We start from the raw sequence: 72,089 nt of genomic DNA, 5'->3' as shown, positions 1-72,089 counted from the left end.
CAGAGGGCACTCCTCATTCACAGGGGGTACTCCTCATTGACAGGGGGCTCTCCTCATTGACAGGGGGCTCTCCTCATTGACAGGGGGCACTCCCCGTTGACAGGGGGCAAAACCCATTGACAGGTGGCACTCCTCATTGACAGGGGGCACTCCTCATTGACAGGGGGCACTCCTCATTGACAGGGGGCTGTCCACATTGACAGGGGGCACTCATAGTTGATAGCGGTCACTCCTCATTGACAGGGGGCACTCCGCAGAGACAGAGGGCACTCCTCATTGACTGGGGGCACTCCTCATTGACAGGGGGCACTCCTCATTGACAGGGGGTACTCCTCATTGACGGAGCACTGTTCATTGACAGAGGGCACTCCACATTGACAGCGGGCACGTCACATTGACAGGGGGCACTCCTCATTGACGGGAGGTTTTGCATTCCTTATTGACCGGGGGCACTTCTCATTGACGGGGGGCACTCCTCATTGACAGGGGGTACACTTTATAGACGGGGGGCGCTCGTCATTGAAAGGGGACAGTCCTCATTGACAGGGGTCATTCGTCAATTGACGGGGGGGACTGCTAAATGATGGGGGGAATCCTAATTTACAGCGGTCACTCCTCATTAACTGTGGGGCACTCCTAATTTACAGGGTAATCCTCATTGACAGGGGGCTCTCAGCATTGACAGGGGGCACTCCTCACTGACGGAGGCACTCCTCATTGACAGAGGGCACTCCAAGTTGACAGCGGTTACTCCTCATTGACAGGGGCAATCCTCATTGACAAGGGGCACTCCTCATTGATAGTGGCTCTCCTTATTGACAGGGGTCCCTCCTCATTGACAAGGAGCACTCCACATTGACGGGTGGGGGCACTCCTCATTGACAGGGGGCAATCCTCATTGACAGGGGGTACTCCTCATTGACAGGGGGCTCTCAGTTTTGACAGCGGGCACTCCTCATTGACAGGGGGCACTCCTCATTGACGGGGGGGAATCCTCATTGACAGCGGGCACTTCTCATTGACAGGAGGCACTCCTCATTGACAGTGGGTACTCCACATTGACAGTGGCACTGCTTATTGACAGGGGGCTCTCCTCATTGACAGGGGGGGGGCTCATTCCTTATTGACGGGGGCACTCCTCATTGACAGGAAGCACTCTTCAGAGACGGGGGGGCACACCTCATTGATAGGGGTGTACTCCTCATTGACAGCGGGCACTTCTCATTAACAGGGGGCACTCCTGATTGACCGGGGGGGGGGTGCACTCCTTATTGACCAGGGGCACCTCTCATTGACAGGGGCATTCCTCATTGACAGGGGGTACTCCTCATTGACAGGGGGCACTCCTCATTGACAGGGGGGTCTCCTGATTGGCGTGGGCACTCCTCATTGACAGAGGGTCCACTTTATAGACGGGGGAAGCTCCTCATTGACAGGGGACACTCCTTGTTGACAGGGGTCATTCGTCATTGAAGGGGGGCACTGCTCAATGTTGGTGGGGACTCCTAATTTACAGCCGTCACTGCTCATTGACAGTGGGGCACTCCTCATTTACTGGGTTACTCCTCATTGACAGGGGGCTCTCCTCATTGACAGGGAGCACTCTTCATTGACAGGGGGATCTCCCCAGTGACAGAGGGCACTCCGAGTTGACAGCAGGCACTCCGAGTTGACAGGGGGCACTCCTCATTGACAGGGGGCACTGCTCATTTACAGGGGGCACTCCTCATTGACAGTGGGCACTCCTCATTGAAAGAGGGCACTCCTCATTTTCAGCGGGCACTCCTCATTGACAGCGGCCACTCCTCGTTGACAGGGGACACACCTCATTGACGGGGGCAGTCCACATTGACGGGGGCACTCATAGTTGATAGCGGGCACTCCTCATTGACAGTGGGCACTCCTCGTTGACAGAGGGCACTCCTCATTTTCAGCGGTCACTCCTCATTGACAGTGGGCACTCCTCATTGACAGAAGGCACTCCTCATTGACAGGGGCACGCCTCATTCTCAGCCGGCACTCCTCATTGACGGCGGGTCACTCCTTTTTGACGGGGGGCACTCCTCATTGACAGCTGCCACTCCTCGTTAACGGGGGCACTACTCATTGACGGGCGGTCACTCCTTATTGACGGGGCGCACTCCTCATTGACAGGGAGCACTCTTCAGTGACGGGGGGGGCTCTCCTCATTGACAGGGGGCACACCTCATTGACAGGGGTCCCTTCTCATTGACAGGGAGCACTCCTCTTTGACGGGGGCGTTCAGTCCTCATTGACGGGGGGACACTCCTCATTGACGGGGGGCACTCATCATTGACAGGGGGCTCTCCTTATTGACAGGGGGCACTCCTCATTGACAGGGGGCACTCCTGATTGACAGCGGGCAATTCACATTGACAGGGGGCACTCCTCATTGACGGGGGGGGGGGCACTCCTTATTGACGGGTGACTCCTCATTGACAGGGAGCATTCTTCAGAGACGGGGGGGCACTCCTCATTGACATGGGATCTCCTCATTGACAGCAGGCACTTCTCATTAACAGGGGGGACTACTCATTGACGGGGGCTGCATCCTTACTGACGGGGGGGCACTCCTCATTGACAGGGGGCACTCGACAGAGACGGGGGGCCCTCCTCATTGACAGGGGGCACTCTTCATTGACAGGGGGCACTTCTCATTGACAGGGGGCACTCCTCATTCACGGGGGGGTCACTCATTATTGACGGGGGGCACTCCTCGTTAACTTTGGGCACTCATTATTGACAGGGGGCTCTCCACATTGACAGGGGCCACGTCTCATTGACAGGAGGCACTCCTCATTGACGGGGGTGGGGGTCACTCCTCATTGAAGGGGGGGCACTCCTCATTAACGGGGGTATCTCATCATTGACAGGGGGCTCTCCTCATTGACAGGGGGCACTCCTCATTGGCGTGGGCACTCGTCATTGACAGGCGGCACTGCTCATTGTCAGAGGGCACTCCTCCTTGACAGCGGGCACTCCGCGTTGACAGGGGACACGCCTCATTGACAGGGGGCACACGTCATTGACAGGGGACACTTAGCATTGACAGGGGGCACTCCTCATTTACATGGTCACGCCTCATTTCCAGGGTTACTGTTCATTGACGGGGGGCACTTCTCATTGACGGGGCATTACTCATTGACAGAGGGCACTCATTGCTGATAGTGGGCACTCCTCATTGACATGGGGCCCTCCGCATTGACAGGGGGCAAAACCCATTGACAGGGTGCCGCCCTCATTGACAGGGGGCTGTCCACATTGACAGGGGGCACTCATAGTTGATAGCGGGCTCTCCTCATTGACAGGGGGCATTCCGCATTGACAGGGGGCAATACCCATTGACACGTGGCAATCCTCATTGACAGGGGGCACTCCTCATTGACCAGGGGCCCTCCTCATTGACAGGGGGCACTCCTCATTGACAGCGGGCAGTCCTCATTGACAGGGGGAACTCCTCATTGACAGGGGGCACTTCTCATTGACAGGGGGTACTCCTCATTGACAGGGGCGCTGCCCATTGACAGGGGGCACTCCTCATTGACAGCGGGCACTTCTCATTGACAGGGGCTACTCCTCATTGACGGGGGGAGGGGTGCACTCCTTATTGACCGGGAGCACTTCTCATTGACAGGGGGCACTCCTCATTGACAGGGGGCACTCCTCATTGACAGGGGGCACTCCTCATTGACACGGGCTCTCCACTTTGACAGGGGGAACTCCTCATTGACAGGGGGTACTCCGCATTGGCGTGAGCACTCTTCATTGACAGGGGGCGCTGCTCATTGGCCGGGGGCATTCGTCATTGAAGGAAGACACACCTCATTGACAGAGATCACACCTCATTATCAGGGGGCACTCCTCATTGTCAGGGGGCCCTCCATATTGACAGCGGGCGCTCCTCAATGACAGGGGGCACTCCTCATTGACAGCAAGCACTCCTTTTGGACAGGGCAAACTCATTGACAAGGGGCACTTCTCATGGACAGGGGGTACTCTTCATTGAAGGGGGGCACTTCTCATTGACAGCGGGCACTCCTCATTGACGGGTGGGGGCACTCCTCATTGACGGGGGGCACTCCTCATTGACAGGGGGTACACAATTTAGACGGGGGGGCGCACCTCATTGACAGGGGACACTCCTCATTGACAGGGGTCATTCGCCATTGGCGGGGGGCAATGCTCAATGATGGCGGGACTCCTAATTTGCAGCGGTCACTTCTCATTGACGGTGGGGCACTCCTCATTACAGGGTTACTCGTCATTGACAGGGGGCTCTCCTCATTGACAAGGGCCACTCCTCATTGACAGGGGGTTCTCCTCAGTGACAGAGGGCACTCCTAGTTGACAGCGGGCACTCCTCATTGACAGGGGGCACTCCTCATTGACAGGGTGGACTCCTCATTGACAAGGGGTACTCCTCATTGACAGGGGGCACTCCTCATTGACAGAGGGCACTCCTCATTGACAGCGCGCACTCCTCATTGACAGCGGGCACTCCTCGTTGACAGGGGACACACCTCATTGACAGGGGGCAGTCCACGTTGACGGGGGCACTTATAGTTGATAGCGGGCACTCGTCATTGACAGGGAGCACTCCGCATTGACAGGGGGCAAAACCCATTGACAGGGGTCACTCCTCATAGACAGGGGGCACTCCTCATTGGCAGGGGTCCGTCCTCATAGACAGGGGGCACTCCTCATTGGCAGGGGGCGCTCCTCATTGACAGGGGGTCACTCCTTATTGCCGGGGGGCACTCCACATTGACTGGGGTCACACTCCAGAGACGGGGGGGGGCACTCCTCATTGACAGGGGGCACTCCTCATTGACAGGGGTCACACTTCAGAGACGGGGGGGGGGGCACTCCTCATTGACAGGGGGCACTCCTCATTGACAGGGGTCACACTTCAGAGACGGGGGAGGGGCACTCCTCATTAAGAGGGGGCACTCCTCTTTGACGGGGACGTTCAGTCCTCATTGACGGGGGGGACACTCCTCATTGACGGGGGAAAACTCATCATTGACAGGGGGCTCTCCTCATTGACAGGGGTCACACTTCAGAGACGGTGGGGCACTCCTCATTAAGAGGGGGCACTACTCATTGACGAGGGGGGCACTCCTTATTGACCGGAGGCACTCCTCATTGAATAGGGGCACTCTTCAGAGATGGGGGTGGGCACTCCTCATTGACAGGGGGCACTCCGCATTGACAGGGGGCACTCCGCATTGACAGGGGGCACTTCTCATTGACAGCGTTCTCTTCTCATTGACAGGGGACACTCATCATTGACTGGGGACACTCATCATTGACAGGGGACACTCCTCTTTGACAGGGGGCACACTTTATTGATGGGGGGGCGCTCGTCATTGACTGGGTACACTCCTCATTGACGGGTGTCATTCGGCATTGACGGGCGGCACTCCTCATTGACGGGGGCACTCCTCATTGACAGAGGGCACTCCTAGTTGACAGCGGGCACTCCTAATTGACAGGGGGCACTCCTCATTGACAGGGGGTACTCCACATTGACAGGGGGATCTCCTGATTGACAGGGGGCACTCCTCATTGACAGAGGACACTCCTCATTGACGGGGGGGACTGCTCATTGACAGCGGGCACCTTCATTGACAGGGGGCACTCCTCATTGACGGGGGTACTCCTCATTGACAGGGGGCAGTCCTCATTGACAGGGGGCTCTCCGCATTGACAGGGGGCACTCCTCATTGACAGGGGGTACTCGTCATTAGCGTGGGCACTCTGCATTGACAGGGTGCACTCCTCATTGACAGGGGGAAGTTCACATTGACAGGGGGCACTCATAGTTGATAGCGGTCACTCCACATTGACAGGGGGCCCTCGGCATTGACAGAGGGCAATACCCATTGACACGGGGCACTCCTCATTGACAGGGGGCACTCCTCATTGACAGGGGGCACTCCTCATTGACAGCGGGCACTCCTCATTGAAAGGGGGCACTCCTCATTGAAAGGGGGCACTCCTCATTGACAAGGTGTACTCGTCATTGACAAGGGCACTGCTCATTGACAGGGGGCACACCTCATTGACAGCGGGCACTTCTCATTGACAGAGGGCACTCCTCATTGTCGTGGGGGTGTGCATTCCTTATTGACCGGGGGCACTTCCCATTGACAGGGGGCCACTCCTCATTGACAGCGGGGTCTCCTCATTGACAGGGGACATTCCTCATTGACAGGGGATACTCCTCATTGGCGTGGCACTACTCAATGACAGAAGGCTCTCATCATTGACAGAGGGCACTCATCAGTGACAGGGGTCACTCCTCATTGACAGAGATCACCCCTCATTATCAGTTGGCAGTCCTCATTGACAGGGGGCCCTCCGCATTTACAGGGGGCGCTCCTCATTGACAGGGGGCACTCCTCATTGACAGGGGAGACACCTCATTGACAGGAAGCACTCCTCATTAACAGGGGGCACTCCTCATTGACAGCAGGCACTCCTCATGGACAGGGCAAAATCATTGAAAAGGGGCACTTCTCATTGACAGGGGGTATTCTTCATAGAAGTGGCGGCACTTCTCATTGACAGAGGGCACTACTCATTGACGGGTGGAGGCACTCCTCATTGACGGGGGGCACTCCTCATTGACAGGGGTCATTCGTCATTGACGGGGGGCACGACTCAATGATGGGGGGGGACTTCTAATATACAGCGGTCACTCCTCATTGACGTTGGGAGACTCCTCATTTCCACAGTAACTGCTCATTGACAGGGGGCTCTCTTCATTGACGGGGGCACTCCTCATTGACAGAGGGCACTCCTAGTTGACAGCGGGCACTCCTCATTGACAGGGGGCACTCCTCATTGACAGGGGGTACTCCTCATTCACAGGGGGCACTCCTCATTGACAGGTGGCACTCCTCATTGACAGGGGGCACTCCTCATTGACAGAGGGCACTCCTCAGTGACAGCGGGCACTCCTCTTTGGCAGCGGGCACTCCTCGTTGACAGGGGCACCCCTCATTGACAGGGGGCAGTCCACATTGACGGGGGCACTCATAGTTGACAGCGGGCCCTCCTCATTGACAGGGGGCAGTCCGCATTGACAGGGGGCAAAACCCATTGACAGGGGACACTCCTCATTGACAGGGGGCACTCCTCATTGACAGGGGGCAGTCCTTATTGACAGGGGGCACTCCTCATTGACAGGGGCCACTCCTCATTGACGGCGTGGGGCACTCCTTATTGACCGGGTCACTCCTCATTGACCGGGATCACACTTCAGAGACGTGAGGGGGGGGGGGGTCACTCCTCATTGACAGGGGGCATTCCTCATTGTTAGCGGGCACTTCTCATTGACAGGGGGCGCTACTGATTGACGGGCGGGTGTGCATCCTTTTTGACGGGGGACGCTCCTCATTAACAGTGAGCACTCTTTAGAGACGGGGGTCCCCTCCTGATTGACAGGGGCACTCCTCATTGACAGGGGGCACTTCCCATGGCAGGGGGCACTCTTCATTGACGGGGGGCCGGTTCACACCTTATTGACGACGTGGGGCACTCCTCATTAACGGGGGGCACTCGTCATTGACAGGGGGCTCGCCTCATTGACAGGGGGCACTCCTCATTGACAGGGGGCACTCTTCATTGACAGGGGGCACTGCTCATTGACCGGGGGCATTCGTCATTGACGGGAGGCACTCCTCATTGACAGAAGGCACTCATCATTTACAGAGGGCACTCATCATTGACATGGGGCACTCTTCATTGACAGGGGGCACTGCTCATTGACCGGGGGCATTCGTCATTGACGGGGGGCACTCCTTATTGACAGAAGGCACTCATCATTTACAGAGGGCACTCATCATTGACAGTGGTCACTCCTCATTGACAGAGGCCACTCCTCATTGTCAGCGGGCACTCCCCATTGTCAGGGGGCGCTCCCCATTTACAGGGGGCCCTCCTCATTGACAGGGGGCACTCCTCATTGACAGCGGGCACTTCTCATTGACAAGGGGCACTCCTCATTGACGCTGGGGGGCACTCCCTATTGACGGGGGACACTCCTCATTGACAGGGGGCACTCTTCAGAGACGGGGGGGCACTCCTTATTGACGGGGGGGACTCCTCATTGACAGCGGGCACTTCTCATTAACGGGGGCGCTACTCATTGACGGGGGGTTGCATCCTTATTGACGGGGGGCACTCCTCATTGACAGGGGGCACTCTTCATAGACGGGGGGAACGCCTCATTGACAGTGGGCACGTCTCATTGACAGGAGGCACTCCTCATTGACCGGGAGGGGGGACACTCCTTATTGAAGGGAGGGCACTCCTCATTAATGGGGGGCACTCATCATTGACAGGGGGCTCTCCACATTGACAGGGGGCACGCCTCATTGGCGTGGGCACTCTACATTGACAGGGGGCACTGCTTATTGACCCGGGGCATTCGTCATTGACGGGGGGCACTCCTCATTGACAGAAGGCACTCATCATATACAGAGAGCGGTCATCATTGAAAGGGGTCACTCCTCAATGACAGAGGTCACTCCTCATTGTCAGGGGGCACTCCTCATTGTCAGGGGTAACTCTGCATTTACAGGGGGCTCTCCCCGTTGACAGGGGGAACTCCTAATTGACAGGGGGAATTCCACATTGACAGGAGACACTCCTCATTGACAGGGGTCCCTCCTAATTGACAGGGTCACTCGTAATTGAGAGGATTCTCTTCTCATTGACAGGGGACACTCATCATTGACTGGGGACACTCATAATTGACAGGGGATACTCCTCTTTGACAGGGGGCACACTTAATAGATGGGGGGGCGCTCGTCATTGACGGGGGACACTCCTCATTGACAGGGGTCATTCGTCATTGACGGGGGGCACTGCTCAATGATGGGGGGCACTCCTCATTTACAGCGGTCACTCCTCATTGACGGTGGGGCACTCCTCATTTACAGAGTTACTCCTCATTGACAGGGGGCACTCCTCATTGACAGGGGGTACTCCTCATTGACAGGGGGCTCTCCTTATTGACAGGGGCCACTCCTCTTTGACAATGGGCACTCTTCATTGACGGGGGGGACTGCTCATTGACAGCGGGCGCTTCTCATTGACAGGGGGCACTCCTCATTGACGGGGGGTGTGCATTCCTTATTGACCGGGGGCACTTCTCATTGACAGGGGGTACTCCTCATTGACAGGGGGCACTCCTCATTGACAGGGGTCCCTTCTCATTGACAGGGGGCACTCCTCTTTGACGGGGACGTTCAGTCCTCATTGACGGGGGGGACACTCCTCATTGACGGGGGAAAACTCATCATTGACAGGGGGCTCTCCTCATTGACAGGGGTCACACTTCAGAGACGGGGGGGCACTCCTCATTAAGAGGGGGCACTACTCATTGACGAGGGGGGCACTCCTTATTGACCGGAGGCACTCCTCATTGAATAGGGGCACTCTTCAGAGATGGGGGTGGGCACTCCTCATTGACAGGGGGCACTCCGCATTGACAGGGGGCACTCCGCATTGACAGGGGGCACTTCTCATTGACAGCGTTCTCTTCTCATTGACAGGGGACACTCATCATTGACTGGGGACACTCATCATTGACAGGGGACACTCCTCTTTGACAGGGGGCACACTTTATTGATGGGGGGGCGCTCGTCATTGACTGGGTACACTCCTCATTGACGGGTGTCATTCGGCATTGACGGGCGGCACTCCTCATTGACGGGGGCACTCCTCATTGACAGAGGGCACTCCTAGTTGACAGCGGGCACTCCTAATTGACAGGGGGCACTCCTCATTGACAGGGGGTACTCCACATTGACAGGGGGAACTCCTGATTGACAGGGGGCACTCCTCATTGACAGGGGACACTCCTCATTGACGGGGGTACTCCTCATTGACAGGGGGCAGTCCTCATTGACAGGGGGCTCTCCGCATTGACAGGGGGCACTCCTCATTGACAGGGGGTACTCGTCATTAGCGTGGGCACTCTGCATTGACAGGGTGCACTCCTCATTGACAGGGGGAAGTTCACATTGACAGGCGGCAATCATAGTTGATAGCGGTCACTCCACATTGACAGGGGGCCCTCGGCATTGACAGAGGGCAATACCCATTGACACGGGGCACTCCTCATTGACAGGGGGCACTCCTCATTGACAGGGGGCACTCCTCATTGACAGCGGGCACTCCTCATTGAAAGGGGGCACTCCTCATTGAAAGGGGGCACTCCTCATTGACAAGGTGTACTCGTCATTGACAAGGGCACTGCTCATTGACAGGGGGCACACCTCATTGACAGCGGGCACTTCTCATTGACAGAGGGCACTCCTCATTGTCGTGGGGGTGTGCATTCCTTATTGACCGGGGGCACTTCCCATTGACAGGGGGCCACTCCTCATTGACAGGGGACATTCCTCATTGACAGGGGATACTCCTCATTGGCGTGGCACTACTCAATGACAGAAGGCTTTCATCATTGACAGAGGGCACTCATCAGTGACAGGGGTCACTCCTCATTGACAGAGATCACTCCTCATTATCAGTTGGCAGTCCTCATTGACAGGGGACCCTCCGCATTTACAGGGGGCGCTCCTCATTGACAGGGGGCACTCCTCATTGACAGGGGAGACACCTCATTGACAGGAAGCACTCCTCATTAACAGGGGGCACTCCTCATTGACAGCAGGCACTCCTCATGGACAGGGCAAAATCATTGAAAAGGGGCACTTCTCATTGACAGAGGGCACTACCCATTGACGGGTGGTGGCACTCCTCATTGACGGGGGGCACTCCTCATTGACAGGGGTCATTCGTCATTGACGGGGGGCACTACTCAATGATGGGGGGGGACTTCTAATATACAGCGGTCACTCCTCATTGACGTTGGGAGACTCCTCATTTCCACAGTAACTGCTCATTGACAGGGGGGCTCTCTTCATTGACGGGGGCACTCCTCATTGACAGAGGGCACTCCTAGTTGACAGCGGGCACTCCTCATTGACAGCGGGCACTCCTCATTGACAGGGGGTACTCCTCATTCACAGGGGGCACTCCTCATTGACAGGTGGCACTCCTCATTGACAGGGGGCACTCCTCATTGACAGAGGGCACTCCTCAGTGACAGCGGGCACTCCTCTTTGGCAGCGGGCACTCCTCGTTGACAGGGGCAACCCTCATTGACAGGGGGCAGTCCACATTGACGGGGGCACTCATAGTTGACAGCGGGCCCTCCTCATTGACAGGGGGCACTCCGCATTGACAGGGGGCAAAACCCATTGACAGGGGACACTCCTCATTGACAGGGGGCACTCCTCATTGACAGGGGGCAGTCCTTATTGACAGGGGGCACTCCTCATTGACAGGGGCCACTCCTCATTGACGGCGTGGGGCACTCATTATTGACCGGGTCACTCCTCATTGACCGGGATCACACTTCAGAGACGTGAGGGGGGTGGGTCACTCCTCATTGACAGGGGGCATTCCTCATTGTTAGCGGGCACTTCTCATTAACAGGGGGCGCTACTGATTGACGGGCGGGTGTGCATCCTTTTTGACGGGGGACGCTCCTCATTAACAGTGAGCACTCTTTAGAGACGGGGGTCCCCTCCTGATTGACAGGGGCACTCCTCATTGACAGGGGGCACTTCCCATGGCAGGGGGCACTCTTCATTGACGGGGGGGCGGTTCACAGCTTATTGACGATGTGGGGCACTCCTCATTAACGGGGGGCACTCGTCATTGACAGGGGACTCGCCTCATTGACAGGGGGCACTCCTCATTGACAGGGGGAACTCTTCATTGACAGGGGGCACTGCTCATTGACCGGGGGCATTCGTCATTGACGGGAGGCACTCCTCATTGACAGATGGCACTCATCATTTACAGAGGGCACTCATCATTGACATGGGGCACTCTTCATTGACAGGGGGCACTGCTCATTGACCGGGGGCATTCGTCATTGACGGGGGGCACTCCTTATTGACAGAAGGCACTCATCATTTACGGAGGGCACTCATCATTGACAGGGGTCACTCCTCATTGACAGAGGCCACTCCTCATTGTCAGCGGGCACTCCTCATTGTCAGGGGGCGCTCCCCATTTACAGGGGGCCCTCCTCATTGACAGGGGGCACTCCTCATTGACAGCGGGCACTTCTCATTGACAAGGGGCACTCCTCATTGACGCTGGGGGGCACTCCCTATTGACGGGGGACACTCCTCATTGACAGGGGGCACTCTTCAGAGACGGGGGGCACTCCTTATTGACGGGGGCACTCCTCATTGACAGCGGGCACTTCTCATTAACGGGGGCGCTACTCATTGACGGGGGGTTGCATCCTTATTGACGGGGGGCACTCCTCATTGACAGGGGGCACTCTTCATAGACGGGGGGAACGCCTCATTGACAGTGGGCACGTCTCATTGACAGGAGGCACTCCTCATTGACCGGGAGGGGGGACACTCCTTATTGAAGGGAGGGCACTCCTCATTAATGGGGGGCACTCATCATTGACAGGGGGCTCTCCACATTGACAGGGGGCACGCCTCATTGGCGTGGGCACTCTACATTGACAGGGGGCACTGCTTATTGACCCGGGGCATTCGTCATTGACGGGGGGCACTCCTCATTGACAGAAGGCACTCATCATATACAGAGAGCGGTCATCATTGAAAGGGGTCACTCCTCAATGACAGAGGTCACTCCTCATTGTCAGGGGGCACTCCTCATTGTCAGGGGTAACTCTGCATTTACAGGGGGCTCTCCCCGTTGACAGGGGGAACTCCTAATTGACAGGGGGAATTCCACATTGACAGGAGACACTCCTCATTGACAGGGGTCCCTCCTAATTGACAGGGTCACTCGTAATTGAGAGGATTCTCTTCTCATTGACAGGGGACACTCATCATTGACTGGGGACACTCATAATTGACAGGGGATACTCCTCTTTGACAGGGGGCACACTTAATAGATGGGGGGGCGCTCGTCATTGACGGGGGACACTCCTCATTGACAGGGGTCATTCGTCATTGACGGGGGGCACTGCTCAATGATGGGGGGCACTCCTCATTTACAGCGGTCACTCCTCATTGACGGTGGGGCACTCCTCATTTACAGAGTTACTCCTCATTGACAGGGGGCACTCCTCATTGACAGGGGGTACTCCTCATTGACAGGGGGCTCTCCTTATTGACAGGGGCCACTCCTCTTTGACAATGGGCACTCCTCATTGACGGGGGGGACTGCTCATTGACAGCGGGCGCTTCTCATTGACAGGGGGCACTCCTCATTGACGGGGGGTGTGCATTCCTTATTGACCGGGGGCACTTCTCATTGACAGGGGGTACTCCTCATTGACAGGGGGCACTCCTCATTGACAGGGGTCCCTTCTCATTGACAGGGGGCACTCCTCTTTGACGGGGACGTTCAGTCCTCATTGACGGGGGGGACACTCCTCATTGACGGGGGAAAACTCATCATTGACAGGGGGCTCTCCTCATTGACAGGGGTCACACTTCAGAGACGGGGGGGCACTCCTCATTAAGAGGGGGCACTACTCATTGACGAGGGGGGCACTCCTTATTGACCGGAGGCACTCCTCATTGAATAGGGGCACTCTTCAGAGATGGGGGTGGGCACTCCTCATTGACAGGGGGCACTCCGCATTGACAGGGGGCACTCCGCATTGACAGGGGGCACTTCTCATTGACAGCGTTCTCTTCTCATTGACAGGGGACACTCATCATTGACTGGGGACACTCATCATTGACAGGGGACACTCCTCTTTGACAGGGGGCACACTTTATTGATGGGGGGGCGCTCGTCATTGACTGGGTACACTCCTCATTGACGGGTGTCATTCGGCATTGACGGGCGGCACTCCTCATTGACGGGGGCACTCCTCATTGACAGAGGGCACTCCTAGTTGACAGCGGGCACTCCTAATTGACAGGGGGCACTCCTCATTGACAGGGGGTACTCCACATTGACAGGGGGAACTCCTGATTGACAGGGGGCACTCCTCATTGACAGGGGACACTCCTCATTGACGGGGGTACTCCTCATTGACAGGGGGCAGTCCTCATTGACAGGGGGCTCTCCGCATTGACAGGGGGCACTCCTCATTGACAGGGGGTACTCGTCATTAGCGTGGGCACTCTGCATTGACAGGGTGCACTCCTCATTGACAGGGGGAAGTTCACATTGACAGGCGGCAATCATAGTTGATAGCGGTCACTCCACATTGACAGGGGGCCCTCGGCATTGACAGAGGGCAATACCCATTGACACGGGGCACTCCTCATTGACAGGGGGCACTCCTCATTGACAGGGGGCACTCCTCATTGACAGCGGGCACTCCTCATTGAAAGGGGGCACTCCTCATTGAAAGGGGGCACTCCTCATTGACAAGGTGTACTCGTCATTGACAAGGGCACTGCTCATTGACAGGGGGCACACCTCATTGACAGCGGGCACTTCTCATTGACAGAGGGCACTCCTCATTGTCGTGGGGGTGTGCATTCCTTATTGACCGGGGGCACTTCCCATTGACAGGGGGCCACTCCTCATTGACAGGGGACATTCCTCATTGACAGGGGATACTCCTCATTGGCGTGGCACTACTCAATGACAGAAGGCTTTCATCATTGACAGAGGGCACTCATCAGTGACAGGGGTCACTCCTCATTGACAGAGATCACTCCTCATTATCAGTTGGCAGTCCTCATTGACAGGGGACCCTCCGCATTTACAGGGGGCGCTCCTCATTGACAGGGGGCACTCCTCATTGACAGGGGAGACACCTCATTGACAGGAAGCACTCCTCATTAACAGGGGGCACTCCTCATTGACAGCAGGCACTCCTCATGGACAGGGCAAAATCATTGAAAAGGGGCACTTCTCATTGACAGAGGGCACTACTCATTGACGGGTGGAGGCACTCCTCATTGACGGGGGGCACTCCTCATTGACAGGGGTCATTCGTCATTGACGGGGGGCACTACTCAATGATGGGGGGGGACTTCTAATATACAGCGGTCACTCCTCATTGACGTTGCAAGACTCCTCATTTCCACAGTAACTGCTCATTGACAGGGGGGCTCTCTTCATTGACGGGGGCACTCCTCATTGACAGAGGGCACTCCTAGTTGACAGCGGGCACTCCTCATTGACAGGGGGCACTCCTCATTGACAGGGGGTACTCCTCATTCACAGCGGGCGCTTCTCATTGACAGGGGGCACTCCTCATTGACGGGGGGTGTGCATTCCTTATTGACCGGGGGCACTTCTCATTGACAGGGGGTACTCCTCATTGACAGGGGGCACTCCTCATTGACAGGGGTCCCTTCTCATTGACAGGGGGCACTCCTCTTTGACGGGGACGTTCAGTCCTCATTGACGGGGGGGACACTCCTCATTGACGGGGGAAAACTCATCATTGACAGGGGGCTCTCCTCATTGACAGGGGTCACACTTCAGAGACGGGGGGGCACTCCTCATTAAGAGGGGGCACTACTCATTGACGAGGGGGGCACTCCTTATTGACCGGAGGCACTCCTCATTGAATAGGGGCACTCTTCAGAGATGGGGGTGGGCACTCCTCATTGACAGGGGGCACTCCGCATTGACAGGGGGCACTCCGCATTGACAGGGGGCACTTCTCATTGACAGCGTTCTCTTCTCATTGACAGGGGACACTCATCATTGACTGGGGACACTCATCATTGACAGGGGACACTCCTCTTTGACAGGGGGCACACTTTATTGATGGGGGGGCGCTCGTCATTGACTGGGTACACTCCTCATTGACGGGTGTCATTCGGCATTGACGGGCGGCACTCCTCATTGACGGGGGCACTCCTCATTGACAGAGGGCACTCCTAGTTGACAGCGGGCACTCCTAATTGACAGGGGGCACTCCTCATTGACAGGGGGTACTCCACATTGACAGGGGGAACTCCTGATTGACAGGGGGCACTCCTCATTGACAGGGGACACTCCTCATTGACGGGGGTACTCCTCATTGACAGGGGGCAGTCCTCATTGACAGGGGGCTCTCCGCATTGACAGGGGGCACTCCTCATTGACAGGGGGTACTCGTCATTAGCGTGGGCACTCTGCATTGACAGGGTGCACTCCTCATTGACAGGGGGAAGTTCACATTGACAGGCGGCAATCATAGTTGATAGCGGTCACTCCACATTGACAGGGGGCCCTCGGCATTGACAGAGGGCAATACCCATTGACACGGGGCACTCCTCATTGACAGGGGGCACTCCTCATTGACAGGGGGCACTCCTCATTGACAGCGGGCACTCCTCATTGAAAGGGGGCACTCCTCATTGAAAGGGGGCACTCCTCATTGACAAGGTGTACTCGTCATTGACAAGGGCACTGCTCATTGACAGGGGGCACACCTCATTGACAGCGGGCACTTCTCATTGACAGAGGGCACTCCTCATTGTCGTGGGGGTGTGCATTCCTTATTGACCGGGGGCACTTCCCATTGACAGGGGGCCACTCCTCATTGACAGGGGACATTCCTCATTGACAGGGGATACTCCTCATTGGCGTGGCACTACTCAATGACAGAAGGCTTTCATCATTGACAGAGGGCACTCATCAGTGACAGGGGTCACTCCTCATTGACAGAGATCACTCCTCATTATCAGTTGGCAGTCCTCATTGACAGGGGACCCTCCGCATTTACAGGGGGCGCTCCTCATTGACAGGGGGCACTCCTCATTGACAGGGGAGACACCTCATTGACAGGAAGCACTCCTCATTAACAGGGGGCACTCCTCATTGACAGCAGGCACTCCTCATGGACAGGGCAAAATCATTGAAAAGGGGCACTTCTCATTGACAGAGGGCACTACTCATTGACGGGTGGAGGCACTCCTCATTGACGGGGGGCACTCCTCATTGACAGGGGTCATTCGTCATTGACGGGGGGCACTACTCAATGATGGGGGGGGACTTCTAATATACAGCGGTCACTCCTCATTGACGTTGCAAGACTCCTCATTTCCACAGTAACTGCTCATTGACAGGGGGGCTCTCTTCATTGACGGGGGCACTCCTCATTGACAGAGGGCACTCCTAGTTGACAGCGGGCACTCCTCATTGACAGGGGGCACTCCTCATTGACAGGGGGTACTCCTCATTCACAGCGGGCGCTTCTCATTGACAGGGGGCACTCCTCATTGACGGGGGGTGTGCATTCCTTATTGACCGGGGGCACTTCTCATTGACAGGGGGTACTCCTCATTGACAGGGGGCACTCCTCATTGACAGGGGTCCCTTCTCATTGACAGGGGGCACTCCTCTTTGACGGGGACGTTCAGTCCTCATTGACGGGGGGGACACTCCTCATTGACGGGGGAAAACTCATCATTGACAGGGGGCTCTCCTCATTGACAGGGGTCACACTTCAGAGACGGGGGGGCACTCCTCATTAAGAGGGGGCACTACTCATTGACGAGGGGGGCACTCCTTATTGACCGGAGGCACTCCTCATTGAATAGGGGCACTCTTCAGAGATGGGGGTGGGCACTCCTCATTGACAGGGGGCACTCCGCATTGACAGGGGGCACTCCGCATTGACAGGGGGCACTTCTCATTGACAGCGTTCTCTTCTCATTGACAGGGGACACTCATCATTGACTGGGGACACTCATCATTGACAGGGGACACTCCTCTTTGACAGGGGGCACACTTTATTGATGGGGGGGCGCTCGTCATTGACTGGGTACACTCCTCATTGACGGGTGTCATTCGGCATTGACGGGCGGCACTCCTCATTGACGGGGGCACTCCTCATTGACAGAGGGCACTCCTAGTTGACAGCGGGCACTCCTAATTGACAGGGGGCACTCCTCATTGACAGGGGGTACTCCACATTGACAGGGGGAACTCCTGATTGACAGGGGGCACTCCTCATTGACAGGGGACACTCCTCATTGACGGGGGTACTCCTCATTGACAGGGGGCAGTCCTCATTGACAGGGGGCTCTCCGCATTGACAGGGGGCACTCCTCATTGACAGGGGGTACTCGTCATTAGCGTGGGCACTCTGCATTGACAGGGTGCACTCCTCATTGACAGGGGGAAGTTCACATTGACAGGCGGCAATCATAGTTGATAGCGGTCACTCCACATTGACAGGGGGCCCTCGGCATTGACAGAGGGCAATACCCATTGACACGGGGCACTCCTCATTGACAGGGGGCACTCCTCATTGACAGGGGGCACTCCTCATTGACAGCGGGCGCTCCTCATTGAAAGGGGGCACTCCTCATTGAAAGGGGGCACTCCTCATTGACAAGGTGTACTCGTCATTGACAAGGGCACTGCTCATTGACAGGGGGCACACCTCATTGACAGCGGGCACTTCTCATTGACAGAGGGCACTCCTCATTGTCGTGGGGGTGTGCATTCCTTATTGACCGGGGGCACTTCCCATTGACAGGGGGCCACTCCTCATTGACAGGGGACATTCCTCATTGACAGGGGATACTCCTCAGTGGCGTGGCACTACTCAATGACAGAAGGCTTTCATCATTGACAGAGGGCACTCATCAGTGACAGGGGTCACTCCTCATTGACAGAGATCACTCCTCATTATCAGTTGGCAGTCCTCATTGACAGGGGACCCTCCGCATTTACAGGGGGCGCTCCTCATTGACAGGGGGCACTCCTCATTGACAGGGGAGACACCTCATTGACAGGAAGCACTCCTCATTAACAGGGGGCACTCCTCATTGACAGCAGGCACTCCTCATGGACAGTGCAAAATCATTGAAAAGGGGCACTTCTCATTGACAGAGGGCACTACTCATTGACGGGTGGAGGCACTCCTCATTGACGGGGGGCACTCCTCATTGACAGGGGTCATTCGTCATTGACGGGGGGCACTACTCAATGATGGGGGGGGACTTCTAATATACAGCGGTCACTCCTCATTGACGTTGGGAGACTCCTCATTTCCACAGTAACTGCTCATTGACAGGGGGGCTCTCTTCATTGACGGGGGCACTCCTCATTGACAGAGGGCACTCCTAGTTGACAGCGGGCACTCCTCATTGACAGGGGGCACTCCTCATTGACAGGGGGTACTCCTCATTCACAGGGGGCACTCCTCATTGACAGGTGGCACTCCTCATTGACAGGGGGCACTCCTCATTGACAGAGGGCACTCCTCAGTGACAGCGGGCACTCCTCTTTGGCAGCGGGCACTCCTCGTTGACAGGGGCACCCCTCATTGACAGGGGGCAGTCCACATTGACGGGGGCACTCATAGTTGACAGCGGGCCCTCCTCATTGACAGGGGGCACTCCGCATTGACAGGGGGCAAAACCCATTGACAGGGGACACTCCTCATTGACAGGGGGCACTCCTCATTGACAGGGGGCAGTCCTTATTGACAGGGGGCACTCCTCATTGACAGGGGCCACTCCTCATTGACGGCGTGGGGCACTCATTATTGACCGGGTCACTCCTCATTGACCGGGATCACACTTCAGAGACGTGAGGGGGGTGGGTCACTCCTCATTGACAGGGGGCATTCCTCATTGTTAGCGGGCACTTCTCATTAACAGGGGGCGCTACTGATTGACGGGCGGGTGTGCATCCTTTTTGACGGGGGACGCTCCTCATTAACAGTGAGCACTCTTTAGAGACGGGGGTCCCCTCCTGATTGACAGGGGCACTCCTCATTGACAGGGGGCACTTCCCATGGCAGGGGGCACTCTTCATTGACGGGGGGGCGGTTCACAGCTTATTGACGATGTGGGGCACTCCTCATTAACGGGGGGCACTCGTCATTGACAGGGGACTCGCCTCATTGACAGGGGGCACTCCTCATTGACAGGGGGCACTCTTCATTGACAGGGGGCACTGCTCATTGACCGGGGGCATTCGTCATTGACGGGAGGCACTCCTCATTGACAGATGGCACTCATCATTTACAGAGGGCACTCATCATTGACATGGGGCACTCTTCATTGACAGGGGGCACTGCTCATTGACCGGGGGCATTCGTCATTGACGGGGGGCACTCCTTATTGACAGAAGGCACTCATCATTTACGGAGGGCACTCATCATTGACAGGGGTCACTCCTCATTGACAGAGGCCACTCCTCATTGTCAGCGGGCACTCCTCATTGTCAGGGGGCGCTCCCCATTTACAGGGGGCCCTCCTCATTGACAGGGGGCACTCCTCATTGACAGCGGGCACTTCTCATTGACAAGGGGCACTCCTCATTGACGCTGGGGGGCACTCCCTATTGACGGGGGACACTCCTCATTGACAGGGGGCACTCTTCAGAGACGGGGGGGCACTCCTTATTGACGGGGGGCACTCCTCATTGACAGCGGGCACTTCTCATTAACGGGGGCGCTACTCATTGACGGGGGGTTGCATCCTTATTGACGGGGGGCACTCCTCATTGACAGGGGGCACTCTTCATAGACGGGGGGAACGCCTCATTGACAGTGGGCACGTCTCATTGACAGGAGGCACTCCTCATTGACCGGGAGGGGGGACACACCTTATTGAAGGGAGGGCACTCCTCATTAATGGGGGGCACTCATCATTGACAGGGGGCTCTCCACATTGACAGGGGGCACGCCTCATTGGCGTGGGCACTCTACATTGACAGGGGGCACTGCTTATTGACCCGGGGCATTCGTCATTGACGGGGGGCACTCCTCATTGACAGAAGGCACTCATCATATACAGAGAGCGGTCATCATTGAAAGGGGTCACTCCTCAATGACAGAGGTCACTCCTCATTGTCAGGGGGCACTCCTCATTGTCAGGGGTAACTCTGCATTTACAGGGGGCTCTCCCCGTTGACAGGGGGAACTCCTAATTGACAGGGGGAATTCCACATTGACAGGAGACACTCCTCATTGACAGGGGTCCCTCCTAATTGACAGGGTCACTCGTAATTGAGAGGATTCTCTTCTCATTGACAGGGGACACTCATCATTGACTGGGGACACTCATAATTGACAGGGGATACTCCTCTTTGACAGGGGGCACACTTAATAGATGGGGGGGCGCTCGTCATTGACGGGGGACACTCCTCATTGACAGGGGTCATTCGTCATTGACGGGGGGCACTGCTCAATGATGGGGGGCACTCCTCATTTACAGCGGTCACTCCTCATTGACGGTGGGGCACTCCTCATTTACAGAGTTACTCCTCATTGACAGGGGGCACTCCTCATTGACAGGGGGTACTCCTCATTGACAGGGGGCTCTCCTTATTGACAGGGGCCACTCCTCTTTGACAATGGGCACTCCTCATTGACGGGGGGGACTGCTCATTGACAGCGGGCGCTTCTCATTGACAGGGGGCACTCCTCATTGACGGGGGGTGTGCATTCCTTATTGACCGGGGGCACTTCTCATTGACAGGGGGTACTCCTCATTGACAGGGGGCACTCCTCATTGACAGGGGTCCCTTCTCATTGACAGGGGGCACTCCTCTTTGACGGGGACGTTCAGTCCTCATTGACGGGGGGGACACTCCTCATTGACGGGGGAAAACTCATCATTGACAGGGGGCTCTCCTCATTGACAGGGGTCACACTTCAGAGACGGGGGGGCACTCCTCATTAAGAGGGGGCACTACTCATTGACGAGGGGGGCACTGCTTATTGACCGGAGGCACTCCTCATTGAATAGGGGCACTCTTCAGAGATGGGGGTGGGCACTCCTCATTGACAGGGGGCACTCCGCATTGACAGGGGGCACTCCGCATTGACAGGGGGCACTTCTCATTGACAGCGTTCTCTTCTCATTGACAGGGGACACTCATCATTGACTGGGGACACTCATCATTGACAGGGGACACTCCTCTTTGACAGGGGGCACACTTTATTGATGGGGGGGCGCTCGTCATTGACTGGGTACACTCCTCATTGACGGGTGTCATTCGGCATTGACGGGCGGCACTCCTCATTGACGGGGGCACTCCTCATTGACAGAGGGCACTCCTAGTTGACAGCGGGCACTCCTAATTGACAGGGGGCACTCCTCATTGACAGGGGGTACTCCACATTGACAGGGGGAACTCCTGATTGACAGGGGGCACTCCTCATTGACAGGGGACACTCCTCATTGACGGGGGGGACTGCTCATTGACAGCGGGCACCTTCATTGACAGGGGGCACTCCTCATTGACGGGGGTACTCCTCATTGACAGGGGGCAGTCCTCATTGACAGGGGGCTCTCCGCATTGACAGGGGGCACTCCTCATTGACAGGGGGTACTCGTCATTAGCGTGGGCACTCTGCATTGACAGGGTGCACTCCTCATTGACAGGGGGAAGTTCACATTGACAGCCGGCAATCATAGTTGATAGCGTTCACTCCACATTGACAGGGGGCCCTCGGCATTGACAGAGGGCAATACCCATTGACACGGGGCACTCCTCATTGACAGGGGGCACTCCTCATTGACAGGGGGCACTCCTCATTGACAGCGGGCACTCCTCATTGAAAGGGGGCACTCCTCATTGAAAGGGGGCACTCCTCATTGACAAGGTGTACTCGTCATTGACAAGGGCACTGCTCATTGACAGGGGGCACACCTCATTGACAGCGGGCACTTCTCATTGACAGAGGGCACTCCTCATTGTCGTGGGGGTGTGCATTCCTTATTGACCCGGGGCACTTCCCATTGACAGGGGGCCACTCCTCATTGACAGGGGACATTCCTCATTGACAGGGGATACTCCTCATTGGCGTGGCACTACTCAATGACAGAAGGCTCTCATCATTGACAGAGGGCACTCATCAGTGACAGGGGTCACTCCTCATTGACAGAGATCACTCCTCATTATCAGTTGGCAGTCCTCATTGACAGGGGGCCCTCCGCATTTACAGGGGGCGCTCCTCATTGACAGGGGGCACTCCTCATTGACAGGGGAGACACCTCATTGACAGGAAGCACTCCTCATTAACAGGGGGCACTCCTCATTGACAGCAGGCACTCCTCATGGACAGGGCAAAATCATTGAAAAGGGGCACTTCTCATTGACAGGGGGTATTCTTCATAGAAGTGGCGGCACTTCTCATTGACAGAGGGCACTCCTCATTGACAGGGGTCATTCGTCATTGACGGGGGGCACTACTCAATGATGGGGGGGGACTTCTAATATACAGCGGTCACTCCTCATTGACGTTGGGAGACTCCTCATTTCCACAGTAACTGCTCATTGACAGGGGGCTCTCTTCATTGACGGGGGCACTCCTCATTGACAGAGGGCACTCCTAGTTGACAGCGGGCACTCCTCATTGACAGGGGGCACTCCTCATTGACAGGGGGTACTCCTCATTCACAGGGGGCACTCCTCATTGACAGGTGGCACTCCTCATTGACAGGGGGCACTCCTCATTGACAGAGGGCACTCCTCAGTGACAGCGGGCACTCCTCTTTGGCAGCGGGCACTCCTCGTTGACAGGGGCACCCCTCATTGACAGGGGGCAGTCCACATTGACGGGGGCACTCATAGTTGACAGCGGGCCCTCCTCATTGACAGGGGGCACTCCGCATTGACAGGGGGCAAAACCCATTGACAGGGGACACTCCTCATTGACAGGGGGCACTCCTCATTGACAGGGGGCAGTCCTTATTGACAGGGGGCACTCCTCATTGACAGGGGCCACTCCTCATTGACGGCGTGGGGCACTCCTTATTGACCGGGTCACTCCTCATTGACCGGGATCACACTTCAGAGACGTGAGGGGGGTGGGTCACTCCTCATTGACAGGGGGCATTCCTCATTGTTAGCGGGCACTTCTCATTAACAGGGGGCGCTACTGATTGACGGGCGGGTGTGCATCCTTTTCGACGGGGGACGCTCCTCATTAACAGTGAGCACTCTTTAGAGACGGGGGTCCCCTCCTGATTGACAGGGGCACTCCTCATTGACAGGGGGCACTTCCCATGGCAGGGGGCACTCTTCATTGACGGGGGGGCGGTTCACACCTTATTGACGATGTGGGGCACTCCTCATTAACGGGGGGCACTCGTCATTGACAGGGGGCTCGCCTCATTGACAGGGGGCACTCCTCATTGACAGGGGGCACTCTTCATTGACAGGGGGCACTGCTCATTGACCGGGGGCATTCGTCATTGACGGGAGGCACTCCTCATTGACAGAAGGCACTCATCATTTACAGAGGGCACTCATCATTGACATGGGGCACTCTTCATTGACAGGGGGCACTGCTCATTGACCGGGGGCATTCGTCATTGACGGGGGGCACTCCTTATTGACAGAGGCCACTCCTCATTGTCAGCGGGCACTCCTCATTGTCAGGGGGCGCTCCCCATTTACAGGGGGCCCTCCTCATTGACAGGGGGCACTCCTCATTGACAGCGGGCACTTCTCATTGACAAGGGGCACTCCTCATTGACGCTGGGGGGCACTCCCTATTGACGGGGGACACTCCTCATTGACAGGGGGCACTCTTCAGAGACGGGGGGGCACTCCTTATTGACGGGGGGCACTCCTCATTGACAGCGGGCACTTCTCATTAACGGGGGCGCTACTCATTGACGGGGGGTTGCATCCTTATTGACGGGGGGCACTCCTCATTGACAGGGGGCACTCTTCATAGACGGGGGGAACGCCTCATTGACAGTGGGCACGTCTCATTGACAGGAGGCACTCCTCATTGACCGGGAGGGGGGACACTCCTTATTGAAGGGAGGGCACTCCTCATTAATGGGGGGCACTCATCATTGACAGGGGGCTCTCCACATTGACAGGGGGCACGCCTCATTGGCGTGGGCACTCTACATTGACAGGGGGCACTGCTTATTGACCCGGGGCATTCGTCATTGACGGGGGGCACTCCTCATTGACAGAAGGCACTCATCATATACAGAGAGCGGTCATCATTGAAAGGGGTCACTCCTCAATGACAGAGGTCACTCCTCATTGTCAGGGGGCACTCCTCATTGTCAGGGGTAACTCTGCATTTACAGGGGGCTCTCCCCGTTGACAGGGGGAACTCCTAATTGACAGGGGGAATTCCACATTGACAGGAGACACTCCTCATTGACAGGGGTCCCTCCTAATTGACAGGGTCACTCGTAATTGAGAGGATTCTCTTCTCATTGACAGGGGACACTCATCATTGACTGGGGACACTCATAATTGACAGGGGATACTCCTCTTTGACAGGGGGCACACTTAATGGATGGGGGGGCGCTCGTCATTGACGGGGGACACTCCTCATTGACAGGGGTCATTCGTCATTGACGGGGGGCACTGCTCAATGATGGGGGGCACTCCTCATTTACAGCGGTCACTCCTCATTGACGGTGGGGCACTCCTCATTTACAGAGTTACTCCTCATTGACAGGGGGCACTCCTCATTGACAGGGGGTACTCCTCATTGACGGGGCTCTCCTTATTGACAGGGGCCACTCCTCTTTGACAATGGGCACTCCTCATTGACGGGGGGGACTGCTCATTGACAGCGGGCGCTTCTCATTGACAGGGGACACTCCTCATTGACGGGGGGTGTGCATTCCTTATTGACCGGGGGCACTTCTCATTGACAGGGGGTACTCCTCATTGACAGGGGGCACTCCTCATTGACAGGGGGTACTCCTCATTCGCGTGGGCACTCTGCATTGACAGGGTGCACTCCTCATTGTCACGGGGCAGTCCACATTGACAGGGGGCATTCATAGTTGATAGCGGTCACTCCAAATTGACAGGGGGCCCTCCGCATTGACAGAGGGCAATACCCATTGACACGGGGTACTCCACATTGACAGGGGGCACTCCTCATTGACAGGGGGCACTCCTCATTGACAGCGGGCACTCCTCATTGAAAGGGGGCACTCCTCATTGAAAGGGGGCACTCCTCATTGACAAGGGGTACTCGTCATTGACAAGGGCACTGCTCATTGACAGGGGGCACACCTCATTGACAAGGGGTACTCGTCATTGACAAGGGCACTGCTCATTGACAGGGGGCACACCTCATTGACAGCGGGCACTTCTCATTGACAGAGGGCACTCCTCATTCTCGTGGGGGTGTGCATTCCTTATTGACCGGGGGCACTTCCCATTGACAGGGGGCCACTCCTCATTGACAGCGGGGTCTCCTCATTGACAGGGGACACTCCTCATTGACAGGGGGTACTCCTCATTGGCGTGGCACTACTCATTGACAGAAGGCTCTCATCATTGACAGAGGGCACTCATCAGTGACAGGGGTCACTCCTCATTGACAGAGATCACTCCTCATTATCAGTTGGCAGTCCTCATTGACAGGGGGCCCTCCGCATTTACAGGGGGCGCTCCTCATTGACAGGGGGCACTCCTCATTGACAGGGGAGACTCCTCATTGACAGGAAGCACTCCTCATTAACAGGGGGCACTCCTCATTGACAGAAGGCACTCCTCATGGACAGGGCAAAATCATTGAAAAGGGGCACTTCTCATTGACAGGGGGTATTCTTCATAGAAGTGGCGGCACTTCTCATTGACAGAGGGCACTACTCATTGACGGGTGGGGGCACTCCTCATTGACGGGGGGCACTCCTCATTGACAGGGGTCATTCGTCATTGACGGGGGGCACTACTCAATGATGGGGGGGGACTTCTAATATACAGCGGTCACTCCTCATTGACGTTGGGAGACTCCTCATTTCCACAGTAACTGCTCATTGACAGGGGGCTCTCTTCATTGACGGGGGCACTCCTCATTGACAGAGGGCACTCCTAGTTGACAGCGGGCACTCCTCATTGACAGGGGGCACTCCCCATTGACAGGGGGTACTCCTCATTCACAGGGGGCACTCCTCATTGACAGGTGGCACTCCTCATTGACAGCGGGCACTCCTCTTTGGCAGCGGGCACTCCTCGTTGACAGGGGCACCCCTCATTGACAGGGGGCAGTCCACATTGACGGGGGCACTCATAGTTGACAGCGGGCCCTCCTCATTGACAGGGGGCACTCCGCATTGACAGGGGGCAAAACCCATTGACAGGGGACACTCCTCATTGACAGGGGGCACTCCTCATTGACAGGGGGCAGTCCTTATTGACAGGGGGCACTCCTCATTGACAGGGGGCACTCCTCATTGACGGCGTGGGGCACTCCTTAATGACCGGGTCACTCCTCATTGACCGGGATCACACTTCAGAGACGTGAGGGGGGGGGGGCACTCCTCATTGACAGGGGGCATTCCTCATTGTTAGCGGGCACTTCTCATTAACAGGGGGCGCTACTGATTGACGGGCGGGTGTGCATCCTTTTTGACGGGGGACGCTCCTCATTAACAGTGAGCACTCTTTAGAGACGGGGGTCCCCTCCTGATTGACAGGGGCACTCCTCATTGACAGGGGGCACTTCTCATTGGCAGGGGGCACTCTTCATTGACGGGGGGCGGGTCACACCTTATTGACGAGGTGGGGCACTCCTCATTAACGGGGGGCACTCGTCATTGACAGGGGGCTCGCCTCATTGACAGGGGGCACTCCTCATTGACAGGGGGCACTCTTCATTGACAGGGGGCACTGCTCATTGACCGGGGGCATTCGTCATTGACGGGAGGCACTCCTCATTGAAAGAAGGCACTCATCATTTACAGAGGGCACTCATCATTGACATGGGGCACTCTTCATTGACAGGGGGCACTGCTCATTGACCGGGGGCATTCGTCATTGACGGGGGGCACTCCTCATTGACAGAAGGCACTCATCATTTACAGAGGGCACTCATCATTGACAGGGGTCACTCCTCATTGTCAGGGGGCGCTCCCCATTTACAGGGGGCCCTCCTCATTGACAGGGGGCACTCCTCATTGACAGCGGGCACTTCTCATTGACAAGGGGCACTCCTCATTGACGCTGGGGGGCACTCCCTATTGACGGGGGACACTCCTCATTGACAGGGGGCACTCTTCAGAGACAGGGGGGCACTCCTTATTGACAGGGGGCACGCCTCATTGACAGCGGGCACTTCTCATTAACGGGGGCGCTACTCATTGACGGGGGGTTGCATCCTTATTGACGGGGGGCACTCCTCATTGACAGGGGGCACTCTTCATAGACGGGGGGAACGCCTCATTGACAGTGGGCACGTCTCATTGACAGGAGGCACTCCTCATTGACCGGGAGGGGGGACACTCCTTATTGAAGGGAGGGCACTCCTCATTAATGGGGGGCACTCATCATTGACAGGGGGCTCTCCACATTGACAGGGGGCACGCCTCATTGGCGTGGGCACTCTACATTGACAGGGGGCACTGCTTATGGACCCGGGGCATTCGTCTTTGACGGGGGGCACTCCTCATTGACAGAAGGCACTCATCATATACAGAGAGCGGTCATCATTGAAAGGGGTCACTCCTCAATGACAGAGGTCACTCCTCATTGTCAGGGGGCACTCCTCATTGTCAGGGGTAACTCTGCATTTACAGGGGGCTCTCCCCATTGACAGGGGGAACTCCTAATTGACAGGGGGAATTCCACATTGACAGGAGACACTCCTCATTGACAGGGGTCCCTCCTAATTGACAGGGTCACTCGTAATTGAGAGGATTCTCTTCTCATTGACAGGGGACACTCATCATTGACTGGGGACACTCATAATTGACAGGGGATACTCCTCTTTGACAGGGGGCACACTTAATAGATGGGGGGGCGCTCGTCATTGACAGGGGACCCTCCTCATTGACAGGGGTCATTCGTCATTGACGGAGGGCACTGCTCAATGATGGGGGGCACTCCTCATTTACAGCGGTCACTCCTCATTGACGGTGGGGCACTCCTCATTTACAGAGTTCCTCCTCATTGACAGGGGGCACTCCTCATTGACAGGGGGTACTCCTCATTGACAGGGGGCTCTCCTTATTGACAGGGGCCACTCCTCTTTGACAATGGGCACTCCTCATTGACGGGGGGGGACTGCTCATTGACAGCGGGCGCTTCTCATTGACAGGGGGCACTCCTCATTGACGGGGGGTGTGCATTCCTTATTGACCGGGGGCACTTCTCATTGACTGGGGGTACTCCTCATTGACAGCGGGCACTCCTCATTGACAGGGGGGTCTCCTCATTGACAGGGGGCACTCCTCATTGACAGGGGGTACTCCTCATTCGCGTGGGCACTCTGCATTGACAGGGTGCACTCCTCATTGTCACGGGGCAGTCCACATTGACAGGGGGCATTCATAGTTGATAGCGGTCACTCCAAATTGACAGGGGGCCCTCCGCATTGACAGAGGGCAATACCCATTGACACGGGGCACTCCTCATTGACAGGGGGCACTCCTCATTGACAGGGGGCACTCCTCACTGACAGCGGGCACTCCTCATTGAAAGGGGGCACTCCTCATTGAAAGGGGGCACTCCTCATTGACAAGGGGTACTCGTCATTGACAAGGGCACTGCTCATTGACAGGGGGCACACCTCATTGACAGCGGGCACTTCTCATTGACAGAGGGCACTCCTCATTGTCGTGGGGGTGTGCATTCCTTATTGACCGGGGGCACTTCCCATTGACAGGGGGCCACTCCTCATTGACAGCGGGGTCTCCTCATTGACAGGGGACACTCCTCATTGACAGGGGGTACTCCTCATTGGCGTGGCACTACTCATTGACAGAAGGCTCTCATCATTGACAGAGGGCACTCATCAGTGACAGGGGTCACTCCTCATTGACAGAGATCACTCCTCATTATCAGTTGGCAGTCCTCATTGACAGGGGGCCCTCCGCATTTACAGGGGGCGCTCCTCATTGACAGGGGGCACTCCTCATTGACAGGGGAGACTCCTCATTGACAGGAAGCACTCCTCATTAACAGGGGGCACTCCTCATTGACAGAAGGCACTCCTCATGGACAGGGCAAAATCATTGAAAAGGGGCACTTCTCATTGACAGGGGGTATTCTTCATAGAAGTGGCGGCACTTCTGATTGACAGAGGGCACTACTCATTGACGGGTGGGGGCACTCCTCATTGACGGGGGGCACTCCTCATTGACAGGGGTCATTCGTCATTGACGGGGGGCACTACTCAATGATGGGGGGGGACTTCTAATATACAGCGGTCACTCCTCATTGACGTTGGGAGACTCCTCATTTCCACAGTAACTGCTCATTGACAGGGGGCTCTCTTCATTGACGGGGGCACTCCTCATTGACAGAGGGCACTCCTAGTTGACAGCGGGCACTCCTCATTGACAGGGGGCACTCCTCATTGACAGGGAGTACTCCTCATTCACAGGGGGCACTCCTCATTGACAGGTGGCACTCCTCATTGACAGGGGGCATTCATAGTTGATAGTGGTCACTCCAAATTGACAGGGGGCCCTCCGCATTGACAGAGGGCAATACCCATTGACACGGGGTACTCCTCATTAACAGGGGGCACTCCTCATTGACGGGGGCACTCCTCATTGACAGGGGACACTCCTCATTGACAACGGGCACTCCCCATTGACACGGGGCACTCCTCATTGACAGGGGGCACTCCTCATTGACAGGGGGCACTCCTCATTGACAGCGGGCACTCCTCATTGAAAGGGGGCACTCCTCATTGAAAGGGGGCACTCCTCATTGACAAGGGGTACTCGTCATTGACAAGGGCACTGCTCATTGACAGGGGGCACACCTCATTGACAGCGGGCACTTCTCATTGCCAGAGGGCACTCCTCATTGTCGTGGGGGTGTGCATTCCTTATTGACCGGGGGCACTTCCCATTGACAGGGGGCCACTCCTCATTGACAGCGGGGTCTCCTCATTGACAGGGGACACTCCTCATTGACAGGGGGTACTCCTCATTGGCGTGGAACTACTCATTGACAGAAGGCTCTCATCATTGACAGAGGGCACTCATCAGTGACAGGGGTCACTCCTCATTGACAGAGATCACTCCTCATTATCAGTTGGCAGTCCGCATTGACAGGGGGCAAAACCCATTGACAGGGGACACTCCTCATTGACAGGGGGCACTCCTCATTGACAGGGGGCAGTCCTTATTGACAGGGGGCACTCCTCATTGACAGGGGGCACTCCTCATTGACGGCGTGGGGCACTCCTTATTGACCGGGTCACTCCTCATTGACCGGGATCACACTTCAGAGACGTGAGGGGGGGGGGGGGGGGCACTCCTCATTGACAGGGGGCATTCCTCATTGTTAGCGGGCACTTCTCATTAACAGGGGGCGCTACTGATTGACGGGCGGGTGTGCATCCTTTTTGACGGGGGACGCTCCTCATTAACAGTGAGCACTCTTTAGAGACGGGGGTCCCCTCCTGATTGACAGGGGCACTCCTCATTGACAGGGGGCACTTCTCATTGGCAGGGGGCACTCTTCATTGACGGGGGGCGGGTCACACCTTATTGACGAGGTGGGGCACTCCTCATTAACGGGGGGCAATCGTCATTGACAGGGGGCTCGCGTCATTGACAGGGGGTACTCCTCATTGACAGGGGGCACTCTTCATTGACAGGGGGCACTGCTCATTGACCGGGGGCAATCGTCATTGACGGTAGGCACTCCTCATTGACAGAAGGCACTCATCATTTACAGAGGGCACTCATCATTGACATGGGGCACTCTTCATTGACAGGGGGCACTGCTCATTGACCGGGGGCATTCGTCATTGACGGGGGGCACTCCTCATTGACAGAAGGCACTCATCATTTACAGAGGGCACTCATCATTGACAGGGGTCACTCCTCATTGTCAGGGGGCGCTCCCCATTTACAGGGGGCCCTCCTCATTGACAGGGGGCACTCCTCATTGACAGCGGGCACTTCTCATTGACAAGGGGCACTCCTCATTGACGCTGGGGGGCACTCCCTATTGACGGGGGACACTCCTCATTGACAGGGGGCACTCTTCAGAGACGGGGGGGCACTCCTTATTGACAGGGGGCACGCCTCATTGACAGCGGGCACTTCTCATTAACGGGGGCGCTACTCATTGACGGGGGGTTGCATCCTTATTGACGGGAGGCACTCCTCATTGACAGGGGGCACTCTTCATAGACGGGGGGGAACGCCTCATTGACAGTGGGCACGTCTCATTGATAGAAGGCACTCCTCATTGACCGGGAGGGGGGACACTCCTTATTGAAGGGAGGGCACTCCTCATTAATGGGGGGCACTCATCATTGACAGGGGGCTCTCCACATTGACAGGGGGCACGCCTCATTGGCGTGGGCACTCTACATTGACAGGGGGCACTGCTTATGGACCCGGGGCATTCGTCTTTGACGGGGGGCACTCCTCATTGACAGAAGGCACTCATCATATACAGAGAGCGGTCATCATTGAAAGGGGTCACTCCTCAATGACAGAGGTCACTCCTCATTGTCAGGGGGCACTCCTCATTGTCAGGGGTAACTCTGCATTTACAGGGGGCTCTCCCCATTGACAGGGGGAACTCCTAATTGACAGGGGGAATTCCACATTGACAGGAGACACTCCTCATTGACAGGGGTCCCTCCTAATTGACAGGGTCACTCGTAATTGAGAGGATTCTCTTCTCATTGACAGGGGACACTCATCATTGACTGGGGACACTCATAATTGACAGGGGATACTCCTCTTTGACAGGGGGCACACTTAATAGATGGGGGGGCGCTCGTCATTGACAGGGGACCCTCCTCATTGACAGGGGACCCTCCTCATTGACGGAGGGCACTGCTCAATGATGGGGGGCATTCCTCATTTACAGCGGTCACTCCTCATTGACGGTGGGGCACTACTCATTTACAGAGTTACTCCTCATTGACAGGGGGCACTCCTCATTGACAGGGGGTACTCCTCATTGACAGGGGGCTCTCCTTATTGACAGGGGCCACTCCTCTTTGACAATGGGCACTCCTCATTGACGGGGGGGGACTGCTCATTGACAGCGGGCGCTTCTCATTGACAGGGGGCACTCCTCATTGACGGGGGGTGTGCATTCCTTATTGACCGGGGGCACTTCTCATTGACAGGGGGTACTCCTCATTGACAGGGGGCACTCCTCATTGACAGGGGGGTCTCCTCATTGACAGGGGGCACTCCTCATTGACAGGGGGTACTCCTCATTCGCGTGGGCACTCTGCATTGACAGGGTGCACTCCTCATTGTCACGGGGCAGTCCACATTGACAGGGGGCATTCATAGTTGATAGCGGTCACTCCAAATTGACAGGGGGCCCTCCGCATTGACAGAGGGCAATACCCATTGACACGGGGCACTCCTCATTGACAGGGGGCACTCCTCATTGACAGGGGGCACTCCTCATTGACAGCGGGCACTCCTCATTGAAAGGGGGCACTCCTCATTGAAAGGGGGCACTCCTCATTGACAAGGGGTACTCGTCATTGACAAGGGCACTGCTCATTGACAGGGGGCACACCTCATTGACAGCGGGCACTTCTCATTGACAGAGGGCACTCCTCATTGTCGTGGGGGTATGCATTCCTTATTGACCGGGGGCACTTCCCATTGACAGGGGGCCACTCCGCATTGACAGCGGGGTCTCCTCATTGACAGGGGACACTCCTCATTGACAGGGGGTACTCCTCATTGGCGTGGCACTACTCATTGACAGAAGGCTCTCATCATTGACAGAGGGCACTCATCAGTGACAGGGGTCACTCCTCATTGACAGAGATCACTCCTCATTATCAGTTGGCAGTCCTCATTGACAGGGGGCCCTCCGCATTTACAGGGGGCGCTCCTCATTGACAGGGGGCACTCCTCATTGACAGGGGAGACTCCTCATTGACAGGAAGCACTCCTCATTAACAGGGGGCACTCCTCATTGACAGAAGGCACTCCTCATGGACAGGGCAAAATCATTGAAAAGGGGCACTTCTCATTGACAGGGGGTATTCTTCATAGAAGTGGCGGCACTTCTCATTGACAGAGGGCACTACTCATTGACGGGTGGGGGCACTCCTCATTGACGGGGGGCACTCCTCATTGACAGGGGTCATTCGTCATTGACGGGGGGCACTACTCAATGATGGGGGGGGACTTCTAATATACAGCGGTCACTCCTCATTGACGTTGGGAGACTTCTCATTTCCACAGTAACTGCTCATTGACAGGGGGCTCTCTTCATTGACGGGGGCACTCCTCATTGACAGAGGGCACTCCTAGTTGACAGCGGGCACTCCTCATTGACAGGGGGCACTCCTCATTGACAGGGAGTACTCCTCATTCACAGGGGGCACTCCTCATTGACAGGTGGCACTCCTCATTGACAGGGGGCACTCCTCATTGACAGAGGGCACTCCTCATTGACAGCGGGCACTCCTCTTTGGCAGCGGGCACTCCTCGTTGACAGGGGCACCCCTCATTGACAGGGGGCAGTCCACATTGACGGGGGCACTCATAGTTGACAGCGGGCCCTCCTCATTGACAGGGGGCACTCCGCATTGACAGGGGGCAAAACCCATTGACAGGGGACACTCCTCATTGACAGGGGGCACTCCTCATTGACAGGGGGCAGTCCTTATTGACAGGGGGCACTCCTCATTGACAGGGGGCACTCCTCATTGACGGCGTGGGGCACTCCTAAATGACCGGGTCACTCCTCATTGACCGGGATCACAATTCAGAGACGTGAGGGGGGGGGGGGGGGCACTCCTCATTGACAGGGGGCATTCCTCATTGTTAGCGGGCACTTCTCATTAACAGGGGGCGCTACTGATTGACGGGCGGGTGTGCATCCTTTTTGACGGGGGACGCTCCTCATTAACAGTGAGCACTCTTTAGAGACGGGGGTCCCCTCCTGATTGACAGGGGCACTCCTCATTGACAGGGGGCACTTCTCATTGGCAGGGGGCACTCTTCATTGACGGGGGGCGGGTCACACCTTATTGACGAGGTGGGGCACTCCTCATTAACGGGGGGCATTCGTCATTGACAGGGGGCTCGCCTCATTGACAGGGGGCACTCCTCATTGACAGGGGGCACTCTTCATTGACAGGGGGCACTGCTCATTGACCGGGGGCATTCGTCATTGACGGGAGGCACTCCTCATTGAAAGAAGGCACTCATCATTTACAGAGGGCACTCATCATTGACATGGGGCACTCTTCATTGACAGGGGGCACTGCTCATTGACCGGGGGCATTCGTCATTGACGGGGGGCACTCCTCATTGACAGAAGGCACTCATCATTTACAGAGGGCACTCATCATTGACAGGGGTCACTCCTCATTGTCAGGGGGCGCTCCCCATTTACAGGGGGCCCTCCTCATTGACAGGGGGCACTCCTCATTGACAGCGGGCACTTCTCATTGACAAGGGGCACTCCTCATTGACGCTGGGGGGCACTCCCTATTGACGGGAGACACTCCTCATTGACAGGGGGCACTCTTCAGAGACAGGGGGACACTCCTTATTGACAGGGGGCACGCCTCATTGACAGCGGGCACTTCTCATTAACGGGGGCGCTACTCATTGACGGGGGGTTGCATCCTTATTGACGGGGGGCACTCCTCATTGACAGGGGGCACTCTTCATAGACGGGGGGAACGCCTCATTGACAGTGGGCACGTCTCATTGACAGGAGGCACTCCTCATTGACCGGGAGGGGGGACACTCCTTATTGAAGGGAGGGCACTCCTCATTAATGGGGGGCACTCATCATTGACAGGGGGCTCTCCACATTGACAGGGGGCACGCCTCATTGGCGTGGGCACTCTACATTGACAGGGGGCACTGCTTATGGACCCGGGGCATTCGTCTTTGACGGGGGGCACTCCTCATTGACAGAAGGCACTCATCATATACAGAGAGCGGTCATCATTGAAAGGGGTCACTCCTCAATGACAGAGGTCACTCCTCATTGTCAGGGGGCACTCCTCATTGTCAGGGGTAACTCTGCATTTACAGGGGGCTCTCCCCATTGACAGGGGGAACTCCTAATTGACAGGGGGAATTCCACATTGACAGGAGACACTCCTCATTGACAGGGGTCCCTCCTAATTGACAGGGTCACTCGTAATTGAGAGGATTCTCTTCTCATTGACAGGGGACACTCATCATTGACTGGGGACACTCATAATTGACAGGGGATACTCCTCTTTGACAGGGGGCACACTTAATAGATGGGGGGGCGCTCGTCATTGACAGGGGACCCTCCTCATTGACAGGGGTCATTCGTCATTGACGGAGGGCACTGCTCAATGATGGGGTCACTCCTCATTTACAGCGGTCACTCCTCATTGACGGTGGGGCACTCCTCATTTACAGAGTTCCTCCTCATTGACAGGGGGCACTCCTCATTGACAGGGGGTACTCCTCATTGACAGGGGGCTCTCCTTATTGACAGGGGCCACTCCTCTTTGACAATGGGCACTCCTCATTGACGGGGGGGGACTGCTCATTGACAGCGGGCGCTTCTCATTGACAGGGGGCACTCCTCATTGACGGGGGGTGTGCATTCCTTATTGACCGGGGGCACTTCTCATTGACAGGGGGTACTCCTCATTGACAGGGGGCACTCCTCATTGACAGGGGGGTCTCCTCATTGACAGGGGGCACTCCTCATTGACAGGGGGTACTCCTCATTCGCGTGGGCACTCTGCATTGACAGGGTGCACTCCTCATTGTCACGGGGCAGTCCACATTGACAGGGGGCATTCATAGTTGATAGCGGTCACTCCAAATTGACAGGGGGCCCTCCGCATTGACAGAGGGCAATACCCATTGACACGGGGTACTCCTCATTAACAGGGGGCACTCCTCATTGACAGGGGGCACTCCTCATTGACAGGGGACACTCCTCATTGACAACGGGCACTCCCCATTGACACGGGGCACTCCTCATTGACAGGGGGCACTCCTCATTGACAGGGGGCACTCCTCATTGACAGCGGGCACTCCTCATTGAAAGGGGGCACTCCTCATTGAAAGGGGGCACTCCTCATTGACAAGGGGTACTCGTCATTGACAAGGGCACTGCTCATTGACAGGGGGCACACCTCATTGACAGCGGGCACTTCTCATTGACAGAGGGCACTCCTCATTGTCGTGGGGGTGTGCATTCCTTATTGACCGGGGGCACTTCCCATTGACAGGGGGCCACTCCTCATTGACAGCGGGGTCTCCTCATTGACAGGGGACACTCCTCATTGACAGGGGTACTCCTCATTGGCGTGGCACTACTCATTGACAGAAGGCTCTCATCATTGACAGAGGGCACTCATCAGTGACAGGGGTCACTCCTCATTGACAGAGATCACTCCTCATTATCAGTTGGCAGTCCTCATTGACAGGGGGCCCTCCGCATTTACAGGGGGCGCTCCCCATTGACAGGGGCACTCCTCATTGACAGGGGAGAATCCTCATTGACAGGAAGCACTCCTCATTAACAGGGGGCACTCCTCATTGACAGCAGGCACTCCTCATGGACAGGGCAAAATCATTGAAAAGGGGCACTTCTCATTGACAGGGGGTATTCTTCATAGAAGTGGCGGCACTTCTCATTGACAGAGGGCACTACTCATTGACGGGTGGGGGCACTCCTCATTGACGGGGGGCACTCCTCATTGACAGGGGTCATTCGTCATTGACGGGGGGCACTACTCAATGATGGGGGGGGGACTTCTAATATACAGCGGTCACTCCTCATTGACGTTGGGAGACTCCTCATTTCCACAGTAACTGCTCATTGACAGGGGGCTCTCTTCATTGACGGGGGCACTCCTCATTGACAGAGGGCACTCCTAGTTGAAAGCGGGCACTCCTCATTGACAGGGGGCACTCCTCATTGACAGGGGGTACTCCTCATTCACAGGGGGCACTCCTCATTGACAGGTGGCACTCCTCATTGACAGGGGGCACTCCTCATTGACAGAGGGCACTCCTCATTGACAGCGGGCACTCCTCTTTGGCAGCGGGCACTCCTCGTTGACAGGGGCACCCCTCATTGACAGGGGGCAGTCCACATTGACGGGGGCACTCATAGTTGACAGCGGGCCCTCCTCATTGACAGGGGGCACTCCGCATTGACAGGGGGCAAAACCCATTGACAGGGGACACTCCTCATTGACAGGGGGCACTCCTCATTGACAGGGGGCAGTCCTTATTGACAGAGGGCACTCCTCATTGACAGGGGGCACTCCTCATTGACGGCGTGGGGCACTCCTTATTGACCGGGTCACTCCTCATTGACCGGGATCACAGTTCAGAGACGTGAGGGGGGGGGGGGGGGACTCCTCATTGACAGGGGGCATTCCTCATTGTTAGCGGGCACTTCTCATTAACAGGGGGTGCTACTGATTGACGGGCGGGTGTGCATCCTTATTGACGGGGGACGCTCCTCATTAACAGTGAGCACTCTTTAGAGACGGGGGTCCCCTCCTGATTGACAGGGGCACTCCTCATTGACAGGGGGCACTTCTCATTGGCAGGGGGCACTCTTCATTGACGGGGGGGCGGGTCACACCTCATTGACGAGGTGGGGCACTCCTCATTAACGGGGGGCACTCGTCATTGACAGGGGGCTCGCCTCATTGACAGGGGGCACTCCTCATTGACAGGGGGCACTCTTCATTGACAGGGGGCATTCGTCATTGACGGGAGGCACTCCTCATTGACAGAAGGCACTCATCATTTACAGAGGGCACTCATCATTGACATGGGGCACTCTTCATTGACAGGGGGCACTGCTCATTGACCGGGGGCATTCGTCATTGACGGGGGGCACTCCTCATTGACAGAAGGCACTCATCATTTACAGAGGGCACTCATCATTGACAGGGGTCACTCCTCATTGACAGAGGCCACTCCTCATTGACAGGGGGCTCTCCTTATTGACAGGGGGTACTCCTCTTTGACAATGGGCACTCCTCATTGACGGGGGGGACTGCTCATTGACAGCGGGCACTTCTCATTGACAGGGGGCACTCCTCATTGACAGGGGGTCTCCTCATTGACAGGGGGCACTCCTCATTGACAGGGGGTACTCCTCATTCGCGTGGGCACTCTGCATTTACAGGGTGTACGCCTCATTGACACGGGGGAGTCCACATTGACAGGGGGCACTCGTAGTTGATAGCGGTCACTCCACATTGACAGGGGGCCCTCCGCATTGACAGGGGGCCCTCCTCTTTGACAACGGGCACTCCTCATTGAAAGGGGGCACTCCTCATTGACAGGGTGCACTCCTCATTGTCAGGGGGCACTCCTCATTGACAACGGGCACTCCTCATTGAAAGGGGGCACTCCTCATTGACAGGGGGCACTCCGCATTGACAGGGGGCAAAACCCATTGACAGGGGACACTCCTCATTGACAAAGGGGCACTCCTCATTGACAGAGGCCACTCCTCATTGTCAGCGGGCACTCCTCATTGTCAGGGGGCGCTCCCCATTTACATGGGGCCCTCCTCATTGACAGGGGGCACTCCTCATTGACAGCGGGCACTTCTCATTGACAAGGGGCACTCCTCATTGACGCTGGGGGGCACTCCATATTGACGGGGGACACTCCTCATTGACAGGGGGCACTCTTCAGAGACGGGGGGGCGCTCCTCATTGACAGGGGGCACGCCTCATTGACAGCGGGCACTTCTCATTAACGGGGGCGCTACTCATTGACGGGGGGTTGCATCCTTATTGACGGGGGGCACTCCTCATTGACAGGGGGCACTCTTCATAGACGGGGGGGAACGCCTCATTGACAGTGGGCACGTCTCATTGACAGGAGGCACTCCTCATTGACCGGGAGGGGGGACACTCCTTATTGAAGGGAGAGCACTCCTCATTAATGGGGGGCACTCATCATTGACAGGGGGCTCTCCACATTGACAGGGGGCACGCCTCATTGGCGTGGGCACTCTACATTGACAGGGGGCACTGCTTATTGACCCGGGGCATTCGTCATTGACGGGGGGCACTCCTCATTGACAGAAGGCACTCATCATATACAGAGAGCGGTCATCATTGAAAGGGGTCACTCCTCAATGACAGAGGTCACTCCTCATTGTCAGGGGGCACTCCTCATTGTCAGGGGTAACTCTGCATTTACAGGGGGCTCTCACCATTGACAGGGGGAACTCCTAATTGACAGAGGGAATTCCACATTGACAGGAGACACTCCTCATTGACAGGGGTCCCTCCTAATTGACAGGGTCACTCGTAATTGAGAGGATTCTCTTCTCATTGACAGGGGACACTCATCATTGACTGGGGACACTCATAATTGACAGGGGATACTCCTCTTTGACAGGGGGCACAATAAAGAGATGGGGGGGCGCTCGTCATTGACAGGGGACACTCCTCATTGACAGGGGTCATTCGTCATTGACGGGGGGCACTGCTCAATGATGGGGGGCACTCCTCATTTACAGCGGTCACTCCTCATTGACGGTGGGGCACTCCTCATTTACAGAGTTACTCCTCATTGACAGGGGGCACTCCTCATTGACAGGGGGTACTCCTCATTGACAGGGGGCTCTCCTTATTGACAGGGGCCACTCCTCTTTGACAATGGGCACTCCTCATTGACGGGGGGGGGGACTGCTCATTGACAGCGGGCGCTTCTCATTGACAGGGGGCACTCCTCATTGACGGGGGGTGTGCATTCCTTATTGACCGGGGGCACTTCTCATTGACAGCGGGTACTCCTCATTGACAGGGGGCACTCCTCATTGACAGGGGGGTCTCCTCATTGACAGGGGGCACTCCTCATTGACAGGGGGTACTCCTCATTCGCGTGGGCACTCTGCATTGACAGGGTGCACTCCTCATTGTCACGGGGCAGTCCACATTGACAGGGGTCATTCATAGTTGATAGCGGTCACTCCAAATTGACAGGGGGTCCTCCGCATTGACAGAGGGCAATATCCATTGACACGGGGTACTCCTCATTGACAGGGGGCACTCCTCATTGACAGGGGGCACTCCTCATTGACAGGGGACACTCCTCATTGACAACGGGCACTCCTCATTGAAAGGGGGCGTTCCTCATTGACAGGTTGCACTCCTCATTGACAGCGGGTACTCCTCATTGACAAGGGGACTGCTCAAACACAGGGGGCTCTCCTCATTGACAGCGGGCACTTCTCATTGACAGGGTGCACTCCTGATTGACAGGGGGTACTCCTCATTGACAAGGGGACTGCTCAATCACAGGGGGCTCTCCTCATTGACAGCGGGCACTTCCCATTGATAGGGTGCACTCCTCATTGACAGGGGGTACTCCTCATTGACGGGGGCCACTCCTCATTGACAGGGGGGTCTCCTCATTGACAGGGGGCACTCCTCATTGACAGGGGGTACTACTCATTGGCGTGGGCACTCCTCATTGACAGTGGGCTCTCATCATTGACAGAGGGCACTCATCAGTGACAGGGGTCACTCCTGATTGACAGAGATCACTCCTCATTATCAGTTGGCACTCCTCATTGTCAGCGGGCCCTCCTCATTGACAGGGGGCCCTCCTCATTGACAGGGGGCACTCCTCATTGACAGGGGGCACTCCTCCTTGACAGCAGGCACTCCTCATTGACAGGGGACACTCCTCATTGACAGCGGGCACTTCTCGTTAACAGTGGGACTACTCATTGACCGGAGGGGGGCACTCCTTATTGACGGGTTGCACTCCTCATTGACAGGGGGCACTCTTCAGAGACGGGGGGGGGCACCCCTCATTGACAGGGGGCACTCCACATTGACAGGGGGCCAGTCTCATTGACAGGAGGCACTCCTCTTTGACCGGGTGGTTCTCCCCTTATTGACGGGGGGGGGGGCACTCCTCATTGACGGGGGGCACTCATCATTGACAGGGGGCACTCCTCATTTACAGCGGGCACCTCTCATTGACAGGGGGCACTCCTCATTGACAGCGGGCACTTCTCATTGACAGGGGGCATTCCTCATTGACAAGGGTACACTATATAGACGGGGGGCGCTCGTCATTGACGGCGTGGGGCACTCCTTATTGACGGGGTCACTCCTCATTGTCCGGGGTCACACTTCAGAGACGGGGGGGGGCATTCCTCATTGACAGGGGGCATTCCTCATTGACAGCGGGCACTTCTTATTAACAGGGGGCGCTACTCATTGACGGGCGGTTGTGCATCCTTATTGACGGGGGACGCTCCTCATTAACAGGGAGCACTCTTCAGAGACGGGGGGGGGCCCTCCTGATTGACAGGGGTCACTCCTCATTGACAGCGGACACTTCTCATTGACAGGGGCCACTCTTCATTGACGGGGGGGTCACACCTTTTTGACGGGGTGGGGCACTCCTCATTAACGGAGGGCACTCGTCATTGACAGGGGGCTCGCCTCATTGACAGGGGGCACTCCACATTGACAGGGACACTCTTCATTGACAGGGGGCACTGCTCATTGAACGGGGGCATTCGTCATTGACGGGGGGCACTTCTCATTGACAGAAGGCAATCATCATTTACAGAGGGCACTCATCATTGACAGGGGTCACTCCTCATTGACAGAGGCCACTCCTCATTGTCAGCGGGCACTCCTCATTGACAGGGGGCACTCCTCATTGACGGGGGCACTCCTCATTGACAGAGGGCACTCCTAGATGACAGCGGGCACTCCTCATTGACAGGGGGCACTCCTCATTGACAGGGGGTACTCCTCATTGGCAGGGGCCTCTCCTTATTGACAGGGGGCACTCCTCTTTGACAATGGCCACTCCTCATTGACGGGGGGGACTGCTCATTGACAGCGGGCACTTCTCATTGACAGGGGGCACTCCTCATTGACAGGGGGTCTCCTCATTGACAGGGGGCACTCCTCATTGACAGGGGGTACTCCTCATTCGCGTGGGCACTCTGCATTGACAGGGTGTACGCCTCATTGACACGGGGGAGTCCACATTGACAGGGGGCACTCGTAGTTGATAGCGGTCACTCCACATTGACAGGGGGCCCTCCGCATTGACAGAGGGCAATACCCATTGACACAGGGTACTCCACATTGACAGGGGGCACTCCTCATTGACAGGGGGGCCTCCTCTTTGACAACGGGCACTCCTCATTGAAAGGGGGCACTCCTCATTGACAGGGTGCACTCCTCATTGTCAGGGGGCACTCCTCATTGACAACGGGCACTCCTCATTGAAAGGTGGCACTCCTCATTGACAGGGGGCACTCCGCATTGACAGGGGGCAAAACCCATTGACAGGGGACACTCCTCATTGACAGGGGGCACTCCTCATTGACAGGGGGCACTCCTTATTGACAGGGGGCACTCCTCATTGACAGGGGCACTCCTCATTGACAGGGGGTACTCCTCATTCGCGTGGGCACTCTGCATTGACAGGGTGTACGCCTCATTGACACGGGGGTGTCCACATTGACAGGGGGCACTCGGAGTTGATAGCGGTCACTCCACATTGGCAGGGGGCCCTCCGCATTGACAGAGGGCAATACCCATTGACACAGGGTACTTCTCATTGACAGGGGGCACTCCTCATTGACAGGGGGCCCTCCTCTGTGACAACGGGCACTCCTCATTGAAAGGGGGCACTCCTCATTGACAGGGTGCACTCCTCATTGACAGGGGGCACTCCTCATTGACAACGGGCACTCCTCATTGAAAGGGGGCACTCCTCATTGACAGGGTGCACTCCTATTTGACAGGGGGCACTCCTTATTGACAGGGGGCACTCCTCATTGACAGGGGGCACTCCTCATTGACAGGGGGCACTCCTCATTCGCGTGGGCACTCTGCATTGACAGGGTGTACGCCTCATTGACACGGGGGTGTCCACATTGACAGGGGGCACTCGTAGTTGATAGCGGTCACTCCACATTGGCAGGGGGCCCTCCGCATTGACAGAGGGCAATACCCATTGACACAGGGTACTTCTCATTGACAGGGGGCACTCCTCATTGACAGGGGGCCCTCCTCTGTGACAACGGGCACTCCTCATTGAAAGGGGGCAATCCTCATTGACAGGGTGCACTCCTCATTGACAGGGGGCACTCCTCATTGACAACGGGCACTCCTCATTGAAAGGGGGCACTCCTCATTGACAGGGTGCACTCCTCATTGACGGGGGTACTCCTCATTGACAAGGGGACTGCTCAATCACAGGGGGCTCTCCACATTGACAGCGGGCACTTCTCATTGACAGGGGGCACTCCTCATTGACGGGGGGGGGGTGCATTCCGTATTGACCGGGGGCACTTACCATTGATAGGGTGCACTCCTCATTGACAGGGGGTACTCCTCATTGAGAGGGCCACTCCTCATTGACAGGGCGTACTCCTCATTGGCGTGGGCAATCCTCATTGACAGAAGGCTCTCATCATTAAATGAGGGCACTCATCAGTGACAGGGGTCACTCCTCATTGACAGAGATCACTCCTCATTATCAGTTGGCACTCCTCATTGTCAGGGGGCCCTCCGCATTTACAGGGGGCCCTTCTCATTGACGGGGGCACTCCTCATTGACAGCCGGCACTCCTCATTGACAGGGGACACTCCTCATTGACAGCGGGCACTTCTCTTTAACAGGGGGACAACTCATTGACCGGAGGGGGGCACTCCTTATTGACGGGTGCACTCCTCATTGACAGGGGGCACTCTTCAGAGACGAGGCGGCACCCCTCATTGACAGGGGGCACTCCACATTGACAGGGGGCCCTTCTCATTGACAAGAGGCACTCGTCTTTGACGGGGTGGTTCACCCCTTATTGGCGGGGGGGGGGGGGGGGGGCACTCCCCATTGACGGGGGGCATTCATCATTGACAGGAGGCACTCCTCATTGACAGCGGGCACTTCTCATTGACAGCAGACGCTCCTCATTTACAGGGGTCATTCGTCATTGACGGGGGGCACTGCTCAATGATGGTGGGCACTCCTCATTTCCAGAGGTACTCCTCATTGACAGGGGGATCTCCTCATTGACAGGGGGCACTCCTCATTGACGGGGGCACTCCTCATTGACAGAGGGCACTTCTAGTTGACAGTGGGCACTCCTCATTGACAGGGGACACTCCTTATAGACAGGGGGCACTCCTCATTGACAGGGGGCACTCCTCATTGACGGCGTGGGGCACTCCTTATTGACGGGGTCACTCCTCATTGACCGGGGTCACACTTCAGAGACGGGGGGGGGGGGGCATTCCTCATTGACACCGGGCGTTTCTCATTAACAGGGGGCGCTACTCATTGACGGGCGGTTGTGCATCCTGATTGACGGGGGACGCTCCTCATTAACAGGGAGCACTCGTGAGAGACGGGGGGCCCCTCCTGATTGACAGGAGTCACTCCTCACTGACAGGGGACACTTCTCATTGACAGGGCCACTCTTCATTGACGGGGGGGGGTCCCACCTTGTTGACGGGGTGGGGCACTCCTCATTAACGGGGGGCACTCGTCATTGACAGGGGGCTCGCCTCACTGACAGGGGGCACTCCTCATTGCCGTGGGCACTCTTCATTGACAGGGGGCACTGCTCATTAAACGGGGGCATTCGTCATTGACGGGGGGCACTCCTCATTGATAGGGGGCACTCCTCATTGACAGCGGGCACTTCTCATTGACAGGGGGCACTCCTCATTGACGCTGGGCGGCACTCCTTATTGACGGGAGACACTCCTCATTGACAGTGGGCACTCTTCAGAGACGGGGGGGGGGGGGGCACTCCTCATTGACAGGGGGCACTCCTCATTGACAGCGGCCACTTCTCATTAACAGGGGGCGCTACTCATTGACGGGGGGTTGCATCCTTATTGATGGGAGGCACTCCTCATTGACAGGGGGCACTCTTCATAGACGGGGGGAACGCCTCATTGACAGTGGGCACGTCTCATTGACAGGAGGCACTACTCATTGACCGGGAGGGCGGACACTCCTTATTGAAGGGGGGGCACGCCTCATTAATGGGGGGCACTCATCATTGACAGGGGGCTCTCCACATTGACAGGGGGCACGCCTCATTGGCGTGGGCACTCTTCATTGACAGGGGTCACTGCTTATTGACCCGGGGCATTCGTCATTGACGGGGGGCACTCCTCATTGACAGAAGGCACTCATCATTTACAGAGAGCGCTCATCATTGAAAGGGGTCACTCCTCATAGACAGAGGTCACTTCTCATTGTCAGGGGGCTCTCCCCATTGTCAGGGGTAACTCTGCATTTACAGGGGGCTCTCCTCATTGACAGGGGGCACTCCAAATTGACAGGGGTAATTCCACATTGACAGGAGACACTCCTCATTGAAGGGGTCCCTCCTAATTGACAGGGTCACTCCTAATTGAGAGGGTTCTCTTCTCATTGAGAGCGGACACTCATCATTGACTGGGGACACTCATAATTGACAGGGGACACTCCTCTTTGACAGGGGGCACACGTAATAGATGGGGGGCGCTCGTCATTGACAGGGGACACTCCTCATTGACAGGGGTCATTCGTCATTGACGGGCGGCACTGCTCAATGATGGGGGGTACTCCTCATTTACAGCGGTCACTCCTCATTGACGGTGGGGCAGTCCTCATTTACAGAGTTACTCCTCATTGACAGGGGGCTCTCCTCATTGACAGGGGGCACTCCTCATTGAAAGGAGGCACTTCTCATTGACGTGGAGGGGGGACACTCCTTAATGAAGGGGGGGCACACCTCATTGACGGGGGGGGGTGCATCCTTATTGACGGGAGGCACTCCTCATTGACAGGGTGCACTCTTCATAGACGGGGGGGGAACGCCTCATTGACAGTGGGCACTTCTCATTGAAAGGAGGCACTTCTCATTGACGTGGAGGGGGGACACTCCTTATTGAAGGGGGGCACACCTCATTCATGGGGGGCACTGATCAATGACAGGGGCTCTCCTCATTGACAGGGGGCACTGCTTATTGACCCGAAGCATTTTCATTGACGGGGGGCACTCCTCATTGTCAGGGGGCACTCCTCATTGTCAGGGGCACTCCTAATTGACGGTGGGGCACTCCTCATTGACAGAGTTACTCCTCATTGACAGGGGGCTCTCGTCATAGACAGGGGGCACTCCTCATTGACGGGGGGACTCCTCATTGACGGGGGGCACTCCTCATTGTCAGGGGGCACTCCTCATTGTCAGGGGGCACTCCTAATTGACGGTGGCACTCTTCATTGACGGGGGGGACTCCTCATTGTCAGAGTTACTCCTCATTGACAGGGGGATCTCGTCATTGACAGGGGGCACTCCTCATTGACGGGGGCACTCTTCATTGACGGGGGGGACTCCTCATTGTCAGGGGGCACTCCTCATTGACAGGGGGTAGTCCACATTGACGGGGGCACTCATAGTTGACAGCGCGCACTCCTCATTTTCAGGGGGCACTCCGCATTGACAGGGGGCGAAACCCATTGACAGGGGGCACTCCTCATTGACAGTGGTCACTCCTCACTGACAGGGGGCACTCCTTATAGACAGGGGGCACTCCTCATTGACAGGGGGCACTCCTCATTGACGGCGTGGGGCACTCCTTATTGACGGGGTCACTCCTCATTGACCGGGGTCACACTTCAGAGACGGGGGGGGGGATTCCTCATTGACAGGGGGCATTCCTCATTGTCAGCGGGCACTTCTCGTTAACAGGGGGACTACTCATTGACCGTAGAAGTGGAAATCCTTATTGACGGGGTGCACTCCTCATTGACAGGGGGCACTCTTCAGAGACGGGGGGCACTCCACATTGACAGGGGGCCCTTCTCATTGACAGGTGGCACTCCTCTTTGACGGGGTGGTTCACCCCTTATTGACGGGGGGTCTCTCCTCATTGACGGGGGGCACTCATCATTGACAGGGGGCACTCCTCATTGACAGCGGGCACTTCTCATTGACAGGGGGCACTCCTCATTGAAGGGGGACACTCCTCATTGACCGGGGGCTCTCCTGATTGACAGCGGGCACTTCTCACTGACAGGAGACACTCCTCATTGACGGGGGGGGTGGGGTGGGCACTCGTTATTGACGGGGGGCACTCCTCATTGACAGGGGGCACTCTTCAGAGACGGGTGGGGCACTCCTCATTGATAGGGGGCACTCTTCAGAGACGGGGGGCACTCCTGATTGACAGGGGGCACTCCTCATTGACAGCGGGCACTTCCCATTAACAGGGAGCACTACTCATTGACGGGGGGGGGGCGTTGTGCATCCTTCTTGACAGGGGGCACTCCTCATTTTCAGGGGCCACTCCTCATTAATAGGGGGCACTCCTCATTGTCGGGGGCACTTCTCATTGACAGGGGGCAATCCTTATTGATGGGGCAGGCATTCCAAATTGACAGGGGTCCCTCCTAATTGACAGGGTCAGTCCTAATTGAGAGTGGGCTCTTCTCATTGACAAGGGGCACTCCTGATTAACGGGGGCACTCCTCATTGACAAAGGGCGCTCCTAGTTGACAGCGGGCACTCCTCATTGACATGGGGCACTCCTCATTGACAGGGGGTACTCCCCATTGTCAGGGGGCACTCCGCATTGACAGGGGCGAAACCCATTGACAGGGTCACTCCTTATTGAGAGGGGGCACTCCTCATTGACAGGGGGCACTCCTCATTGACGGTAGGGGGGCACTCCTTATTGACGGGGGGCACTCCTCATTGACAGGGGGCACTCTTCCGTGAAGGGGGGGGCACTCCTTATTGACAGGGGGCACTCCTCATTGACAGCGGGCACGTCTCATTAACAGGGGGCGCTACTCATTGAAGGGGGGGTGCATCCTTATTGACGGGAGGCACTCCTCATTGACAGGGGGCACTATTCCGAGACGGGGGGGGGGAACGCCTCATTGACAGTGGGCACTTCTCATTGAAAGGAGGCACTTCTCATTGACGTGGAGGGGGGACACTCCTTATTGAAGGGGGGGCACACCTCATTAATGGGGGGCACTGATCAATGACAGGGGCTCTCTTCATTGACAGGGGGCACGCCTGATTGGCGTGGGCACTCTTCATTGACAGGGGGCACTGCTTATTGACCCGAAGCATTTTCATTGACGGGGGGCACTCCTCATTGTCAGGGGGCACTCCTCATTGTCAGGGGGCACTCCTAATTGACGGTGGGGCACTCCTCATTGACAGAGTTACTCCTCATTGACAGGGGGCTCTCGTCATTGACGGGGCACTCCTCATTGACGGGGGGCACTCCTCATTGTCAGGGGGCACTCCTCAAGGGCAGGGGGCACTCCTAATTGACGGTGGGGCACTCCTCATTGACAGAGTTACTCCTCATTGAAAGGGGGCTCTCGTCATTGACAGGGGGCACGCCTCATTGACGGGGGACTCCTCATTGACGGGGGGCACTCCTCATTGTCAGAGGGCACTCCTCAAGGTCAGGGGGCAATGCCAATTGACGGTAGGGCACTCCTCATTTACAGAGTTACTCCTCATTGACAGGGGGCTCTCGTCATTGACAGGGGGCACGCCTCATTGACGGGGGGACTCCTCATTGACGGGGGGCACTCCTCATTGTCAGGGGGCACTCCTCAAGGTCAGGGGCAATGCCAATTGACGGTAGGGCACTCCTCATTTACAGAGTTACTCCGCATTGACAGGGGGCTCTCGTCATTGACAGGGGGCACTCCTCATTGACGGGGGGACTGGTCATTGACAGCGGGCACTCCTCGTTGACAGGGGACACCCCTCATTGACAGGGGGTGGTCCACATTGACGGGGGCACTCATAGTTGACAGCGCGCACTCCTCATTGTCAGGGGGCACTCCGCATTGACAGGGGGCACTCTTCAGAGACGGGGGGGGCACTCCACATTGACAGGGGGCCCTTCTCATTGACAGGTGGCACTCCTCTTTGACGGGGTGGTTCACCCCTTATTGACGGGGGGGGTCACTCCTCATTGACGGGGGGCACTCATCATTGACAGGGGGCACTCCTCATTGACAGGGGGCACACTTAATAGATGGGGGGCGCTCGTCATTGATAGGGGACACTCCTCATTTCCAGCGGTCACTCCTCATTGACGATGGGGCACTCCTCATTTACAGAGTTTCTCCTCATTTACAGGGGGCTCTCCTCATTGCCAGGGGTCACTCCTCATTGACGGGGGCACTCCTCATTGACAGGGGGCACTCCTCATTGACAGGGGGCACTCCTCATTGACAGAGTGCACTCCTCATTGACAGCGGGCACTCCTCAGTGACAGCGGGCACTCCTCGTTGACAGGGGACACCCCTCTTTGACAGGGGGCAGTCCACATTGACGGGGGCACTCATAGTTGACAGCGCGCACTCCTCATTGTCAGGCGGCACTCCGCATTGAAAGGGGCGAAACCCATTGACAGGGGGCACTCCTCATTGACAGGGGGCACTCCTCATTGACAGGGGCACTCCTTATTGACAGGGGGCACTCCTCATTGACAGGGGGCACTCCTCATTGACGGTAGGGGGGCACTCCTTATTGACGGGGGGCACTCCTCATTGACAGGGGGCACTCTTCAGAGACGGGGGGGCACTCCTTATTGACAGGGGGCACTCCTCATTGACAGCGGGCACTTCTCATTAACAGGGGGCGCTACTCATTGACGGTGGGGGTGCATCCTTATTGACGAGAGGCACTCCTCATTGACAGGGGGCACTCTTCAGAGACGGGGGGGGAAAGCCTCATTGACAGTGGGCACTTCTCATTGAAAGGAGGCACTTCGCATTGACGGGGACGGGGGACACTCCTTATTGAAGGGGGGGCACACCTCATTAATGGGGGGCACTGATCAATGACAGGGGCTCTCCTCATTGACAGGGGGCACGCCTCATTGGCGTGGGCACTCTTTACTGACAGGGGGCACTGCTTATTGACCCCGGGCATTCGCCATTGACGGGGGGCACTCCTCATTGTCAGGGGGCACTCCTCAAGGTCAGGGGGCACTCCTAATTGACGTTGGGGCACTCCTCATTTACAGAGTTACTCCTCATTGACATGGGGCTCTCGTCATTGACAGGGGGCACTCCGCATTGACGGGGGCACTGGTCATTGACAGCGGGCACTCCTCGTTGACAGGGGACACCCCTCATTGACAGGGGGTAGTCCACATTGACGGGGGCACTCATAGTTGACAGCGCGTACTCCTCATTGTCAGGGGGCACTCCGCATTGACAGGGGGCGAAACCCATTGACACGGGGCACTCCTCATTGACAGTGGGCACTCCTCATTGACAGGGGGCACTCCTTATAGACAGGGGGCACTCCTCATTGACAGGGGGCACTCCTCTTGGACGGGGTGGTTCACCCCTTACTGGCGGGTGGGGGGAGGTGGGCACTCCTCATTGACGGGGGGCACTCATCATTGACAGGGCGCATTCCCATTGACAGCGGGCACTTCTCATTGACAGCGGACGCTCCTCATTTACAGGGGTCATTCGTCATTGACGGGGGGCACTGCTCAATGATGGGGGGGACTCCTAATTGACAACGGTCACTCCTCATTGACGGTTGGGCACTCCTCATTTCCAGAGGTACTCCTCATTGACGGGGGGATCTCCTCATTGACAGGGGGCACTCCTCATTGACGGGGGCACTCCTCATTGACAGAGGGCACTCCTCTTTGACATTGGACACTCCTCATTAACAGGGGACACTCCTTATAGACAGGGGGCACTCCTCATTGACATGGGGCACTCCTCATTGACGGCGTGGGGGACTCCTTATTGAAGAGGTCACTCCTCATTGACCGGGGTCTCACTTCAGAGACGGGGGGGGGTGGCATTCCTCATTGACAGGGGGCATTCCTCATTGACAGCGGGCACTTCTCATTAACAGGGGGCGCTACTCATTGACGGGCGGTTGTGCATCCTTATTGACGGGGGACGCTCCTCATTAACATGGAGCACTCTTGAGAGACGGGGGGCCCCTCCTGATTGACAGGAGTCACTCCTCATTGACAGGGGACACTTCTCATTGACAGGGCCACTCTTCATTGACGGGGGGGGGGGGGTCCCACCTTATTGACGGGGTGGGGCACTCCTCATTAACGGGGGGCACTCGTCATTGACAGGGGGCTCGCCTCATTGACAGGGGGCACTCCTCATTGCCGTGGGCACTCTTCATTGACAGGGGGCACTGCTCATTGAACGGGGGCATTCGTCATTGACGGGGGGCACTCCTCATTGACAGAAGGCAATCATCATTTACAGAGGGCACTCATCATTGACAGGGGTCACTCCTCATTGACAGAGGCCACTCCTCATTGTCAGCGGGCACTCCTCATTGTCAGGGGGCACTCCGCATTTACAGGGGGCACTCCTCATTGATAGGGGGCACTCCTCATTGACAGCGGGCACTTCTCATTGACAGGGGGCACTCCTCATTGACGCTGGGGGGCACTCCTTATTGACGGGGGATACTTCTCATTGACAGGGGGCACTCTTCAGAGACGGGGTTGGGCACTCCTCATTGACAGGGGGCACTCCTCATTGACAGCGGCCACTTCTCATTAACAGGGGGCGCTACTCATTGACGGGGGGTTGCATCCTTATTGACGGGAGGCACTCCTCATTGACAGGGGGCACTCTTCATAGACGGGGGGAACGCCTCATTGACAGTGGGCACGTCTCATTGACAGGAGGCACTCCTCATTGACCGGGAGGGGGGACAGTCCTTATTGAAGGGGGGGCACTCCTCATTAATGGGGGCCACCCATCATTGACAGGGGGCTCTCCACATTGACAGGGGGCACGCCTCATTGACGTGGGCACTCTTCATTGACAGGGGGCACTGCTTATTGACCCGGGGCATTCGTCATTGACGGGGGGCACTACTCATTGACAGAAGGCACTCATCATTTACAGAGAGCGCTCATCATTGAAAGGGGTCACTCCTCACAGACAGAGGTCACTTCTCATTGTCAGGGGGCTCTCCCCATTGTCAGGGGTAACTCTGCATTTACAGGGGGCTCTCCTCATTGACAGGGGGCACTCCAAATTGACAGGGGTAATTCCACATTGACAGGAGACACTCCTCATTGATTGGGGTCCCTCCTAATTGACAGGGTCACTCCTAATTGAGAGGGTTCTCTTCTCATTGACAGAGAACACTCATCATTGACTGGGGACACTCATAATTGACAGGGGACACTCCTCTTTCACAGGGGGCACACTTAATAGATGGGGGGCGCTCGTCATTGACAGGGGACACTCCTCATTGACAGGGGTCATTCGTCATTGACGGGCGGCACTGCTCAATGATGGGGGGTACTCCTCATTTACAGCGGTCACTCCTCATTGACGGTGGGGCACTCCTCATTTACAGAGTTACTCCTCATTGACAGGGGGCTCTCCTCATGGACAGGGGGCACTCCTCATTGACGGGGGCACTCCTCATTGACAGAGGGCACTCCGAGTTGACAGCGGGCACTCCTCATTGACAGCGGGCACTCCTCATTGAAAGGGGGTACTCCTCATTGACAGGGGGCACTCCTCATTGACAGGGTGCACTCCTCATTGACAGGGGGCACTCCTCATTGACAGAGGGCACTGCTCATTGACAGCGGGCACTCCTCATTGACAGCGGGCACTCCTCGTTGACAGGGGACACCCCTCATTGACAGGGGGCAGTCCACATTGACGGGGGCACTCATAGTTGACAGCGCGCACTCCTCATTGTCAGGGGGCACTCCGCATTGACAGGGGCGAAACCCATTGACAGGGGGCACTCCTCATTGACAGGGGGCACTCTTCCGAGACGGGGGGGGGGGGCACTCCTTATTGACAGGGGGCACTCCTCATTGACAGCGGGCACTTCTCATTAACAGGGGGCGCTACTCATTGACGGGGGGGGGGTGCATCCTTATTGACGGGAGGCACTCCTCATTGACAGGGGGCACTCTTCATAGACGGGGGGGTGGGGGAACGCCTCATTGACAGTGGGCACTTCTCATTGAAAGGAGGCACTTCTCATTGACGTGAAGGGGGACACTCCTTATTGAAGGGGGGGCACACCTCATTAATGGGGGGCACTGATCAATGACAGGGGCTCTCCTCATTGACAGGGGGCACGCCTCATTGGCGTGGGCACTCTTCATTGACGGGGGGCACTGCTTATTGACCCGAAGCATTTTCATTGACGGGGGGCACTCCTCATTGTCAGGGGGCACTCCTCATTGTCAGGGGGCACTCCTAATTGACGGTGGGACACTCCTCATTGACAGAGTTACTCCTCATTGACAGGGGGCTCTCGTCATTGACAGGGGGCACTCCTCATTGACGCGGGGCACTCCTCATTGTCAGGGGGCACTCCTCAAGGGCAGGGGGCACTCCTAATTGACGGTGGGGCACTCCTCATTGACAGAGTTACTCCTCATTGACAGGGGGCTCTCGTCATTGACAGGGGGCACGCCTCATTGACGGGGGGACTCCTCATTGACGGGGGGCACTCCTCATTGTCAGGGGGCACTCCTCAAGGTCAGGGGGCAATGCCAATTGACGGTAGGGCACTCCTCATTTACAGAGTTACTCCTCATTGACAGGGGGCTCTCGTCATTGACAGGGGGCACTCCTCATTGACAGGGGGCACTCCTCATTGACGGGGGGACTGGTCATTGACAGCGGGCACTCCTCGTTGACAGGGGACACCCCTCATTGACAGGGGGTGGTCCACATTGACGGGGGCACTCATAGTTGACAGCGCGCACTCCTCATTGTCAGGGGGCACTCCGCATTGAAAGGGGGCACTCTTCAGAGACGGGGGGGGGCACTCCACATTGACAGGGGGCCCTTCTCATTGACAGGTGGCACTCCTCTTTGACGGGGTGGTTCACCCCTTATTGACGGGGGGGGTCACTCCTCATTGACGGGGGGCACTCATCATTGACAGGGGGCACTCCTCATTGACAGGGGGCACACTTAATAGATGGGGGGCGCTCGTCATTGATAGGGGACACTCCTCATTTCCAGCGGTCACTCCTCATTGACGATGGGGCACTCCTCATTTACAGAGTTTCTCCTCATTTACAGGGGGCTCTCCTCATTGCCAGGGGTCACTCCTCATTGACGGGGGCACTCCTCATTGACAGGGGGCACTCCTCATTGACAGGGGGCACTCCTCATTGACAGAGTGCACTCCTCATTGACAGCGGGCACTCCTCAGTGACAGCGGGCACTCCTCGTTGACAGGGGACACCCCTCTTTGACAGGGGGCAGTCCACATTGACGGGGGCACTCATAGTTGACAGCGCGCACTCCTCATTGTCAGGCGGCACTCCGCATTGAAAGGGGCGAAACCCATTGACAGGGGGCACTCCTCATTGACAGGGGGCACTCCTCATTGACAGGGGCACTCCTTATTGACAGGGGGCACTCCTCATTGACAGGGGGCACTCCTCATTGACGGTAGGGGGGCACTCCTTATTGACGGGGGGCACTCCTCATTGACAGGGGGCACTCTTCAGAGACGGGGGGGCACTCCTTATTGACAGGGGGCACTCCTCATTGACAGCGGGCACTTCTCATTAACAGGGGGCGCTACTCATTGACGGTGGGGGTGCATCCTTATTGACGAGAGGCACTCCTCATTGACAGGGGGCACTCTTCAGAGACGGGGGGGGAAAGCCTCATTGACAGTGGGCACTTCTCATTGAAAGGAGGCACTTCGCATTGACGGGGACGGGGGACACTCCTTATTGAAGGGGGGGCACACCTCATTAATGGGGGGCACTGATCAATGACAGGGGCTCTCCTCATTGACAGGGGGCACGCCTCATTGGCGTGGGCACTCTTTACTGACAGGGGGCACTGCTTATTGACCCCGGGCATTCGCCATTGACGGGGGGCACTCCTCATTGTCAGGGGGCACTCCTCAAGGTCAGGGGGCACTCCTAATTGACGTTGGGGCACTCCTCATTTACAGAGTTACTCCTCATTGACATGGGGCTCTCGTCATTGACAGGGGGCACTCCGCATTGACGGGGGCACTGGTCATTGACAGCGGGCACTCCTCGTTGACAGGGGACACCCCTCATTGACAGGGGGTAGTCCACATTGACGGGGGCACTCATAGTTGACAGCGCGTACTCCTCATTGTCAGGGGGCACTCCGCATTGACAGGGGGCGAAACCCATTGACACGGGGCACTCCTCATTGACAGTGGGCACTCCTCATTGACAGGGGGCACTCCTTATAGACAGGGGGCACTCCTCATTGACAGGGGGCACTCCTCTTGGACGGGGTGGTTCACCCCTTACTGGCGGGTGGGGGGAGGTGGGCACTCCTCATTGACGGGGGGCACTCATCATTGACAGGGCGCATTCCCATTGACAGCGGGCACTTCTCATTGACAGCGGACGCTCCTCATTTACAGGGGTCATTCGTCATTGACGGGGGGCACTGCTCAATGATGGGGGGGACTCCTAATTGACAACGGTCACTCCTCATTGACGGTTGGGCACTCCTCATTTCCAGAGGTACTCCTCATTGACGGGGGGATCTCCTCATTGACAGGGGGCACTCCTCATTGACGGGGGCACTCCTCATTGACAGAGGGCACTCCTCTTTGACATTGGACACTCCTCATTAACAGGGGACACTCCTTATAGACAGGGGGCACTCCTCATTGACATGGGGCACTCCTCATTGACGGCGTGGGGGACTCCTTATTGAAGAGGTCACTCCTCATTGACCGGGGTCTCACTTCAGAGACGGGGGGGGGTGGCATTCCTCATTGACAGGGGGCATTCCTCATTGACAGCGGGCACTTCTCATTAACAGGGGGCGCTACTCATTGACGGGCGGTTGTGCATCCTTATTGACGGGGGACGCTCCTCATTAACATGGAGCACTCTTGAGAGACGGGGGGCCCCTCCTGATTGACAGGAGTCACTCCTCATTGACAGGGGACACTTCTCATTGACAGGGCCACTCTTCATTGACGGGGGGGGGGGGGGGTCCCACCTTATTGACGGGGTGGGGCACTCCTCATTAACGGGGGGCACTCGTCATTGACAGGGGGCTCGCCTCATTGACAGGGGGCACTCCTCATTGCCGTGGGCACTCTTCATTGACAGGGGGCACTGCTCATTGAACGGGGGCATTCGTCATTGACGGGGGGCACTCCTCATTGACAGAAGGCAATCATCATTTACAGAGGGCACTCATCATTGACAGGGGTCACTCCTCATTGACAGAGGCCACTCCTCATTGTCAGCGGGCACTCCTCATTGTCAGGGGGCACTCCGCATTTACAGGGGGCACTCCTCATTGATAGGGGGCACTCCTCATTGACAGCGGGCACTTCTCATTGACAGGGGGCACTCCTCATTGACGCTGGGGGGCACTCCTTATTGACGGGGGATACTTCTCATTGACAGGGGGCACTCTTCAGAGACGGGGTTGGGCACTCCTCATTGACAGGGGGCACTCCTCATTGACAGCGGCCACTTCTCATTAACAGGGGGCGCTACTCATTGACGGGGGGTTGCATCCTTATTGACGGGAGGCACTCCTCATTGACAGGGGGCACTCTTCATAGACGGGGGGAACGCCTCATTGACAGTGGGCACGTCTCATTGACAGGAGGCACTCCTCATTGACCGGGAGGGGGGACAGTCCTTATTGAAGGGGGGGCACTCCTCATTAATGGGGGCCACCCATCATTGACAGGGGGCTCTCCACATTGACAGGGGGCACGCCTCATTGACGTGGGCACTCTTCATTGACAGGGGGCACTGCTTATTGACCCGGGGCATTCGTCATTGACGGGGGGCACTACTCATTGACAGAAGGCACTCATCATTTACAGAGAGCGCTCATCATTGAAAGGGGTCACTCCTCACAGACAGAGGTCACTTCTCATTGTCAGGGGGCTCTCCCCATTGTCAGGGGTAACTCTGCATTTACAGGGGGCTCTCCTCATTGACAGGGGGCACTCCAAATTGACAGGGGTAATTCCACATTGACAGGAGACACTCCTCATTGATTGGGGTCCCTCCTAATTGACAGGGTCACTCCTAATTGAGAGGGTTCTCTTCTCATTGACAGAGAACACTCATCATTGACTGGGGACACTCATAATTGACAGGGGACACTCCTCTTTCACAGGGGGCACACTTAATAGATGGGGGGCGCTCGTCATTGACAGGGGACACTCCTCATTGACAGGGGTCATTCGTCATTGACGGGCGGCACTGCTCAATGATGGGGGGTACTCCTCATTTACAGCGGTCACTCCTCATTGACGGTGGGGCACTCCTCATTTACAGAGTTACTCCTCATTGACAGGGGGCTCTCCTCATGGACAGGGGGCACTCCTCATTGACGGGGGCACTCCTCATTGACAGAGGGCACTCCGAGTTGACAGCGGGCACTCCTCATTGACAGCGGGCACTCCTCATTGAAAGGGGGTACTCCTCATTGACAGGGGGCACTCCTCATTGACAGGGGGCACTCCTCTTTGACGGAGTGGTTCACCCCTTACTGGCGGGTGGGGGGAGGTGGGCACTCCTCATTGACGGGGGGCACTCATCATTGACAGGGCGCATTCCCATTGACAGCGGGCACTTCTCATTGACAGCGGACGCTCCTCATTTACAGGGGTGATTCGTCATTGACGGGGGGCACTGCTCAATGATGGGGGGGACTCCTAATTTACAACGGTCACTCCTCATTGACGGTTGGGCACTCCTCATTTCCAGAGGTACTCCTCATTGACAGGGGGATCTCCTCATTGACAGGGGGCACTCCTCATTGACGGGGGCACTCCTCATTGACAGAGGGCACTCCTCGTTGACATTGGGCACTCCTCATTAACAGGGGACACTCCTTATAGACAGGGGGCACTCCTCATTGACATGGGGCACTCCTCATTGACGGCGTGGGGCACTCCTTATTGAAGAGGTCACTCCTCATTGACCGGGGTCTCACTTCAGAGACGGGGGGGGGTGGCATTCCTCATTGACAGGGGGCATTCCTCATTGACAGCGGGCACTTCTCATTAACAGGGGGCGCTACTCATTGACGGGCGGTTGTGCATCCTTATTGACGGGGGACGCTCCTCATTAACATGGAGCACTCTTGAGAGACGGGGGGCCCCTCCTGATTGACAGGAGTCACTCCTCATTGACAGGGGACACTTCTCATTGACAGGGCCACTCTTCATTGACGGGGGGGGGGGGTCCCACCTTATTGACGGGGTGGGGCACTCCTCATTAACGGGGGGCACTCGTCATTGACAGGGGGCTCGCCTCATTGACAGGGGGCACTCCTCATTGCCGTGGGCACTCTTCATTGACAGGGGGCACTGCTCATTGAACGGGGGCATTCGTCATTGACGGGGGGCACTCCTCATTGACAGAAGGCAATCATCATTTACAGAGGGCACTCATCATTGACAGGGGTCACTCCTCCTAAGGTTCACCATGGTAGGCTTCTGCAGAAAATGCAGATGTATGGGATTGGGGGTGATCTAGGAAATTGGATCAGGAATTGGCTAGCGAATAGGAAACAGAGGGTGGTGGTTGATAGTAAATATTCATCATGGAGTGCGGTTACAAGTGGTGTACCTCAGGGATCTGTTTTGGGGCCACTGCTGTTTGTAATATTTATTAATGATCTGGATGAGGGTATAGTTGGGTGGATTAGCAAATTTGCTGATGACACCAAAGTCGGTGGTGTGGTAGACAGTGAGGAAGGGTGTCGTAGTTTGCAGGAAGACTTAGACAGGTTGCAAAGTTGGGCCGAGAGGTGGCGGATGGAGTTTAATGCGGAGAAGTGTGAGGTAATTCACTTTGGTAGGAATAACAGATGTGTTGAGTATAGGGCTAACGGGAGGACTTTGAATAGTGTGGAGGAGCAGAGGGATCTAGGTGTATGTGTGCATAGATCCCTGAAAGTTGGGAATCAAGTAGATAAGGTTGTTAAGAAGGCATATGGTGTCTTGGCGTTTATTGGTAGGGGGATTGAATTTAGGAGTCGTAGCGTTATGTTGCAACTGTACACAACTCTGGTGCGGCCGCACTTGGAGTACTGTGTGCAGTTCTGGTCCCCACATTACAGGAAGGATGTGGAGGCTTTGGAGAGGGTGCAGAGGAGGTTTACCAGGATGTTGCCTGGTATGGAGGGGAGATCCTATGAGGAGAGGCTGAGGGATTTGGGATTGTTTTCGCTGGAAAGGCGGCGGCTAAGAGGGGATCTTATTGAAACATATAAGATGATTAGAGGTTTAGATAGGGTGGATAGTGATAGCCTTTTTCCTCTGATGGAGAAATCCAGCACGAGGGGGCATGGCTTTAAATTGAGGGGGGGTAGTTATAGAACCGATGTCAGGGGTAGGTTCTTTACCCAGAGGGTGGTGAGGGATTGGAATGCCCTGCCAGCATCAGTAGTAAATGCGCCTAGTTTGGGGGCGTTTAAGAGATCCGTAGATAGGTTCATGGACGAAAAGAAATTGGTTTAGGTTGGAGGGTCACAGTTTTTTTTTTTAACTGGTCGGTGCAACATCGTGGGCCGAAGGGCCTGTTCTGCGCTGTAATGTTCTATGTTCTATGTTCTATGTTCTATGTTCATTGTCAGCGGGCACTCCTCATTGTCAGGGGGCACTCCGCATTTACAGGGGGCCCTCCTCATTGTCAGGGGGCACTCCTCATTGACAGCGGGCACTTCTCATTGACAGGGGGCACTCCTCATTGACGCTGGGGGGCACTCCTTATTGACGGGGGATACTTCTCATTGACAGGGGGCACTCTTCAGAGACGGGGGGGCACTCCTCATTGACAGGGGGCACTCCTCATTGACAGCGGCCACTTCTCATTAACAGGGGGCGCTCCTCATTGACGGGGGGGTGCATCCTTATTGACGGGAGGCACTCCTCATTGACAGGGGGCACTCTTCATAGACGGGGGGAACGCCTCATTGACAGTGGGCACGTCTCATTGACAGGAGGCACTCCTCATTGACCGGGAGGGGGGACAGTCCTTATTGAAGGGGGGGCACTCCTCATTAATGGGGGCCACCCATCATTGACAGGGGGCTCTCCACATTGACAGGGGGCTCTCCACATTGACAGGGGGCACGCCTCATTGACGTGGGCACTCTTCATTGACAGGGGGCACTGCTTATTGACCCGGGGCATTCGTCATTGACGGGGGGCACTACTCATTGACAGAAGGCACTCATCATTTACAGAGAGCGCTCATCATTGAAAGGGGTCACTCCTCACAGACAGAGGTCACTTCTCATTGTCAGGGGGCTCTCCCCATTGTCAGGGGTAACTCTGCATTTACAGGGGGCTCTCCTCATTGACAGGGGGCACTCCAAATTGACAGGGGTAATTCCACATTGACAGGAGACACTCCTCATTGATTGGGGTCCCTCCTAATTGACAGGGTCACTCCTAATTGAGAGGGTTCTCTTCTAATTGACAGAGAACACTCATCATTGACTGGAGACACTCATAATTGACAGGGGACACTCCTCTTTGACAGGGGGCACATTTAATAGATGGGGGGCGCTCGTCATTGACAGGAGACACTCCTCAGTGACAGGGGTCATTCGTCATTGACGGGCGGCACTGCTCAATGATGGGGGGTACTCCTCTTTTACAGCGGTCACTCCTCATAGACGGTGGGGCACTCCTCATTTACAGAGTTACTCCTCATTGACAGGGGGCTCTCCTCATGGACAGGGGGCACTCCTCATTGACGGGGGCACTCCTCATTGACAGAGGGCACTCCGAGTTGACAGCGGGCACTCCTCATTGACAGCGGGCACTCCTCATTGAAAGGGGGTACTCCTCATTGACAGGGGGCACTCCTCATTGACAGGGTGCACTCCTCATTGACAGGGGGCACTCCTCATTGACAGAGGGCACTGCTCATTGACAGCGGGCACTCCTCATTGACAGCGGGCACTCCTCGTTGACAGGGGACACCCCTCATTGACAGGGGGCAGTCCACATTGACGGGTGCACTCATAGTTGACAGCGCGCACTCCTCATTGTCAGGGGGCACTCCGCATTGACAGGGGCGAAACCCATTGACAGGGGGCACTCCTCATTGACAGGGGGCACTCTTCCGAGACGGGGGGGCACTCCTTATTGACAGGGGGCACTCCTCATTGACAGCGGGCACTTCTCATTAACAGGGGGCGCTACTCATTGACGGGGGGGGTGCATCCTTATTGACGGGAGGCACTCCTCATTGACAGGGGGCACTCTTCATAGACGGGGGGGTGGGGGAACGCCTCATTGACAGTGGGCACTTCTCATTGAAAGGAGGCACTTCTCATTGACGTGAAGGGGGACACTCCTTATTGAAGGGGGGGCACACCTCATTAATGGGGGGCACTGATCAATGACAGGGGCTCTCCTCATTGACAGGGGGCACGCCTCATTGGCGTGGGCACTCTTCATTGACGGGGGGCACTGCTTATTGACCCGAAGCATTTTCATTGACGGGGGGCACTCCTCATTGTCAGGGGGCACTCCTCATTGTCAGGGGGCACTCCTAATTGACGGTGGGACACTCCTCATTGACAGAGTTACTCCTCATTGACAGGGGGCTCTCGTCATTGACAGGGGGCACTCCTCATTGACGCGGGGCACTCCTCATTGTCAGGGGGCACTCCTCAAAGGCAGGGGGCACTCCTAATTGACGGTGGGGCACTCCTCATTGACAGAGTTACTCCTCATTGACAGGGGGCTCTCGTCATTGACAGGGGGCACGCCTCATTGACGGGGGGACTCCTCATTGACGGGGGGCACTCCTCATTGTCAGGGGGCACTCCTCAAGGTCAGGGGGCAATGCCAATTGACGGTAGGGCACTCCTCATTTACAGAGTTACTCCTCATTGACAGGGGGCTCTCGTCATTGACAGGGGGCACTCCTCATTGACGGGGGGACTGGTCATTGACAGCGGGCACTCCTCGTTGACAGGGGACACCCCTCATTGACAGGGGGTAGTCCACATTGACAGGGGCACTCATAGTTGGCAGCGCGCACTCCCCATTGTCAGGGGGCACTCCGCATTGACAGGGGGCACTCTTCAGAGACGGGGGGGGGCACTCCACATTGACAGGGGGCCCTTCTCATTGACAGGTGGCACTCGTCTTTGACGGGGTGGTTCACCCCTTATTGACGGGGGGGTCACTCCTCATTGACGGGGGGCACTCATCATTGACAGGGGGCACTCCTCATTGACAGGGGGCACACTTAATAGATAGGGGGCGCTCGTCATTTATAGGGGACACTCCTCATTGACAGGGGTCATTCGTCATTGACGGGCGGCACTGCTCAATGATGGGGGGTGCTACTCATTTCCAGCGGTCACTCCTCATTGACGATGGGGCACTCCTCATTTACAGAGTTTCTCCTCATTTACAGGGGGCTCTCCTCATTGCCAGGGGTCACTCCTCATTGACGGGGGCACTCCTCATTGACAGGGGGCACTCCTCATTGACAGGGGGCACTCCTCATTGACAGGGGGCACTCCTCATTGACAGAGGGCACTGCTCATTGACAGCGGGCACTCCTCATTGACAGCGGGCACTCCTCGTTGACAGGGGACACCCCTCATTGACAGGGGGCTGTCCACATTGACGGGGGCACTCATAGTTGACAGCGCGCACTCCTCATTGTCAGGGGGCACTCCTCATTGACAGAGGGCACTCCTCATTGACAGCGGGCACTCCTCAGTGACAGCGGGCACTCCTCGCTGACAGGGGACACCCCTCTTTGACAGGGGGCAGTCCACATTGACGGGGGCACTCATAGTTGACAGCGCGCACTCCTCATTGTCAGGCGGCACTCCGCATTGACAGGGGCGAAACCCATTGACAGGGGGCACTCCTCATTGACAGGGGGCACTCCTCATTGACAGGGGCACTCCTTATTGACAGGGGGCACTCCTCATTGACAGGGGGCACTCCTCATTGACGGTAGGGGGGCACTCTTATTGACGGGGGGCACTCCTCATTGACAGGGGGCACTCCTCAAGGTCAGGGGGCAATGCCAATTGACGGTAGGGCACTCCTCATTTACAGAGTTACTCCTCATTGACAGGGGGCTCTCGTCATTGACAGGGGGCACTCCTCATTGACGGGGGGACTGGTCATTGACAGCGGGCACTCCTCGTTGACAGGGGACACCCCTCATTGACAGGGGGTCGTCCACATTGACGGGGGCACTCATAGTTGACAGCGCGCACTCCCCATTGTCAGGGGGCACTCCGCATTGACAGGGGGCACTCTTCAGAGACGGGGGGGGGCACTCCACATTGACAGGGGGCCCTTCTCATTGACAGGTGGCACTCGTCTTTGACGGGGTGGTTCACCCCTTATTGACGGGGGGGTCACTCCTCATTGACGGGGGGCACTCATCATTGACAGGGGGCACTCCTCATTGACAGGGGGCACACTTAATAGATAGGGGGCGCTCGTCATTGATAGGGGACACTCCTCATTGACAGGGGTCATTCGTCATTGACGGGCGGCACTGCTCAATGATGGGGGGTGCTCCTCATTTCCAGCGGTCACTCCTCATTGACGATGGGGCACTCCTCATTTACAGAGTTTCTCCTCATTTACAGGGGGCTCTCCTCATTGCCAGGGGTCACTCCTCATTGACGGGGGCACTCCTCATTGACAGGGGGCACTCCTCATTGACAGAGGGCACTCCTCATTGACAGCGGGCACTCCTCAGTGACAGCGGGCACTCCTCGCTGACAGGGGACACCCCTCTTTGACACGGGGCAGTCCACATTGACGGGGGCACTCATAGTTGACAGCGCGCACTCCTCATTGTCAGGCGGCACTCCGCATTGACAGGGGCGAAACCCATTGACAGGGGGCACTCCTCATTGACAGGGGGCACTCCTCATTGACAGGGGCACTCCTTATTGACAGGGGGCACTCCTCATTGACAGGGGGCACTCCTCATTGACGGTAGGGGGGCACTCTTATTGACGGGGGGCACTCCTCATTGACAGGGGGCACTCCTCATTGACAGGGGCACTCCTTATTGAGAGGGGGCACTCCTCATTGACAGGGGGCTCTCCACATTGACAGGGGGCTCTCCACATTGACAGGGGGCACGCCTCATTGACGTGGGCACTCTTCATTGACAGGGGGCACTGCTTATTGACCCGGGGCATTCGTCATTGACGGGGGGCACTACTCATTGACAGAAGGCACTCATCATTTACAGAGAGCGCTCATCATTGAAAGGGGTCACTCCTCACAGACAGAGGTCACTTCTCATTGTCAGGGGGCTCTCCCCATTGTCAGGGGTAACTCTGCATTTACAGGGGGCTCTCCTCATTGACAGGGGGCACTCCAAATTGACAGGGGTAATTCCACATTGACAGGAGACACTCCTCATTGATTGGGGTCCCTCCTAATTGACAGGGTCACTCCTAATTGAGAGGGTTCTCTTCTCATTGACAGAGAACACTCATCATTGACTGGGGACACTCATAATTGACAGGGGACACTCCTCTTTGACAGGGGGCACATTTAATAGATGGGGGGCGCTCGTCATTGACAGGAGACACTCCTCAGTGACAGGGGTCATTCGTCATTGACGGGCGGCACTGCTCAATGATGGGGGGTACTCCTCTTTTACAGCGGTCACTCCTCATAGACGGTGGGGCACTCCTCATTTACAGAGTTACTCCTCATTGACAGGGGGCTCTCCTCATGGACAGGGGGCACTCCTCATTGACGGGGGCACTCCTCATTGACAGAGGGCACTCCGAGTTGACAGCGGGCACTCCTCATTGACAGCGGGCACTCCTCATTGAAAGGGGGTACTCCTCATTGACAGGGGGCACTCCTCATTGACAGGGTGCACTCCTCATTGACAGGGGGCACTCCTCATTGACAGAGGGCACTGCTCATTGACAGCGGGCACTCCTCATTGACAGCGGGCACTCCTCGTTGACAGGGGACACTCCTCATTGACAGGGGGCAGTCCACATTGACGGGGGCACTCATAGTTGACAGCGCGCACTCCTCATTGTCAGGGGGCACTCCGCATTGACAGGGGCGAAACCCATTGACAGGGGGCACTCCTCATTGACAGGGGGCACTCTTCCGAGACGGGGGGGGCACTCCTTATTGACAGGGGGCACTCCTCATTGACAGCGGGCACTTCTCATTAACAGGGGGCGCTACTCATTGACGGGGGGGGGTGCATCCTTATTGACGGGAGGCACTCCTCATTGACAGGGGGCACTCTTCATAGACGGGGGGGTGGGGGAACGCCTCATTGACAGTGGGCACTTCTCATTGAAAGGAGGCACTTCTCATTGACGTGAAGGGGGACACTCCTTATTGAAGGGGGGGCACACCTCATTAATGGGGGGCACTGATCAATGACAGGGGCTCTCCTCATTGACAGGGGGCACGCCTCATTGGCGTGGGCACTCTTCATTGACGGGGGGCACTGCTTATTGACCCGAAGCATTTTCATTGACGGGGGGCACTCCTCATTGTCAGGGGGCACTCCTCATTGTCAGGGGGCACTCCTAATTGACGGTGGGACACTCCTCATTGACAGAGTTACTCCTCATTGACAGGGGGCTCTCGTCATTGACAGGGGGCACTCCTCATTGACGCGGGGCACTCCTCATTGTCAGGGGGCACTCCTCAAGGGCAGAGGGCACTCCTAATTGACGGTGGGGCACTCCTCATTGACAGAGTTACTCCTCATTGACAGGGGGCTCTCGTCATTGACAGGGGGCACGCCTCATTGACGGGGGGACTCCTCATTGACGGGGGGCACTCCTCATTGTCAGGGGGCACTCCTCAAGGTCAGGGGGCAATGCCAATTGACGGTAGGGCACTCCTCATTTACAGAGTTACTCCTCATTGACAGGGGGCTCTCGTCATTGACAGGGGGCACTCCTCATTGACGGGGGGACTGGTCATTGACAGCGGGCACTCCTCGTTGACAGGGGACACCCCTCATTGACAGGGGGTAGTCCACATTGACAGGGGCACTCATAGTTGGCAGCGCGCACTCCCCATTGTCAGGGGGCACTCCGCATTGACAGGGGGCACTCTTCAGAGACGGGGGGGGGCACTCCACATTGACAGGGGGCCCTTCTCATTGACAGGTGGCACTCGTCTTTGACGGGGTGGTTCACCCCTTATTGACGGGGGGGTCACTCCTCATTGACGGGGGGCACTCATCATTGACAGGGGGCACTCCTCATTGACAGGGGGCACACTTAATAGATAGGGGGCGCTCGTCATTTATAGGGGACACTCCTCATTGACAGGGGTCATTCGTCATTGACGGGCGGCACTGCTCAATGATGGGGGGTGCTACTCATTTCCAGCGGTCACTCCTCATTGACGATGGGGCACTCCTCATTTACAGAGTTTCTCCTCATTTACAGGGGGCTCTCCTCATTGCCAGGGGTCACTCCTCATTGACGGGGGCACTCCTCATTGACAGGGGGCACTCCTCATTGACAGGGGGCACTCCTCATTGACAGGGGGCACTCCTCATTGACAGAGGGCACTGCTCATTGGCAGCGGGCACTCCTCATTGACAGCGGGCACTCCTCGTTGACAGGGGACACCCCTCATTGACAGGGGGCTGTCCACATTGACGGGGGCACTCATAGTTGACAGCGCGCACTCCTCATTGTCAGGGGGCACTCCTCATTGACAGAGGGCACTCCTCATTGACAGCGGGCACTCCTCAGTGACAGCGGGCACTCCTCGCTGACAGGGGACACCCCTCTTTGACAGGGGGCAGTCCACATTGACGGGGGCACTCATAGTTGACAGCGCGCACTCCTCATTGTCAGGCGGCACTCCGCATTGACAGGGGCGAAACCCATTGACAGGGGGCACTCCTCATTGACAGGGGGCACTCCTCATTGACAGGGGCACTCCTTATTGACAGGGGGCACTCCTCATTGACAGGGGGCACTCCTCATTGACGGTAGGGGGGCACTCTTATTGACGGGGGGCACTCCTCATTGACAGGGGGCACTCCTCAAGGTCAGGGGGCAATGCCAATTGACGGTAGGGCACTCCTCATTTACAGAGTTACTCCTCATTGACAGGGGGCTCTCGTCATTGACAGGGGGCACTCCTCATTGACGGGGGGACTGGTCATTGACAGCGGGCACTCCTCGTTGACAGGGGACACCCCTCATTGACAGGGGGTCGTCCACATTGACGGGGGCACTCATAGTTGACAGCGCGCACTCCCCATTGTCAGGGGGCACTCCGCATTGACAGGGGGCACTCTTCAGAGACGGGGGGGGGCACTCCACATTGACAGGGGGCCCTTCTCATTGACAGGTGGCACTCGTCTTTGACGGGGTGGTTCACCCCTTATTGACGGGGGGGTCACTCCTCATTGACGGGGGGCACTCATCATTGACAGGGGGCACTCCTCATTGACAGGGGGCACACTTAATAGATAGGGGGCGCTCGTCATTGATAGGGGACACTCCTCATTGACAGGGGTCATTCGTCATTGACGGGCGGCACTGCTCAATGATGGGGGGTGCTCCTCATTTCCAGCGGTCACTCCTCATTGACGATGGGGCACTCCTCATTTACAGAGTTTCTCCTCATTTACAGGGGGCTCTCCTCATTGCCAGGGGTCACTCCTCATTGACGGGGGCACTCCTCATTGACAGGGGGCACTCCTCATTGACAGAGGGCACTCCTCATTGACAGCGGGCACTCCTCAGTGACAGCGGGCACTCCTCGCTGACAGGGGACACCCCTCTTTGACAGGGGGCAGTCCACATTGACGGGGGCACTCATAGTTGACAGCGCGCACTCCTCATTGTCAGGCGGCACTCCGCATTGACAGGGGCGAAACCCATTGACAGGGGGCACTCCTCATTGACAGGGGGCACTCCTCATTGACAGGGGCACTCCTTATTGACAGGGGGCACTCCTCATTGACAGGGGGCACTCCTCATTGACGGTAGGGGGGCACTCTTATTGACGGGGGGCACTCCTCATTGACAGGGGGCACTCTTCAGAGACGGGGGGGCACTCCTTATTGACAGGGGGCACTCCTCATTGACAGCGGGCACTTCTCATTAACAGGGGACGCTACTCATTGACGGTGGGGGTGCATCCTTATTGACGGGAGGCACTCCTCATTGACAGGGGGCACTCTTCAGAGACGGGGGGGGAAAGCCTCATTGACAGTGGGCACTTCTCATTGAAAGGAGGCACTTCTCATTGACGGGGAGGGGGGACACTCCTTATTGAAGGGGGGGCACACCTCATTAATGGGGGGCACTGATCAATGACAGGGGCTCTCCTCATTGACAGGGGGCACGCCTCATTGGCGTGGGCACTCTTCACTGACAGGGGGCACTGCTTATTGACCCCGGGCATTCGCCATTGACGGGGGGCACTCCTCATTGTCAGGGGGCACTCCTCAAGGTCAGGGGGCACTCCTAATTGACGTTGGGGCACTCCTCATTTACAGAGTTACTCCTCATTGGCAGGGGGCTCTCGTCATTGACAGGGGGCACTCCGCATTGACGGGGGCACTGGTCATTGACAGCGGGCACTCCTCGTTGACAGGGGACACCCCTCATTGACAGGGGGTAGTCCACATTGACGGGGGCACTCATAGTTGACAGCGCGCACTCCTCATTGTCAGGGGGCACTCCGCATTGACAGGGGGCGAAACCCATTGACAGGGGGCACTCCTCATTGACAGTGGGCACTCCTCATTGACAGGGGGCACTCCTTATAGACAGGGGGCACTCCTCATTGACAGGGGGCACTCCTCTTTGACGGGGTAGTTCACCCCTTACTGGCGGGTGGGGGGAGGTGGGCACTCCTCATTGACGGGGGGCACTCATCATTGACAGGGCGCATTCCCATTGAGAGCGGGCACTTCTCATTGACAGCGGACGCTCCTCATTTACAGGGGTCATTCGTCATTGACGGGGGGCACTGCTCAATGATGGGGGGGACTCCTAATTGACAACGGTCACTCCTCATTGACGGTTGGGCACTCCTCATTTCCAGAGGTACTCCTCATTGACAGGGGGATCTCCTCATTGACAGGGGGCACTCCTCATTGACGGGGGCACTCCTCATTGACAGAGGGCACTCCTCGTTGACATTGGGCACTCCTCATTAACAGGGGACACTCCTTATAGACAGGGGGCACTGCTCATTGACATGGGGCACCCTCATTGACGGCGTGGGGCACTCCTTATTGAAGAGGTCCATAAGACCATAAGACCATAAGACATAGGAGCGGAAGTAAGGCCATTCGGCCCATCGAGTTCACTCCACCATTCAATCATGGTTGATTTCAACTCCATTTACCCGCTCTCTCCCCATAGCCCTTAATTCCTCGAGAAATCAAGAATTTATCAATTTCTGTCTTGAAGACGCTCAACGTCTCGGCCTCCACAGCCCTCTGTGGCAATGAATTCCACAGACTCCTCATTGACCGGGGTCTCACTTCAGAGACGGGGGGGGGGTGGCATTCCTCATTGACAGGGGGCATTCCTCATTGACAGCGGGCACTTCTCATTAACAGGGGGCGCTACTCATTGCCGGGCGGTTGTGCATCCTTATTGACGGGGGACGCTCCTCATTAACATGGAGCACTCTTGAGAGACGGGGGGCCCCTCCTGATTGACAGGAGTCACTCCTCATTGACAGGGGACACTTCTCATTGACAGGGCCACTCTTCATTGACGGGGGGGGGGGGGTCCCACCTTATTGACGGGGTGGGGCACTCCTCATTAACGGGGGGCACTCGTCATTGACAGGGGGCTCGCCTCATTGACAGGGGGCACTCCTCATTGCCGTGGGCACTCTTCATTGACAGGGGGCACTGCTCATTGAACGGGGGCATTCGTCATTGACGGGGGGCACTCCTCATTGACAGAAGGCAATCATCATTTACAGAGGGCACTCATCATTGACAGGGGTCACTCCTCATTGACAGAGGCCACTCCTCATTGTCAGCGGGCACTCCTCATTGTCAGGGGGCACTCCGCATTTACAGGGGGCCCTCCTCATTGATAGGGGGCACTCCTCATTGACAGCGGGCACTTCTCATTGACAGGGGGCACTCCTCACTGACGCTGGGGGGCACTCCTTATTGACGGGGGATACATCTCATTGACAGGGGGCACTCTTCAGAGACGGGGGGGGGCACTCCTCATTGACAGGGGGCTCTCCTCATTGACAGCGGCCACTTCTCATTCACAGGGGGCGCTACTCATTGACGGGGGGTTGCATCCTTATTGACGGGAGGCACTCCTCATTGACAGGGGGCACTCTTCATAGACGGGGGGAACGCCTCATTGACAGTGGGCACGTCTCATTGACAGGAGGCACGCCTCATTGACCGGGAGGGGGGACAGTCCTTATTGAAGGGGGGGCACTCCTCATTAATGGGGGCCACCCATCATTGACAGGGGCCTCTCCACATTGACAGGGGGCACGCCTCATTGACGTGGGCACTCTTCATTGACAGGGGGCATTGCTTATTGATCCGGGGCATTCGTCATTGACGGGGGGCACTACTCATTGACAGAAGGCACTCATCATTTACAGAGAGCGCTCATCATTGAAAGGGGTCACTCCTCACAGACAGAGGTCACTTCTCATTGTCAGGGGGCTCTCCCCATTGTCAGGGGTAACTCTGCATTTACAGGGGGCTCTCCTCATTGACAGGGGGCACTCCAAATTGACAGGGGTAATTCCACATTGACAGGAGACACTCCTCATTGATTGGGGTCCCTCATAATTGACAGGGTCACTCCTAATTGAGAGGGTTCTCTTCTCATTGACAGAGAACACTCATCATTGACTGGGGACACTCATAATTGACAGGGGACACTCCTCATTGACAGGGGTCATTCGTCATTGACGGGCGGCACTGCTCAATGATGGGGGGTACTCCTCATTTACAGCGGTCACTCCTCATTGACGGTGGGGCACTCCTCATTTACAGAGTTACTCCTCATTGAAAGGGGGCTCTCCTCATGGACAGGGGGCACTCCTCATTGACGGGGGCACTCCTCATTGACAGAGGGCACTCCGAGTTGACAGCGGGCACTCCTCATTGACAGCGGGCACTCCTCATTGAAAGGGGGTACTCCTCATTGACAGGGGGCACTCCTCATTGACAG

This window comes from Mustelus asterias, unplaced genomic scaffold (assembly GCF_964213995.1).
Source record: "Mustelus asterias unplaced genomic scaffold, sMusAst1.hap1.1 HAP1_SCAFFOLD_56, whole genome shotgun sequence".
Taxonomy (NCBI): domain Eukaryota; kingdom Metazoa; phylum Chordata; class Chondrichthyes; order Carcharhiniformes; family Triakidae; genus Mustelus; species Mustelus asterias.
Note: the sequence above shows the minus strand (reverse complement) of the source record.